Source organism: Pecten maximus, chromosome 13, assembly GCF_902652985.1.
Source record: "Pecten maximus chromosome 13, xPecMax1.1, whole genome shotgun sequence".
NCBI lineage: Eukaryota > Metazoa > Mollusca > Bivalvia > Pectinida > Pectinidae > Pecten > Pecten maximus.
In genome coordinates this window covers 22,511,226-22,583,314 of record NC_047027.1, presented here as the reverse complement: position 1 = coordinate 22,583,314, position 72,089 = coordinate 22,511,226, and the positions used below count along the sequence as shown (strand labels likewise).

At 36.5% G+C, this 72,089-nt stretch overlaps 3 protein-coding genes and 1 long non-coding RNA gene across 4 annotated transcripts in view; 1 reads left to right on the top strand and 3 right to left on the bottom strand.

The window, feature by feature from the left end:
- Positions 1-13,621: 13,621 nt before the first annotated feature.
- Positions 13,622-18,783, bottom strand: LOC117340340. The gene is made up of 3 exons (XR_004535441.1): positions 18,704-18,783; positions 16,677-16,701; positions 13,622-13,686 (listed from the first exon to the last, which is right to left on the bottom strand). It is a non-coding gene; the product is annotated as an uncharacterized LOC117340340 (long non-coding RNA).
- A 316-nt stretch (positions 18,784-19,099) lies between these two features.
- Positions 19,100-25,278, bottom strand: LOC117340551. The gene is made up of 6 exons (XM_033902309.1): positions 24,852-25,278; positions 22,548-23,434; positions 21,519-21,815; positions 20,916-21,245; positions 20,371-20,420; positions 19,100-19,129 (listed from the first exon to the last, which is right to left on the bottom strand). The coding sequence occupies exons 3-6, from the start codon at positions 21,703-21,705 to the stop codon at positions 19,100-19,102; spliced, it is 597 nt and encodes a 198-aa protein (XP_033758200.1). The 5' UTR covers positions 21,706-21,815; positions 22,548-23,434; positions 24,852-25,278.
- Positions 25,279-48,270: 22,992 nt separating this feature from the next.
- LOC117341091 lies at positions 48,271-67,124 on the bottom strand. Its single transcript, XM_033902925.1, has 3 exons — positions 66,477-67,124; positions 56,844-57,050; positions 48,271-52,121 (listed from the first exon to the last, which is right to left on the bottom strand). The coding sequence occupies exons 1-3, from the start codon at positions 66,847-66,849 to the stop codon at positions 51,400-51,402; spliced, it is 1,302 nt and encodes a 433-aa protein (XP_033758816.1). The 5' UTR covers positions 66,850-67,124; the 3' UTR covers positions 48,271-51,399.
- Positions 67,125-68,071: 947 nt separating this feature from the next.
- The window catches only part of LOC117340549 (hepatocyte growth factor-like protein), a 28,560-nt gene continuing 24,542 nt past the window's right edge, over positions 68,072-72,089 (top strand). The window contains exon 1 of the mRNA XM_033902308.1: positions 68,072-68,096. Within this exon, the coding sequence (XP_033758199.1) occupies positions 68,072-68,096 (25 nt within the window). The remainder of the gene's footprint in view (positions 68,097-72,089) is intronic.

The following is a 72,089-nucleotide window of genomic DNA, read 5'->3' as shown; positions in this document are numbered from 1 at the left end:
CAAATATTTCATTCAGAGAATTACATAAATATTATATATATATATATATGAATGGATTGAACAACAAACTAAGCCTACATGTATCGGTGTATACTGCCCATCGCCAGCCGTCGAAAAACTGTCTCGGTACCCTGTACATTGCGCGTGCATTGTGCATACTACGACGTTTACCGAGCATTGAATACATTTGTAGGTACATGTAACTCAGACGGGCATGGCTACATAACGGCTGGCGATCGTACAATTCGACCACATTTCAAATCCTGCCTATATCAAAGAAAATGTTTCACTGACAGAACTCATTGCCTTTTTTATTTTAATATATCATACATAACTACGATACTTTAAGTGGATATACCACGCACAAATGTATATATATGATAAATGATTGTTCGCGCACAGCGCTAGCGAGAGCTTAACTAGAGTACATTTGAAATATCACGTGACTTATTGCGAATCTACATCACCTTATACCAAAATAGATATAAACATATATATTGCACTCATATTTTGCTCAGTTGTCATCGCTGTGAGCTTCGCAACTTGTAGATATGTACATATGTATGCAAAATAGATAAATGTTGGTGGTTTGATCTCTTAATCTTCCGTATGCTGCATAAACTGATGGTTTTGTTTCCTATTATTCATGTAGTTAGTATAATTGACATCCAAACTTAAATATTTCTTTAACTAGGTCTTCCCCCATGTTATTGACACCAGCGAATATCAAATCTGAGAACTACTTTTTATTTGAAAATGGTCACCTTTAGGTCGAAATAGGCCAAATTGCGTCATGTTCCTCTTTCATACGATCCAGCTAACATGTACATGTACTGTATGTACACCAAAAAGACGAAACAACTTAGAAATATATCAGAATACTCAATCTAATTAAAATCAGATGTACATTTGCATTTTGCACTACGCTACTCTCCGTATGAACATTTTTAGATATTATTATTTTAGATCTTTGTGTTTAACCTTTTTCTGTGATTATACTTTAAGATCCATAAAATGTATTTTTGTTAAACTAAACTTCATTACTTACGCTACCAAATTACTCCTGATTTGATACTTACACAAGCAGAGAACAACTCAAGCAAGTGAATACGAAACATATTTTGTAAACGTTACATTACATTCTGCGAACGTTTCTGATGAAATAAATATGAGTTCCTTTTTATTCATCGTTATATTAAAAAAAAAAAAAAAGATTGCAGGATTTCTTGTGTCCATGTTACGGGAGCGGGATCGCTGGCTGAGCGGGTTTGCTGGCCCGCCGGAACGGGATCGCTGGCTGAGCGGGTTTGCTGGCCCGCCGGAGCGGGATCGCTGGTTGAGCGGGTTTGTAGGCCTTCCGGAGCTGAATCGCTGGCTGAGCGGGGTTGCTGCCTTGTCAGAGCGGAATCGCTGCGTGAGCGGGATCGCAGCGACATCGCTTGCGCGGGATTACGGAGGGATTGCAGCGGGGTTTTAATCCCCATCGCTCGACGGGTGCAAACGCGCTGTGAGCGTTTGAGTACCAAATCACCCTCCTCGTACTGTATGTGTCATCTTGTTTCTCCCAAAAATGAAAAATAAATATCCTGGTTCTTCCAAAAACTTATGTAAAAAATATATGTTTTAACAATTAAGTTAGCCGCTACCTGTACAGGCAAATCAACGTTCCGCGTTCAAGTTCAAGTTCCTCTATGAAGTGTGTTTGTAGGTGAAGCCATGCGTGCTGTCCTGTGACGCGAGTGTTTGTTGACAATGCGTATTGTCCCTACCCGGTCGCCATAAGATATTGGGCCTGTAATGTTTATTGTGTATCCACATTAGCTATATTACATGTATCTAATAAAATGATATTACGTTATTCGTAACCTGATTTTTATTTATATATTTATTTTTAAAATTATTTTAACGTGTTTATGTCACGGAACCCCAATCAGAGCCTGGCTAATGCGTGACGTCAAGTCCTACTACAGAGGCTCCTAAACGAGCTCCTCATCGATATGTGAAATTGCTTATGTTTATAAATGTGAAAGTTTTAACGGGAAAGTCACTAAAATATGCACAAGGTTATCTTATAGCGACGAAGTGATGTGTAATATTCGCAAATATAAACTAACATGTACACTCGTAATCGTATACGTTTGCATGCTTTCACCTAGCTGTAATATAATAGCCAACTGCAAGTTTATTCTCTGCTCCATGTGTCATACCAAAACGTAAAGTGCAAGACATTTTTAGTCCAAAATTATCGAATGACACCCTACCCGTATCCTCAAGCAGAAGGTCGTCTCTACCAAACATACCAAAAATGGACACTGTGATCACAACACAAGGTGAGCATATCAACCTGACCTTACTGACGTTATTGGTGTTTGCCAGTTTAGAAACTCCACTCGGACCTTCCATTAATCAACAGATTACTGCAGGAAGGACTTCTTACATAGATCAATTCTGGTAAACTTAAGACGACCGCCAAATCCAATGTGTCCCTACAAGGAAAAGTCAATGTCCTAGGAAATCCCGTAAGAGAGTCTTCATTTGAAGATTTAGAGCAATACAGTAGACGCTCCAGTCCCAAGTAGTGAATTTGGGATAATGCTGTTTTATTTTCAATCAAGAAAATTGGGGGGAAAGATGGAAAAAAAGAGAAAAATGCTGAAGCAATTGTAACATTTTTGATTTTGGTCGATACTTGGTCGACCCCATCAAAATACTTTGTTTATCATATGCTTAATAAAATCATGAACTAACAGATTACATACACTGTATTGAACTTACAAAACACAACTTTTTACGTGTATATTGATCACATACGAATGAAATAGCAAGCGATTACTGTACGTATAAATCTATTACAGCTAACTTTTTAGGACCAAACGTCTCTAAAATCTTAATCTGGCTTCCTACCTAACCACTCTGATACTCAACATCTATTCGAACTCAGTCACAACATACTTCTAGTCTTCGAAAACTAGGAATATTCTGCTATTGTTTTATGCTACTTCTCTAAAGCCTTCGATGGAGTCTGGCATATGGGTCTCGAAAAACTAGACATATACGGGATAAACGATTAATTTCTGGATTGGATAGCAAACTACTTAATTAATAAACGTCAATCACTACAAAATACAAAATGTAACAAAGCTCGAATTCCTCAAGGATCTGTTTTAGAGCCACCTTTTTCCCTTTAATATAAATGATATGGCTAATACACTTTTTTAATCTGTTAGAGTAGACTCTTTGCCGATGACCTCGCATTGACTCATCCCCCCAAAATTCAACTCGACATTAAACAACTAATAAACTTTGCAAAATGACGAATGACTTTAAATCCTACTAAAACCGAAATACTCTTGATTTATCACACAAACTTTATCTTCTAACCCATTTTCATGGGGAATATGCAGTATGAAGCAGGTCGAATTATCACCGAATTACTCATCTTTACTAAGAGAGAATATATCTGTAGGAAAAAAAGTGGCAGTCATTAGTAGGTAAGCGAAGAAATCGAAAATTATGTATGTTTTATAATAGTTGTAACGATAACTCTCCTTCTTATTTAAAGCACCTATCCCCACCCATAGTGTCTAACCATATTAAGTGTAATCTTAGAAACAGAGATGACTTCCAAAACCCATACTATAGACTTAATCCATAAATCGTCTTTTATACCAAATACAACAAATTCCTTGAACAACCCCACAACAGAAGCACACTCATAACAATCCATTAGAAACCTTTCTTTCACACCAACATGCCAATCCATCACAAATTCACCGATTTTCGAATAAGGGCAACGATACGTCAACATAATAAATTGTTATGATCCTATCAAGCCTAATGCATTACGCTGAATTACTTCGCTTTCGTGGTCGAGATAAATTGATTAAGCAGCCCAAGGTCGGAGTGGGCGACTAGATACGAAGAAGGCTTCCGGGTAATTTTGACACGTCTGTTAACCTACTTTTAAATTCTGAAGAATTTTAAAGGAAACACGCCAGGTCCAAATTAGTTTTCATCAAATTAAAATACCAGACATTTCGCTATAGGATTATCGTATTATTCGTGGATTAATATTGCACATTAGGCCTAGTGCACGTTTGGCTTAATGTTGAACCCCATTCTATTGATCATAAGGCCTTGTGGTCGTGTGGGTCAACGTTTAACTCCTTTATATTTAACATTAGGCCTAGTGCGCGTTTGGCTTAATGTTGAACCCCAATCCTTTGAACATTAGGCCTTGTGCTCGTGTGGCTTAATGTTGAACACCATTTTGTTCAACATTGGTCCTAGTTTGTATATAGATTCATATTTAACCTTTTCTGTCAGTACTTGATATATACTAAATACCTTGATAGTTTCCTAAGCTCAAACGGAGACTCGATATAACCATGGACACATCGTTGTGAAATTAAAAAAAGATATATTGTTTTTAACACGATGCGGATAACTGAAAATTGGCACAAACACTGCAAATGTTTGGAGCAGTGTCTAACGGTCGTTCAGTGATCTTTACCTTCTAATCATTGATGGTTGATGTTTCAATCAAAATGACGGGACAGTCTTTTTATGACGCAGTGAAAAAAAGTTATCGTTTAAGATCTGGTCATTTCAGAATGCATCATTGATCTATCATGATTTCTGCATTTGTGGTTTCTCTAGATCCAATTATTTCTCTCATTTTAACATTTAAAGCATTTATGTTTGATCCAGCAAAACAAAAATGTTCACGACAAGAAACAAACAGAAGACAAGCAGGCTAAGTGTCACATGAAATAGTGTATGAATAATCTATTGTTCAAAATAAATTGAACATGTGTCTTTTTGAGTATGTCCGTTATGGGTAATATATTAATTTGATTATTCCAGATTTAATTATGTTACAACATGACAAAATGAAAGATATAAAAGGCACGCTGGTTGAATACCACAACAAATGACGCATAAGTAATGCATTTTGTTTTAATATTCAACAAAGTCAAACTACAACAGGAAATTAAAAACAAAACAAAAAAACATATGATTAGTAATACTGACACCCTGATATAGGTATGGCAAGCATATATCAAACGTTCTAACTTAATCATTGTCTACTAATATTTCTAAAAACGAATAAATTAACTGAAGTTGATAAAGATCATCTTTGATATGGTGTATTTAGGACCTTGTTTTCCCCAGCCTTTTGGTCAACATAGTCAATGCAGATACGGCAGGACTCACTTTAATGTGGTGTTGACGTATTCATTCTCTCCTCTTCCTAAAATAGAAAAAAGCAATACAGAGTAATAAACTGTATGGGTACTTTTCCATGCTATGATTAAGCAACGTATCGCAATACCACGCAATATTATTGTTTATAGATACCACTCTTTAATTTCAACTGTAAAAGTTGTAGTTTGCAAAACTAGCTGTTTATAGATAATATCGATTTAGTATGTTTCAGATATTTTATCAAGATAAATTTATCAGTTAACCTTTGAAAAGTATTGTATCGAATCGCCAGACAGGTTTCTAGTAAAAAACAACATTACCGTTGGTATTTAATCTATGATCTGGACATTTTCCCGTCTTAAGTGATAATTTCATTAAACTGAAATGCGTACCTAACGACATTTCTATATACTTGTCACTGTCCGGGCGTCTCTGCATATGAACATATGTGTTTCTGCAAGATATATAATATTGTTTTCATATTAATTTTGAATTTAATTAACTAGTCTAAACTAGTACAATTATAGATTTTTACGGTTTGATTTTGTTTATTATTTTACCAACAATAACGGTCCTTTAAGGACTGCCACCTCTGATGTGCCATGCATGTGTTATGGAAGTGCTTTTTCGGAGGCTGCAGTGTACATGTGTTTGTCTATTTGTCATAGCTCGGAAAGGATGTCGACTTAGCAGTACTATGTCGCTGAGTTATCTGAATAATTCTGATCTAATTCGGTTATAATATACTGATAACGGGCGAACCAGCCGTCCTATGTCCGAAATGTTAAGGGCTACACATAAGTAAAAAGTACCATTTTATTAATTCTGGTATGTCCCGGTCAGGTGAGCAAACCCAAATGCTTCCTCAAATGGCAAACGGTTTTCTGAAGGCCAGACATATGGCAATGTCAAAGCAGACAATAGAAAGACGAAACTTGGTTAGAAGGAAGAAATATCAACTTTAGAATTACCATGAACATATCACACCAACAATTCGCTGATATTAGTTATAACGTCTCTCTTGATTTAATTGATTTTTAGAGAAATGCACGGACACCATAATCATCCAGAAACTAAGCAATGATAGTGTATGTTAGCACAATATCTCATTTCCGTCCACGGATGACTTTTATCAACCTACTGGATGCTAGAAAATAGACACTAGATATATTACAATGTAAATTACCTTAGATTGTATTAATCTAATTAATCTAATTAATCTAATCTGACTAAGGAAAAAGTGCAAGGTACTATCATTTCACTCCGTTTTTAGGATATGATAAACATAAACTAATACATCAATTGTAATTATGCTGTTTTTTGTTATTGGAAAGAATTATCACCGCAATAATGTTGGATAACAACAGGTAATGAAGATTGATTTCTGTTATATCTGTGCATAAGGTTACGACGTTCGGCCAACGACAACGGTGAAAATGCGATCATAATAGGTGACTTGATGATATAGGTGACGCAAAATCAATATCTCACACTTAAACCATCATGCACACCATATAGGATAGTCTTAATAATATTAACTATCATATAATCGGATTAACTTGATCGTTTGATAATATGCTCCTTTTTATTTCCTCTATTGATCAGGGTAAGTATCGTAATGTAATTTATCTCCGTCAAGTCGGACAAAGTAATTGTCATTTTTATGATAGTGACAGGGTGAACATATTTGATGACGGATACGTTTTAAGGAATACATTTCGAACGAATTGAAAATGCTATCGTGTTTATTACTTAGCCGAGATTGTAAAAAGACTATATGAAAATTCAATTCGGCAAGTTGAAACTTGCTGAAAACATTTATCGAACTCCTAATATATATTTAATCAATGCTGAAACAGAAGATTTACTCTTGGATAATGGTTTGACCAATACAATCTCTAGCCATAACATCAACAATAGCTTTATTGATTGTAAACAGGTCGACTAAGATTTTTTTTGACTTTGTAGAGCTTTAGAGACTATAGTATGATAATCCAAAAGGCAGAAACAGAAGCAGCTCTTAAAGTTCTGTAAACAGTAATTATTATCTTGGTCACCGAGAGTTTTGTTTAGTTTCCTTTTCATTACCTAATGTTCAAGCGCCACAATGACTTTGAATCTCTTGGAAGGTCAAGGCCTCCGGTGATTTTTGTTAGCTGACGAGTGTTTTTATTTTGTTTCGTTTTTCCTGATTATGCCATTTCCTTTACGACTGACAAGTAACAAGAAAAATGAATCTGCTACCAAGAGCTTGGTATGTTTCTTTGTATGGATCTTTGTACAAGAATTTCAAAAAAACGTTGTTATACGTAATTAGTCGCTGTCACATATGTACACTGTATTTAAATATAGTAACTGCTCATAATGGTATATACTGCCAGTTACGGACGGCGGAGAATCTGATGAATGCACCATTATAATTGATGCTTTTCATTGGTATTTAACCGTGCATTATATATATATATCAAGCACCTTTTGAGGAGGTAAATAAAGATTCTTCGTGTTCTTTTTCATATACTGAAGTATAAATATATATTTTATTTTTGTTTTGTTTTTTGTTTTTCATATTATGTTAGAATTTTCAAATTGTGGTAAAAATCAAATCTAAGCAAAGATATGTTTAAAAAATAACCATGGCTGTACTTCAAACCCCGAAGCAACAAGCAATTTACTTTTGAATTTATGTCTTACATAAAACATTATTTATGATCTGATCATAATCCCATAAATGAGACATTAGATCAATGCTTCATTACATTGACATTTTTGTTCCAAATTGTTCCTTTTTATCTTCTTAATTAGTACAAAATATTGGTTATATATTCAGCACAAACATAATTTTATTGTATATATACACTGTTTATAAAATTACATGTAAATGTAATAGTGTATTCCAGAACTTGCAACGATATGATATACTATTACTATTGGTTGAATAACAAGCAAATTGTGAAATATGGAAAATTAAAGATAGAAAAATTTCCCAAAGAATGTATGAATTTTGAAGCACTAAATGTTATGATACATGCACTCAACCTTCTAACCTATATAATATGCTTTCCTTTCTGCTAATATTTCTCTCTACCCTAAATAATCTTTCTACTCCTTCTTCACCTACTCTCATCCTTTCCTTCACTCCACAAAACTTAGATACTATGATGACCATTGATGAAAACCCACATACATATAACTACTACTACAAATATAAACGTGTTTATGATATATACTTTGTGAATTTATGTACATGTCCATGTTAGTCCCAATCCTTTCCTACGTATTGTTGGTACATGTATTTCCTTTTGAAAATGGATAGTGATATAGTAAGTTATCGTATAAGGATTGGGCTGCATTACAGTAGATCACTTAATCACCATAAATGTAAACTATTCACATTACTTGATATTTACTTTGTAAATCTCTACTATTGCTACGGCCAGAAAGCCGTACCACTAATCCTACTTATTATATTAACAGTGGAACACAGATCATTACATCAAACTAATAATGATAAAATTCGACCCACTTACAATAATTCTATTATGCAATTTACTTTAACTGAATCTCTTGCAATAATGATATGTATTCTTCTTAAATTAGCTAATGATGTTGAACTAAATCCAGGTCCAGGAAACTCTGTGTCGCATCCTTCGAATGACTTAAAATTATGTCATCTTAATGCACGTAGTATTGTTGGTAAGATAGACCAGTTATCCCTGGAATTACAAGACTACGATATAGTAACTCTAAGTGAAACTTGGTTAGACCCCTCCATTGACAATACTTTATTAAACATAAACGGTTTCCAAGCTCCTATCGGGCAGGACAGAAATCGACATGGAGGTGGGGTCATAATTTATGTAAAAAATCATATATCTTTCACATCTAGAAATTATCTACAAATAAATAATGTTGAAGCAATTTGGATCGAGATCAATCACGCCAAAGGGCCACTTCTTGTCGGCGCCTTCTATATACATCCCAGATTTGACAACTGGAATTTGGTTGAATATTCCATTGAACAAGCCTTAACTGTGAATAACAAAGTAGTTATCCTTGGAGATTTTAATGAAGATATGCTATCACAGAACAGATCAAAAAATATATCCAACATCCTGCGAAATTTTAATTTGTCACAGATTGTAAATGAACCAACTCGTATTACAGAAACTTCTCGAAGTTTGATTGATATAATAATGATTAGCAACCAAATTCAAATTATTTCTTCAGGAGTACTTGACCCCATATGTAGTGATCACTGCCCAGTCTTTGTAACATTAACAAGATTTGAATATCCTTGCCACTCATACAAAAGGAAGATATGGAAATATAATGAGGGGAACTATGAAAATTACAGACAGGCTATTACTGATAGTGATTGGGATATGAACAATTTATCCATAGATGAACAAGTAGACAAACTCACTAATAATATCATGCACGCAGCAGAATCACACATTCCAAACAAGTTTGTTACTATACGCTCCAGCGATAAACCCTGGATGCACAACGAAGTTCGTAGGCAGATAAGAATTCGAAATCGATTGCACAAATCTGCAAAATCGTCAAACAGTCCTGAACGGTGGGCAGAATTCAGACACAAAAGAAATGAAGTAACATTATTAATTCGTAAATCGAAAATTTCATACATGAACAAACTAAGTGATGAGCTGAATAATAATAGAGATATAAGCCCACGTGACTGGTGGAAAATAGCAAAACAATTTTTCAAACAGACCTCTGATTGTCAATATCCACCAATACTTCATAATAATATAAAGCTCTGCTCTGCCAAGGAAAAGGCTGAAGCCTTTAACAACTTCTTCTGTGAGCAATCTGTTGTAGATGATTTACATGCAATACTTCCACCAAGTCAGATACTGAAACTTCATTGGATAATATACATCTTACACCTACTGACGTGGAAGATGCCCTGAAATTAACCAATACTAATAAAGCATGTGGCCCAGATTTAGTACATCCTAAACTCTTAAAAGAAGCCAGTACTGAACTAGCAGGGCCCTTATCAAAAGTGTTTAATACATCAATATCTCTACGTAACTTCCCAGAGACTTGGAAAACTGCGAATGTGATTCCAGTCTACAAGAAGGGAGATAACTTCCTACTGACAAACTATAGACCAATTTCTCTTTTGAGCTGTATTGCAAAAGTTTTTGAAAAATGTATCTTTAAATACGTCTACAACTTTCTTATGGAAAATGGACGCATTACACCATTCCAATATGGTTTTACCCCAAAAGATTCTGCTGCACTTCAACTAACCGATATAGTTTATACTTTTTTCAAGGCAATTGATAGTGGCAAGGAGGTTCGAGTTGTATTTTGTGATATTAGTAAGGCATTTGATAGGGTGTGGCACAGGGGCTTGATACACAAACTTGAGCAGGCTGGAATCTCTGGCACATTATTATCATGGTTTACGAGCTACCTTGATGGACGTAGTCAAAAGGTAATTGTCGAAGGAACTTCTTCTAAAAAAGGCAGAATACTAGCAGGTGTGCCTCAAGGCTCTATATTAGGTCCACTACTTTTCATTTTATACATAAATGACATTGTTAATAGAATGCAAGCTACTATTCGTCTATTTGCGGATGATACATCCCTTTACATTATAGTTGAAAATCCAGTTCATACAGCAGAAATATTAAATTCTGATCTTGCTACTATAAGTACCTGGGCGGGGCAATGGTTAGTAAATTTCAACCCAAATAAAACTGAGAGTATGATTCTATCTAGAAAACGTGACCAAACAAACCACCCTCCCCTATTTATGAACAACACCCATATACAACAAGTCAAAAGTCATGTTCACCTTGGTCTAACTGTCGAAGAGAACTGCTCTTGGCAGTTACATATAGATAACATGCTTGCAAAAGCATGGAAAAGAATAGATATTCTTAGAGCACTGAAATTTCAATTATATCGTACATCCCTTGAAACTATGTATTTTTCTTATATTAGACCAATATTGGAATATGCCGATATTGTATGGGGGGAACTGTAACCACCAGCAGACTTTAGATTTGGAAAAGGTACAAACTGAAGCTGCTCGTATCGTGACAGGTGCAACAAAGTCAGCATCATCACAGTGTTTAGCAAACGAAACAAAATGGGATTCTCTGTCATGCAGACGATACAAACATAGAATGCAGAATATGTACAATATTGTCCATGGACTTTCGCCTTCATATCTGCAAAACCTCCTACCCCAAGCGACTGGTCAAACCCAAGGTTACAAATTTAAGATCAAATTTGGATATGCATCCCCCACACAGCAGAACTAATATCTATATGTCATCCTTCTTTCCAACAGCCATCCGTGAGTGGAACTTGATGCCAGATCACATTAGAAACAATCCGATTAGGTCTTACTTTCTCTTCTATCTTAATAGAAATAAATCAAATACATGTAGTCCCAACATTTATTATTATTGCAGCCAAAGGCGTGCCCAGGTACTTCACACAAGACTTCGACTCGGGTGTAGCTCGTTAAACCATCATTTATTTAATAATCATGTTTCAGAGACCAGTAGATGTTCCTGTGGTAATGAAGAGACCATCTTTCATTATATTTATGAATTCAGAAAATATGATACTGTTAGGGCAGAAACAATATCAAGGTTGGGTACAAATTTTAGCATCATGACATTACTACAACCCAAACTTGACAGATGAGGAAAATAAATTAATATTTTATCAAGTTCAAAACTACATTATCAGAACAGGTAGATTTTAATACAATAATTGGGTTTCACATCAAATCTCATATCTCATCTCTCTCTCTCTCTCTCTCTCTCTCTCTCTCTCTCTCTCTCTCTCTCTCTCTCTCTCTCTCTCTCTCTCTCTCTCTCTCTCTCTCTCTCTCTCTCCCCACTTGATGTTTTTCTGCTCCATCAATGTATTGATATTATCAGTAAAACCATAGTCGGTCTTGTTAAATGATCTTAATATATATTGTATCTTCTATTAAAACAATAATTAGATATTGTATATCATAATTGCAAATAATCTTATAGGGAGATGGATTTAAATAAGAGCATACTCTTGTTGCCAAATCCCTAACTTCCAATTATTGTATATATTGACCCATGTTTTGTATATACCATTGATAATAAAATACTGTTTAAACCAAGAGCGTTTTGAAAGAGTTCAATCTTAGACCTTTGGGGTTAAACCTTTACCGTTGACCAACAATATAGTATCAGGTGTAGAATTTAATACTGTTTTTATATGGTATTTATGAGCTGAAACAGCCCAAAGGGCTCAAGACAAATCCTGTGCACTTGCTATTGTTGTTGTTTTCCTCCTCTTCTTTTTTAATTTTTTTTTATTACTATTTTTTTTTTCAAAATACTATTGCACTTATGCATGTAAATTAAATATCAATGCATAACCTGAGACATCAATCATTTTCATTCATAGTGTCATGCACTTCCTTCACATGTATGTATTTTCCCGGTATTGTGACATACAAATGTACCTAGCCTAAACACACACACACACACACCCTCACACACACATATATATGCCTGTTACGTACCTGATACGATGTTATGCACTGCTTGAACTCCAACTTCGTCCCTACCTATTTCTTCATAATGTTGTCTGTATTCAAATAATTTAAAAGTAGATGCATTTAGGACAGAGTTTGATTTAATTGACGATTAATGCTTCTGCTCTGATGTGGTATAACTTCACTTCAATATATAAACCGTTGAAGACAGATTTATTGTTCTGATATATCGGTATACATACATAGTAACTTTGGAACATAATGTATTAATATAAATTCACATCATTATAATAAAATTTGAAAAAAATACTTTTTTGGCTAAAGTCATATTTTTATAGTTTAAAGTAATCATGCAGTTTGCAATGATGCTACAGACATCTGTATGATAATATCATGGAATGCTATTTTCAAATACATCCATATTTAACAATATTCTAATATCACTTCCGCCTCCACATATAATATACTATAAATATGCAGATATGTTGATACACAATATAGAAAACGTTTATTATTACGATGATCATACTTGCCACGTTTTTGCCTGTCATTAATAATTAGGATTAAACTAAGCATATATGTAATTTATTAAATGTAATGAAAAATGCGTATATACTTACTCCCCATGATGGACTGAAAAAAAAAATATAATGTCTGAAAGAATGTTCCTGCATTTTTGACATGTCAGAAAATTTTAAAGATTTTGATATTTGAAATACTGAATTTCGGGCTTTCCCTCATGAATCGGCCATATCAATATATCAACTTATATCAATAGTGCTTGTTTAACCGGATAGAAGTGAGTGAGGGGTCATATTGTGGGCGGAAACTGATGTACCCGGTGATAAACACTGGGTTGGGCATTTAGAAATACTGATTTACCGTTGGTTTCTGTGGGTGATTCGCCTACGGGTGATTGTTGCTGTCTCGCTGATTGTGTTGCAGTCCTTTCCATTAACAAACCCATGAAATAGAAATTGGTTTGGAATGTATATCAATGCTATATTGTGTTCATTTATACATTGTATATATATAATACAAAGATGATCAAATTCTCATTTCAAAATACTCAAAACTCATTTAAATTATGGAAGATACAAACTAAATTATTCTAAATTTTAAAAAGGGAAATAAAAAAGACATAGAAGTAAGATTTTCACTAATCAAGCACGGATGCGGATACATGGTGTTACTATTATTCATTTAAGGATTGAATCTTGATTTGGTCGTTTTCATGGGGTCATGAATTGAGTTGCTCTTGAGACAAATTTAATGAACTGCGAAGCAGTTCATGTTGAATTTGTCTCAAGAGCAACTCAATTCATGACCACATGAAATCGACCAAATCAAGATTCAATCCTTATATTTCAATTGGTGTTTTTTTTTTCAAATAAAAAAGTCGGTCTAGATATTAATGTCTCGAAGCTTGTGCAAGTCCAAATGCGGAAAAGCCCGACAAGTTCCGGTTTGTGCATGTCTAGTCGGTCGAGTAAAATAGTCCGCACTTTTAGGATTAAAAACAGCATTATTTTGTCAAAATAGAAGTATCTAGCATATGTAATCTTTAATTAAATACAAGAATATAAGACTCTTTCATATGTGTATATGTAGGATAGGGATATTCCACCCGAGGGGTCACAAAATGTGGTGAAACCCGAGGCTTGCCGAGGGTTTTACCACATTTTGTGTTCCCGAGGGTGGAATATCCCTATCCTACATACATACATAATGAAAGAGTCTTTTTCTCTCATATCACTACCAAATTTCTGGCGAAAGTGTCCCTCAGCCATCCATTTTCTTCATTTTCTTCATTTTTTTTTTATTTGACGTTTATACTAAAAATGCTTATGATATCCTGAAAGATCATACACAATTTTGGCAAACTAGTTTGCACACAAATTTCATTCCTTTTGTGGTTAAGTGATGAACGAATGAACAATTCGCCGATAAAAATTGCCGTAACTTGATCGACTTTTGACGTGGCCGTGATCAAATTGTCAACATCCGAGAAAATGAAGTTCTATCAACAATACTTTGAAAATTCCAACGCTGAAATGAGTTATCCAGTTTTACATATGATTTGATTTGCACCTCGACATATTTGATCGTTTCACGGAACAAACTGTACTTTTTATTGCCAAGTCACATTTTTTATAAAATACTACGTCACTGCATGGCGTCACGACTGTCATTGGAATTCCATTCATAGTTCAAGGCTTTTGAGAGTGATGTCGATCTCAATCGCCATGACACGGCGATGCTTCGTGGGTGGTAATTTTAAATTCACGGTGAATTTGGCAACTTCATGTGTGAACCAGCGAACAGTGACTCGATACGAGTATTCGATCTTTTCTTTGACATATGATTATATGTGATTAACCGGATTTCTTGATAGAATGACGAAAGTAGGTCCGTCGATAACGATGATCATATTGAAAGGCTAGGATGACTGTTAGTTTTCCTGGTTACTCTACACAAATATAGACTCTGTGTTACAATTAAAATAAATATTTCTTGATATGAACATCGAGGGGTGTCATTTTTACCGAATGTTCGTTCATTTAAAGTCAATACCCAATTTCCAAATACACAGCTTACCGAGTACGCCTAGAGTGAAGAAATTCCAGGCCCCTGTGCTGACGCAAACGGAACCATTTCTTCGGTTGTGATTTTTGACATTTTCTTTGTTATAAGCTTTTTTTTATTTGTGGCTTTTATTCAACTTCCTATCATTGTAAGGTGATTGTGTGTGTTTGCATGTTTTTAATGGCAAATGACAAACCTGTAGGGTAGGCCGGTTACAACAGGCCTGTAGGCCTAGTCTACAGTAACGGAGTTATATTTTCGCTCAGATGAATTGTCTAATCGTTTGACCGTGTAGCCCTATTGGTTTATTGCTGATATGATATATATTTATCTCAGAATGTGTGTATTTTTAATTCTTTTTAGTTAAATCCAACGTTTCAAAACCGACACCGACGATATTATAAATCTAAGGACTGTCAGATGTAAACACAAGCACACGACGTTGTAAGAGTTGTCCCCCTTGAACGCAGATTACTCCGCGCGCGTGAAATGCTATGTAAGATAGATTTATCTTACATAGCTATCTTACATGGGCAAACTCTATCCAACATGGCGAGATATGAGAGAATACATTATAAATTTGATAATTTGATAATTAATCCATGTTTATAACAACAGTGTAGAAAAAGTGAAATCGTTCCGCGGAAGGATTTTAACCATGTATTCATACGCACTGATCAGTGTTAATCTGGTCAAATTCATAAGCAAATGAAACAGATTAAGTTTGGTAGTTTCATCGAGTCCAACTTGAGTAGAAATTAAAATATATAGCATATAATCATTGAAAAATATTTATATATATATAAAGCATCTGGATATATTGGAAAAACAAGGGTATTATCATATGATCAATGCGTCAAGTCAGCACTGACAACTACTGTAATTATAGGCCAGCAAATAAAGAATCACACTTTTAGGTATTGAGGGTTCATTCTAATTATTTGATATAGATGTATTAACCGTTTCGAGCTACTAAAACGGAGATACGACGACAATTACAGAAAATCAAATAATGAAAGTTTACCCAACCAGGAAGGTAAAATATGATTTAAATTAATCTCAGGAATGCGAACAATAAAAGAGATATTCTAAACAATTACACTTTTTGTCAGAATGTGTTATGAAGACAAATAAGTACGTTTGTGATTCAGAAGACGAAGACATGGGTATATAGTCCTGCAATTCTTGACTATAATTTTAAATACGCATGGCGCAACAAATTTGATCACAGAACATAGCATCATATCAAGATACAGAAATCGACAGCATAAGCATATCTATCTAAATGAATACAAACCTCACAAACTCGCATAAAATACCCCCCCCCCCCCCCCCCCCCCCATACACTTACCGTCTGCTGGACAATCGACCAGATCCTAGATGTAAAAAAAAGAGAGAAAAAAAGTCCGTGTATAGAAAAGATTGAAAAATTAAATACGCTATACTGATATTGTATTCATATAAGCCATGCCATAGATTTATTTGTGTATTTGCGGAAGCGTTCACTAACAACGAAACAATTAAGTCGATACTACGACAAACATATGCATATGTACAATGCTATTATAATATTACATCTTTACATCAGATACGACACAAATACATTAGACAGGATGAAACGATACACATACTTAAGACAGGACGATAAAACAAATATACCTTAGACACGACGATATAACACACATACCTTAGACACGACGATATAACACATATACCTTAGACACGACGATATAACACGCATACCTCAGACACGACGATGTAACACGCATACCTTAGACACAACGATATAGCACACATACCTTAGACACGACGATATAACACACATGCCTTAGACACGACGATATAACATACCTCAGACACGACGATGTAACACGCATACCTTAGACACGACGATATAAAATACATACCTTAGACACGACGATATAACACATACCTCAGACACGACGATGTAACACGCATACCTTAGACACGACGATATCACACACATACCTTAGACACGACAATATAACACATACGTTAGACATGACGATATAACAAACATACCTTAGACACGACGATATAAAATACATACCTTAGACACGACAATATAAATACATACCTTAGACATGACGATATAACAAACATACCTTAGACACGACGATATAACACATACCTTAGACACGACGATATAACACGCATACCTTAGACACGACGATATATCACATATACCTTAGACACGACGATATAACACACATACGTTAGACACGACGATATAACACACATACCTTAGACACGACGATATAACACACATACCTTAGACACGACGATATAACACACATACCTCAGACACGACGATATAACACACATACCTCAGACACGACGATATAACACACATACCTTAGACACGACGATATAACACACATACCTTTGACACGACGATATAACACATATACCTTAGACACGACGATATAGCACACATGCCTTAGACACGACGATATAACAAACATACCTTAAACACGACGATATAACACACTTACCTTAGACACGACGATATAACACACATACCTTAGACACGACGATATAACACATACCTTAGACATGACGATATAACGCACATACCTTAAACACGACGATATAACACACATACCTTAGACAAGACGATATAACACACATACTTTAGCCACAACGATATAACACACATACCTTAGACACGACGATATAACAAACATACCTTAAACACGACGATAAAACAAACATACCTTAGACACGACGATATAACACACATACCTTAGACACGACGATATAACACACATACCTTAGACACGACGATATAACACACATACCTTAGACACGGCGATACAACACACATACATTAGACACGACGATATAACACATACCTTAGACATGACGATATAACGTACATACCTTAAACACGACGATATAACACACATACCTTAGCCACGACGATAAAACAAACATACCTTAAACACGACGATATAACACACTTACCTTAGACACGACGATATAACACACATACCTTAGACACGACGATACAACACACATACCTTAGACAAGACGATATAACACACATACCTTAAACACGACGATATAACACACATACCTTAGAGAAGACAATATAACACACATACTTTAGCCACAACGATAAAACAAACATACCTTAGACACGACGATATAATACACATACCTTAGACAAGACGATATAACACACATACTTTAGCCACAACGATATAACACAAAAACCCTAGATTTGGCGATACCACACATATATCTAAGATACGACGATATAACACGCTTGCCTAATACACACGATAGAACACACATAGTTCAATTTCATAACGTATTCATATGGTGGAGATGCAGGTAAAATAAAGTACTTACTGCGTGTCAGCATAGCTCCACTCAACAGGACGGATACGATAATCACGGCTGCTATTGATATTAGGACGATTCCTATTTCTCTCATATCTCGCCATGTTGGATAGAGTTTGCCCATGTAAGATAGCTATGTAAGATAAATCTATCTTACATAGCATTTCACGCGCGCGGATTAATCTGCGTTCAAGGGGGACAACTCTCACAACGTCGTCTGCTTGTGTTCACATCCGACAGTCCTTATCGTCGGTGTCGGTTTTGAAACGTTGGACTTAACTATAAAAATACATACATTCTTAGATAAATATATATCATATCAGCAGTAAATCAATACGGCTACACGGTTAAACGATTAGACATTTCATCTGAGCGAACATATAACTCCGTTACTGTAACAAACAGTTAGACTACAGTACGCCTAACGTTACAGGCCTGTTGTAACAGTTACAGTACAATACAGACTTGCCTACCCGACAGATTTGTCATTTGTCATTAAAAACATGTAAACACACACAATCACCTGGCAATGACAGGAAGTAAAATAAAAGCCATACATAAAAAAATATAAACAAGAAAATGTCAAACGTCACAACCTATGAAATGGTTCCGTTTGCGTCAGCAGGGGGCCCTGGAATTTGTTTACTCTACGGTACTGTCAGTAACTGTTAGGCCTACTCAGTAACCTGTGTATTTGGAAGTTGGGAATTGGCTCTTAAATGAACGAACATTCGGTAAAAATGACACCCCTCGATGTTCATATAAAAAATATTTATTTCAATTGTAACTCAGAGTCTATATTTGTGTAGAGTAACCATGAAAACTAACTGCCATCCTAGCCTTTCAATATGATCATCGTTAGCCTATCGACTGACCTACCTTCGTCATTCCATCAAGACAACCGGTTAAACACATATAATCCTATGTCACAGAAAAGATCGAATACTCGTATAGAGTCACTGTTCGCTGGTTCACACACGAAGTTGCCAAAATCACAGTGAATTTAAAATTACCAGCCACGAAACATCGCCGCGTCATGGCGATCGAGATCGACATCACTCTCATTGAACTATGAATGGAATTCCAATGACAGTCGTGACGTCATGCAGTGACGTAGTATTTTATAAAAAAAAAATTGACTTGACATTTAAAAGTACAGTGTGTTCTGTGAAATGATTAAATATGTCGAGGTGCAAATCAAATTATATGTGAAGTTGGGAAACTCATTTCAGCGTTGGCTTTCAGTATTGTTGATAGAACTTCTTTTTCTCGGATGTTGACAATTTGATCACGGCCACGTAAAAGTCGGTCAAGTTACGGTAATTTTTATCGGCGAATTGTTCATTCGTTCATCACTTAACCACAAAATGAATGAAATTTGTGTGTAAACACTGTTTGCCAAAAATAGGGTATGATCTTTCAGAATATCACAAGTATATTTAGTAAAAACGTCAAATAAAGAAATTAAAAAATTGAAGAAAATGGATGGCTGAGGGACATTTTCGCCAGAAATTCGGTAATGATATGAGAGAAAAAGACTCTTTCATTATGTGTGTATGTAGGATAGGGATATTCCACCCTCGGGATTACAAAATGTGGTAAAACCCTCGGCAAGCCTCGGGTTTCACCACATTTTGTGACCCCTCGGGTGGAATGTCCCTATCCTACATATACACATATGAAAGAGTCTTATAATCTTTGTATGTGTCATGACTGCCAAGGATTTCTGAAAGAACAAAGTTTTTTTCGTATGCTTATTTCCTCTCGACCGCTATTGTTATCGCTTAATATAACCATTTAGGATAAATATTCAACATTTCTTGCCGACAATTTTTAAACTACATAACTACATTCGGTGGGTACATGAGTACTTTTCAGTTCATATGTTAACAATGAGATCAGCATTAATTCGTTTTCCCTAGATTCATATAAATTAAAACGTCATAACCTCAACATTGAAGGAAGGTTTGTTGAGGGTGACATTTATCTTCACTCCTAGATTATCGGTGACTCATTGAGCAAACTGTCGCTATACGCATGTTAGCACAGATGTGTCTGTGTACATGTATATGTGCAAATATGTTTATGGGGGGGGGGCAAGATATACAGTATATATTGAAAATTAGTTCATTATAACATTCAAAAGATAGAAGTGAAGTATTCCCTAGTTGTTGGGGTATGCCCACTGGATACAAAAACTACACAACAAATTTGTACAAACCTGGTATAACAATTGAGAAGTTGTAGTAGTAGGAATCCAGTACATTCCTTATATACAGCTGATATTGTCCTTTCTGTTTTGTCTCGATCTTGCTGAAGTGTATCTGTGCCATGTAACCGTCAACGCTTACGTCCTTGTTATAGAATAACACTGACACTTGGACGGGTGACACGGATACGGTAGGATAATCTTGGGGTGGTAGAGAGAGGTCTTTCCGTAAGATGAGGGTGGTAATTGGCTCGGGAAAGCCCATGAAGGTGATATTAATATCTACGGAGACACCTGTATGGGTGACATAGATCTGTTGAGCACTTATTACTTGAGGACTACCTGTAAGTCAAAAAGTGGTATTCAAAGTATTTATACATATTTAGATAAAACTGCCAATACTTAAACGGAGAAACAAAACTAAAAAGCCAAATAAAAGCATATTACAGTTAAAATAAAATTATGATGGAAGTTATCATGATATCATGACATGACAGTTTATTCATTTTTGAAAACAAAAGAGAAAAAAGAAAAGAAAAAATGGAACTGTTATATATCTATCTATCAACAAGTAAAAACCATATTGACAAATAGAGTAATTAATTAAAAACCAACCTGTCACCATCATGAATCCTTTTCCTCTCTGTACAATCTGTCCATCTCTTCCAGGGATCCCATTCTCCACCTCACATATATACATCCCCATGTCCTGGAAGCTCACTCTTGGAATAGTCAGCGTACTCATATACCCTAAATTTGTCACTTGGTCAAATGTGTCTCTGATGACAGTTGACCCGATCATCTGTATCCATCTGTACGTGTAGTTAGTAGGTATTCCGTTAGCAGTGCAATTCAGTCGAAAGTCTGTATTTTCTGTAGCGTTAGCAATAGCAAGATAAACATCAGGTCCGTCTAAAAGATAAAGGTAATTCTACAGATTTTCTATGCTAACGTAGCATTAAATATTTTGCACGTCTATTACTTTAGCTTAATACCATATTAAATATATGTATGCATCCAGATGGAAGCAGCATATCCAATTTGCATGTTTTTTAAACTTTTTTATTAGCTACAATGTTTCTAATTATTTCATCAAATTGCAACTGATGTTTTCACATTAGAGTTTATAGTCATTATTATATGATAATGTGTTTTATCATGTCTATAATGTTATGTAGCATCAACCTATACATATGGGTGTTAGATTCATATAAGTGTCTTGAAACTTGCTTTCTGATCCTTTTTGTATCCTTTATATGTTATATGTACATATGTCCATGGAAATTGACAAATAAAACACAGTTTAATATAAAGGTAATTCTAGTATGTTAGAAGAACTGTCACAAGTCAGCTTGTGTTCATATATTGGTCATCCGTATAAAATACAAAATATTACCTTTATGCTAATTGGTCAATGGATATTTTAGTGATCAACTGGGAATTTGTTTTTTTCATGCAGACGGAAAGACAGGATTGTTAATACCAGGCTACGTGTTTGCTGATAATGATGATAAATGACCTTTATCTTTTTTTTTTAAAAAGGAAGTATAACAATTGATATTAGGCTAACTAAGACAATTGTAGAAAAAGGGTTCATATCGACGCACCGCGTATCTACTGATCAGATAATATTTCTTTACTCACACTGAACGATAATGTTGAGCGCTTTTAGAAGACCTCAGTGACACATTGTCGTGTGTAGCCGTAGCAATACATGTGTAGTTCCCCGCGTCGTGTCTGTCTATACTTGGGAGCTGTATGATCTCCGTCGATAACGATTTTCCATCATGACTCCAGTATGTAGTTGGCGTAGGATTACCTTCAGCAGAACACGTCCTTGAGAAACTCCCACCCTCACGGATATAAACTAATGAAGGGTCGAATCTGATGATTTTGATGTCTGAAATTAATAAATCAAATGACATGATTCAATGAGACATGGGTTAACAAACGACTTGATAGAATGAGACATGGGTTAACAAAAAGATCTCAATATGCAATCGCCGATGGATATTTGTGAATATCTTTCTGCAAATCACGTCTTTGTTTGCTAGGAAAGTCATGCGTAATTTTCCAGCAACATCAAACTATTTATTTCATTTATTGCATGATGAATATCAAATCATATATATAAGACTGTACTGTATTGTTTTAAGTGAAATGTCTGTAAAAATGAAGTTATGCATTTATTACCACCCAATCATATTTAAGAAAGTATTCCATATACTTACAGATCACACTAAACGCCACAGCCTTTGTGCCGAACACACCATTTGGACTAGCCTGGTGTCTGGCAGTACAAACACACTGCCGTCGGTCGTAGGATTCATCTATTAAGACTTTTATTATGGATACTACCTCATTGAGATTGGGGAAACTATATCCACTGACTGGTGATCCTTTACACTGCCAAGTCAGTGACGGCGGAGGGTTGCCTCCCCTTATGCGACACTCAATTCGTTCTTTTTTACCTTTTCGTGTGATGATCAGCGCACTAGATGGAAATATCCATAGAGTCCCTGTAGGTGGATCTGCAAAGTGCAATGCAATGGTTTTAGTTATATATCAGCATTATATCTGATACCAACGCCGCTAAGACCACTAGTGATTATAGCATGAAGTGTGAGTATTGGATTGGTTTGACTTTATTTGACATCGATTCTCATTTGAACTTGAAATGCAAATGGCGGATCCTTGTATTTGTCCCAAGCATTGGTTTGTTTGGTTTGTTTTTGTTTAACGTCCTTTTAACAGCCAGGGTCATTTAAGGACGTGCCATGTTTTGGAGATGGAGGAAAGCCTGAGTCAGTACCTGGCAACTGCCCCACATAGTTTTCGAACTCGCAACCCAGAGGTGGAGGATGATAACCGGAACGTCAACTAGAAGGCACCATTTTGAAAGTATTGATAAACACAGTTTTAGCGTTCGCTCCTGTTACCCGATGATCTCTGCACAAAAAGCTAGCGTCAAGTGAGTATTTCGTCAAAAACTAAACTTAATATTGCGGAAATGGGGTCATATATAACTTCTCCACAAGGTAAGCTAACAACATATGCCTAAAGCGTACAGTTCTGAGAGAACATTTAATAACGTCACTGCTAAATCTGTATCAATACACGCTGTGCTGAGACCGAAATCGTGGGTTGATTAAAACCGTAAAAGATATTAAACAGAAATGTTCAGTTGTTTATTTTAATTTTGTTACAATTGCTTGTGTCTTTACATAGCTTCATTGGAACTATCTTAGCAACCACGTCTGTTGTAGTTAGCAACTTCGCAGCACACCCTGAATATTATTTTCGTCGCACTGTATTTAAACCATATGCTTGATATAAATATAAGGATTGTACCTCATTTTGACTGCGTATACGGTAGTAAGCCCGCAGTTGGCAACGAACATATACTATGGAGAGCGATCTTCGATTGTGATTGCGTGTACGGACCACGATTATTTATGATTGATCTAATTATCTGTGTGTACTGGTAACCCTTCACATCACAAGGCTAATGTGGCCAATGGGTTTACCTCCCGACACCCGAAAATCAAGCGTTACGATTTTACCATATTTGATGGTTTGATTACCCCGTGAAATTGTCAACATCAATGCATATGGATATGCAAAATAAAGATGCTACATATTGTAAATAGGATTTAGCGCTGAAGTAGCATTTTCCCCATTAAAGTGCTTTAAATCGTATCTAATCGGGGTTTTATTCATTTATTTGTTGTTGTTGTTGTTGTTGCTGCTGCTGCTGCTGTTGTTGTTGTTGTTGTTGTTGTTTTGATTATGAAAGGTATATGATTGGTATTAAATATAATCGTTAGCACCAATTCCTGGTAAATCAAATGAGTAAATTGAAACAATAAAACAATATCACAAAAATACAGACCAATTTTGAATGAAGGTTCATTCAATTCTTAGTTCAGTAAAATATTCCATACTTACAAATCACATTAAACTCCACAGACTCTGTACCGTACACTCCATTAGGACTGGTCGGGTGTGTGGCGGTACACACACACTGTTGTCCGTGGTACGATTTGTCTATTGTGAATTCTAGTATGGACCAAGCTTTGTCGGCTTCTGTCCGATTCTGTCCAGTCGCTAGCGACCCTCTACACTCCCAGGATAATGTAGCAAGAGGATTACCTCCCCTTACTTGACACTCTAGTGTCACTGTTGTATTATCATGAATGCTGTAATTGCCAAATGGCGACAAAGTCAAGTTTTGTGATGGTTGGTCTGAAATAGAAGTGCACCATTTATTTTCATTTCGACTTTATGTCGGATGCTTGAACATTTTATTTACCCTGAGTACTCGGTTGATTTCACATTGAATATTAACCTGTTTACGGGATTATTTTACCATATAATGATCATATACTGAAACGAAAAAGAAACGCAACTTCAAATTGTAGGTTTAATAAAATAATACTTGTGAGCATTATGTTTAAATTTCATATGTAATAGTTAATATTGAATATGGATGTAACATCCTTTAAATGTTTAGAGATTTTTAAGAACAGGTCACTTTGCTAGAAGGTCATGATTGGTAGTACCCTACGTGAATCCAAGTTGAAATGGCAGCAGTTTTGAAACCGTGCCCTAATATCGTGTGTGTCCTCCTCGAACAGTTATCACATCTCTAATTCTTTGTTGCATTGAGTTCATCAGGGCATTGACTTTCCGTATTGGAATGTTATTCCATTCTTGGACGAGTGCATTTGCTAACTGAGGGAGGGTATTTGGGGGGGTTACGGCGATTTCGAATTCTTCTGTCTAATTCATCCCACAAATGCTCGATTGGGGACAGGTCGGGGCTATATGGAGGCCAATCTATAGGAACAATGTTCTGTGTCGCAAGAAAGTCTCTACAGACTCTTGCAAAGTGTGGTCTCGCGTTATCTTGCTGAAAGGTTAGATGATGCTGCCTAACAAACGGCACAACATGGGGCCTAAGGATCTCATCCCGATAGCGTACGGCCGTTAAATTCCCATTGACTATCACCAAAGGCGTCTTCAAACCATGGGAGATTCCCGCCCAAACCATAACTGATCCACCCCCAAATCGGTCGTGTTCCAAAACACAGGCGTCAGCAAAACGTTCGCCTCGACGCCGGTACACACGTTGACGGCCATCTGCTCGAAATAACGTGAATCGAGATTCATCGGTGAAGAGCATAGACCTCCAACGTCTCATAGGAAAACGTCTGGGCATATGTGCCGTTGCCCATTGCATACGACGTGCTCGACGTTGCGGTGTTAGTGGTAAACCAACGTACTGTCGCCTTGCACGCAAATTAGCCTCACGCAGTCTGTTGATCACTGTTTGGGGATGAATTCGACGGTTATGATTACCAATCGTATTCCTTGCCGTTTCAGCGGCCGTTAATCTCCTGTTACGCAGGTGTGCCAACCTAAGAACCCGGTCTTGACGTCGCGACGTTACGCGTGGACGTCCTGATCTCGGCTGGTCATCGACTCTTCCTGTTGCGTTAAGACGTGAAACTAATCGACTAATAGTCGATTTGTGAACTCTGAATTGTCGAGCGACGTGAAGTTGCGTGTTCCCTGCCAGAAGCATCGCTATAGCACGTCCTCTATCAACCTTTGATAACCGTGGCATAATTGTAAAAGGAATTATTGTTTGCAAAAGTATTGGCGATGATGTGGCTCAATGTTAGTGATGAATTGATACTGGTTTGAATGAAAAAAGAACGCATATGTTTGTACAGGCACGGTTTTTGATGTTTTTACCGCGCCGGAAGTGCATAGGTCTCTAGTCACACTTGGGTGATTTTGAAGATTGGTATGGGTGTTAGGCAGGGTGCATGTTTATTTCCGCGATTTTTATACAGATATGTATATTTAATACAAAATTAATCACAATTTTCCATGTTGCGTTTCTTTTTCGTTTCAGTATATTTAATCTGTCAGCATAAAAAAAACTAAATATCATATCATATTTACAATCACAGCTGTTTTTGACTTCTCAAGAACTTGAGTTTAGAATAAGACCAAGGTCGCCGATAGATATTTGTAAATAACTTTCTGCAAACCACGTGCCTGTGTTTGCCAGGAAAAGGCATGCATAAGTTCCATCAACATCAAGTTATTCATTTCATCTATTGCTTGGTAAATGAAGATTTTTAAATATATAACTGTACTGTATTGTTTAAGTGAAATGTCTATAAAACATAAAGTTATACAATGTACATTCATTACCACACAATCATATTTTGGAAAGTATTCCATACTTACAGATCACACTAAATGCCACAACCTTTGTGCCGTACACACCATTTGGACTAGCCTGGTGTCTGGCAGTACACACACACTGTTGTCGGTGGTAGGATTCGTCTATTAAGACTTTTATTATGGATACTACCTCATTGAGATTGGGGAAAGTATATCCCCTGACTGGTGATCCTTTACACTGCCAGGTCAGTGACGGCGGAGGGTTGCCTCCCCTTATGCGACACTCAATTCGTTCTTTTTTACCTTTCCGTGTGATGATCAGCGCACTAGATGGATACATCCTTAGAGTCCCTGTAGGTGGATCTGCAAAGTGCGATGTAATGGTTTTAGTTATATATCAGCATTACATCTGATACCAACGCCGCTAAGACCACTAGTGATTATAGCATGAAGTGTGAGTATTGGATTGGTTTGACTTTATTTGACATCGATTCTCATTTGAACTTGAAATGCAAATTGCGGATCCTTGTATTTGTCCCAAGCATTGGTTTGTTTGGTTTGTTTTTGTTTAACGTCCTTTTAACAGCCAGGGTCATTTAAAGACGTGCCAGGTTTTGGAGGTGGAGGGAAGCCGGAGTACCCGGAGAAAAAACCGGCCTACAGTCAGTACCTGGCAACTGCCCCACGTAGGTTTCGAACTCACAACCCAGAGGTGGAGGGCTAGTAATAAAGTGTCGAGACACCTTAACCACTCGGGCACCGCGGCCCCATGTCCCAAGCAAAGCACAAAATAAATTGTAGGGACTTCCCAAGAAACGATGACAGAACATATTGTAAGAATAGGGGGATATCTCAGAAACGTTTCCCAATACTGCAATTTCGTATATGTGTGTGTGTGTGTGTGTGTGTGTGTGTTTTAAATCTCAGTTGAAAGCATTTTAATTGCACTGTCAGCTTTCACCACAAAGTTTAATACTAAATCCTTTTGATCAAAATATTGCTGTTTCAGGTCAAAAATATATTGTATTGAGGCATTTCACTTCACATGTCTATTTTGATTGATAAAATTAAATGATATAAAAACAGTGAAATGCGATTTTGTTGAAAATAGGTAGGTAATTAGCATCGGAACGACATAAATGAGTTGGCGGAAAACAATCATCAACATGTCCTAAAATATGAATATTTCAGTGACAAAGAAACAAAGAATATTTTAGATCCTATGACTCTAACAGAGGTATGATCTAAGCAATGCTCGTATGCATATTTTATGATTTACTAACATAATTAAAACGCTTTCTAAATCCCTTAGAATGAATTTTTAAAAAAATGAGGTAATATTTGTTTGACAGGGACAAACATTGCTTTAAAAAAACACGTTATATTATAATCTCATAGAATCAATGAACATATTCCTTGAATAAACAATTCCCCAAACTCTACTACTTAATTAAGTGAGCCACATCACTACGCGACAAAAGCCTGTCCGTAATTAAGGAACGGTTATTATCAATTACAAATAAACGACTGATGTCTATTGTTATCTATCAATACAAAATGTCATAATATGAAATTAAATGTATAATAATCACAGCTATAATTATTATCATTATTTTATTTTTTGTTTGTTTAATATACCATTGGATTAATTCACGCAAATTCATTTAAAGAAAACGAAGTGAGGTTGCTGGTCATAGCTTAATATTAGCTTTATTACTGTCAGATTTAAATTATCGTCTTTTCCTTGACTTGGTACATTGTGGTTATGATATAATTGCTATGGAATGCTTACAGATTACTTTGAAATCATGTCGGATATGAACCACATTCTATGTAACTTGAATCATTTTTATGTTTGACTGTTATCAGTTTCAAAATATGCTGTTTTTACAGCAAACTCTGACAATTCTACGGAATATATATAATTATTGTTAATAGATACTAGCATGATAAATTAGCTTGAAGCCAAGAAGGATAATGTTATATTATGTATATGAGACATTTTGTATACTGTTGTGTGATTTTGCGAATTACATATATGATTTTAATACCTTACGGACTACCATAACTATGTCAAGAGTGGGTATGATTTGTACCACACGGCAAAAACATGGTTGTTTCTCTCGGAAAATTAGAAAAAAAAGTGTTTCCATTTCTTAAACGGGAATACCCAGTCATTACAAAAATATTTAATAAATTACGAATTTGATCTTAAAGTATACTTACAAATCACTTTGATCTTCTTTTGACTGCTGAATGTAGCATTTGGGGATTTCACCCCACAAAAGAACCCTCTACTATCCAGTGATCTGGTTACATTTGAAATCGTCCAGGTAAAGCTTCTGCCGTCTTTAGAGCAGGAACATTGTCTATCACAAGTGTCATTTCTATTGTCTTCACACCCTCCTTCCACCAGCCGTACATATCCCAGATATGCTGTGCTTTCTTTGAAAAATGTGGCTTCCATGATATCATCCTCTCCCACAGAACAGGTCAAGTTTATTGAATCTCCCTCCACAACAAAAGAAGGAGAGGCTGTCAACTCTACGTCCACACCTGTAATGTACCAATTCTACAATGACTTCTCTTCAGATCGTCAGAGACGACAAAATCTGAGATCTTATCTTTTCTTTCTAGAAAAGTCCGTTTTCCTAATGTTTCCCTCGACAATCTCCTAACTTTTGTCTTTGATAGAGTGTAGCTCACGTTAAAATACCCCCTGGTTCTTGTTCAATGACAGTATTGTAGTGACTTGGACGAATGATTGGGCAATTCAAATCATTCGTCCAAGTCACTTACCGGGATAGTGGCCTACTTGGTTCCTCTGGCAGTGTTCTTCAGAAAGGTGACAATAAAGGTCGGCATGGGTTCCGTGCTATTAGAATGATGCAAGCACAGACATACCACAGCCAACCAAACCACAATACATCAGACTTAATCAATATAAATGACCATAGTTGTTAATAGTACGTTGTACAATACCTTACTAAGTCAAACCACTTTTTTCCTAATTGATTTGTAATTAGTTAATTAATATCCTTTCCTCGTTTTGCAAAGATTTTTTTAAATAATAAAACCTAGAGATCAACACTAACACCCTATATACAATGTAGCTTGATATACCGGGATTATTTCAACAGCTCTCCAAACGATCGGACATGAAGTGATATTCGGCCACGTGGATATTCTACGGAGTATCTGGCTTCCTCCCGCATTGAGACCCCTCGGGCGCGAGGAAATAAGCGTGTTTGATAAGTTGATATAACTTTTTTTTTACAATTGTTTAAAAAAAATAGAGTTATATTTACAGCTATTAAAGTTAAATTCACATTTCCAGAATAGCTCGAGTCTCGTGCTATCTCTTCCTAAGATTGCTTTAACACTCTTACCTGTACAAACACAAAACAATGAGGTAACGCTGAGGACGATTGAATCCATCTCAATATTAACAAACATTGACTTGCTTTTTCCTGCGAATCACTTTCTAATATTACCGAGTGTGTATTTTATTTTTTTTATTAATTACTTCCCGTTGCATATGAAAGACGGCCGTAAAAAAGATGATTACATGTATAGATTTAACATACATGACATATTGCGTTCAGGAAGTATTCATTACACAGAATGTATTATTGATGTATGTTTCCTTTAGAAAATGATCCATTTTTATTGAAAATATGTCAAATAAATTGGAAATCGATTTTCAGTCTTTTTTTTTTTAATTGTTCGTGTCTTTGGAGAAACTTGTCTTCATATTATCAAAAGGATTGCACATTAAGATACATTTTTTCATTCCTTGTCTAATGAGTTACTTTTGGTCAATCTCATACTTCTATATGAACCACGGGGAATTGGATTCCATTCTTCGCCCAGTCATCAATGATCTAACATATGTGCGTCGTGATTGATAACTTTATAAGATGGCGACATTATTATGCCATGATAAACGATGATGCTTTCGTATTGTGAGTAGTGTCATAACTTGTACCAGGTGTCTTTCCAATACTTTCCAATCCCTAACTATGGGCTCAGTCTGTAAAGTATGTGGGGTAATATACATAATATTAATCAAATGCTTATAGAGTAAGTGGATAGATGTCCATGTGATTCATACCGACTCGTTACTCCTTCCCCATTAGTTTGAGAAAATACTTAATTAAACACTTCCTTTAATTTGTCATTTCCGCTCACATTGAAAACTGCTAGGTACTTCGTGTTGGTGTAAGTACTGATGAGATATATTCAGTCATGAATCATGCGATAGTTTTATTCACGGCATGGTACCGTCCTATTAGTAAATATGTGTGTATATATAAACATTAAAAGCGTTTATATATACTTTACTTATCAGAGCTTTTCCAGTTTTGTTATTTATGTAATACATACATCGGATATACACTAACATATACAAATGTATTTGGTTGTGTGGGCGAGGTCAGTTTATTTTGCAAATAGGATTTTTTTCTTTAACGTTTGATAAGACGTTCGAAACATTTCTAGTCTCAGATTCAGCCAGTTAAGCCGATACTGTATAGCTTATAATTTCGCAAGTAAAAAAAGTCGCGATTTTCATTTTAAACGAAAGAATAGACTAGAGACATTTTTCTAAATAACGTCGATCAGAAGGCACTTATCGGATTTTTTATACAGTATATATGCCTATGCTATGATTAACATTGAATAACAGTATGGTGCAACCGGATTAAAAGCGATTTAGGATTACAAACGCAAGCATGGTGTATATTTTTGTTATTCCATGAAATACACATTATGTCTTATGACGCTTATGTGTTCTTAATGATTATAATTACAAAAAAAAATGATAATAACAAGGAAAAAAAACCTGGATTACTGGAGGTGGCATAGAAGGCTAATGGCGGTACTACATAACGACAGTTATACATTGTTTATTTCGCGAATAATATTTACACGTGTCTTAATATTTCACAAATTCGATTATCGCGTCCACGTCAACGGTTCGCGAAATAGCAAATTTACCGTTTTATACTTTGAACCCATTGACAAAGAATTTTCTATTTATAACTCAATGGTGTTAATTCTACCAAACTTGAAATTAAATAAAAATTTCTTATACTTGTTTTCATATCATTTAATATTCTCCGCAACACTCATCAATATACAGCCATATTACATATTACATGTGCGTGTGTCTATAGACGTGCGGTATGATACAATTTAGGCTACATTTACGAAACGACTTGTATGGGTACATATTTATCACGTACCTTCCGATTAACTATAAAGTGATGAGAAAACTTTCGAATGATACGATGCATCTTAACATTTTAAACAATGAGGTTGAGGCCGCGGTGGCCGAGTGGTTAAGGTGTCCCGACACTTTATCGTTAGCACTCCACCTCTGGGTTGCGAGTTCGAAACCTACGTGGGGCAGTTGCCAGGTATACTGCCGTAGTATATTCGATTTATTGAATACCAGGTGACCTGTTTTTCCTCAATGAAAACATTTTTTAATTGAAGTAAGGTATACTTTTATTTACGATGGTGATTAATATATAGATATTTAAATACACCTGTGTCATTATGTGAAGGAAGTACATTTTTCAATATGATTAATCAGGATAAATACATCTAAATAAAATCTGGTTTATCGCCTAGAAGACTTATCACTTATAACAGCATCTTTAACAGGTACCTAGGGCCAGTATTCTCTAAAATAGGAATGACATTTTCTTTAAAAATGTTTTTATCATCAAGTTGTATTAGAATGGTAAAATAAATAATGGGTTCCCCTGAAATGCTCTCCCCAGAGGCATGCCTCTTCGACCTCGACTAATTATGGAAGGTCAAAACGGCCATGATTCTAACTGAATATATTTTCTTTGGGATATTTTATGACATAAAGATGTTTCTATTGTTTCAATTTTTGATTATTTGTTTCTACCTTTCTATTTCACATCCTTTGTTTCCTTCTTTGATTGTATTAGTGGTTAACGCCGAAATGTTTTATTTTTTTTTATTTTTTTTTTATTTTTTTTTTATTTTTTTTTTAAATAAATGTATACCCTGAATACTGGTGATTACGTCGCTATCATAGTCATACTTAGTCGCATATACATGTATAGATAGAGTGAGGTGCGGTAATCAATGTAGATTTACTCTCAGTCGTGTGTGGCTTCTACCTCTAGTCGACAATATGGTGACTTACAGGAAGTTGAAAAAATTGAAACAAAAAGTTGCTGAGAAGAATATGTAAGATTAAGAAAAAAGGTAAATGAAATTGAACAAGAAAGCGATATATATTTCTTTGAAATTGCATTCATATCCAAGACATCAAACAATTTTAACAATTGAACAATGAACTGCTATGTAAGCCTTTGTTCCGGAAAGTTATATGTTTGCTAACATAAAATGTTGGCTGAAAATGCATAGTACTAAGCTGCATATCCCAAACTGTTACAATACTTTGTGTAAGCTATTACTAAAATTGTTTTTTTTTTATAATCACTGATGTATTCATGTGAACGATACATGCCTTCTGTGCTGGTAGTAATCATCAAGATTTAATCAAAATACATAAAAATAAATAAAGAAAAAAATAAATAGAACAATAAATCAAAATATAAACAAATAAAGGTATTCATTATCACGATTTACTGAAAATAAGTAGATATATATAAATCAATAAAGAAAGAAAGAAATTGAATTGATTAATTGTGTTTTAATCATCAAATAATAATAATTTTAATTAATAAATAGATAAATGTACTTACAATGCAACACTTTCCTATTCTTATCGCATATCTCAAAAGTATTTTATAATCAAAATAATCAATTACTGTACTATTTTGTCATTTAAAAGAATCAGCTTGAAAAAAATCAATGATTTCATTCAATGCTTTTTATATTTAAACATTTAACTTGGTAAAATTCTTTTGAATAATACAATGAAGTAATTTACCGGAAGAAGAGATCGAGCCAATTCCTACCGTGTCAGACAGAGCCTTAAATCGAGGATGATGAAAAACGATAGCAACGAAGAAGGTTTAAGATAGCACTACTCTATGTATATGCATATATCAATACATAATGTATGCCGAAGTGTGTTGTCTGATGGGAAGCAAATCCTGGCTCATACCATATGTGCTTGACCCACTGTCAAGACATCTGAAGCATCAAGAGGTAATTGTGTTATTGCAACAGTCGAGAGGTTCAAGGTTCAAGGCCAAGGTTCAAGGTTAAGGTTCCAGGGGGTCAGATATGCAAGCATCTTGACCTACTTCTGGATACCTCTGAATTATACTCACGTTACGTATCCATCAGCGTCCTTTGATGTAGGGCTATGATATAAAGTGTGTCTTTTGGTGAATAACCGTTAGCGCTTATAAAAATACACAAGGCGAAATGCAAATGCAAGATTCAATATGTAAATTGAAAAACAAAACATGCCACGCATAATATAATTTGATAATTGAATTTTAAATCAAAATATATCACGCATACTGCTTGTGCAAGATCTTAATTAAAAAAATGCCACGCATAACAATATTTGCAAGATTCAAAGAATAAGCAAAAACCCAGAGTATTTTATGATAAAATCTTCAGCTATTAATTAATGTTTCATCGGTATTTTTGCAAAACAAAAAATGAATATGCGTTTTAAATGTTTGTTGTATAATTGAGAAAGCAAGAATTCAAATATATACAACTTATTAAATTCTCAACAGAATTGATGTAACAATCAGTTCTTTCAGAGGTTACCTGCATATACAAGTATATAGCTCTTACTCATGACAATTTAGATTAGGATATACGTTGTATGTACAGAATAATAACACATACATGTTCCCCTACCTCTCATATTCAAAGAAATGAATATGGGCGGCTACAAGTAAAACTTTACTATTAAAATTTTTAAAAATCAAATAATAAACAAAAAAGCATATTATGCTGCAATATATTAGCTTATCAAAAGGAGGAATCGAATATTGAATACACTAAAAGTTGACTAGTGATAATGAATAATATCTCTATAAATGCTGTCATAAATAACATTTGTCTAAATTAAAGTCATCCCTATAAAACCGCACCAGATCGTATAGAATAAGTACCAAAAAGTGTTGTTGTTGTTGTTGTTGTTGTTGTTGTTGATGATGATGATGATGATGATGATGATGATGATGATGATGATGATGCTGGTGGTGGCGGTGGTGGTGGCGATGGTGGTGGTGTTGGTGGCGGCGATGTTGGTGTTTATAAATTCTTATTTTTCCTGCTCCTTCTTGACTTTAAGTTTTGTGCTGGCCTTGGCTTATTGTACAACTGCAACGAGTTGTGCAAAACAACTATGTCCGTGCTGTCACAAGATCTTGAAATCTCTTTCTCTCTACACACATACCGTACATTGGGACACACACAAACCGGAGCTAGTCAACTGACCTTGTTATATATTATACCTCTACTCTTACCGTCAAAGTCCTCACTCAATTAACATAGCCACGGTGAGAAATAATTGCGAGGTTTTTGTTTTTGTTTTTGTTACATCAGTTCTTTTTGGAGTCCGTTATGTCCCCATTCTAGATATGCAGTTTTATTCTTTCCTTTGAAGACAGCATTACTCTCCGAAATTGTAAAATTAGTACATGTATTTGTATGTAAAGACATGGAAACCAACTTTCCACTCTAACTTCACACAATGCTTGAATTCAACTCATTCACTGACATTGTGCTCATATCAGAATAAAAATCTACAATATATATAAGTCGTATTGTATTATATTTTCCAAAAGAAAAGTTAAATCGTATTCTTAAAATAAATCTTCCCATGAAAAAAAAAAGAAAAAAAAAAAAAAAGGAAAGGAAAAAGAAAGCTGTTGATGATAAACCTAAGCTTTATTCCCCCCTAAATAGTTTCGGTCATACGTCAGGCAGGCTGAAGGATCGGATAGCATGCATATTTTTTGCTACATGTATCAATTCATTTTTTTCCGAATAATTTTTATTTGAAATGTATTTTCAACATTATAATATATTTGGTAGTAAACAGTCGGTACAAATATAATCATATAGAGATAGAAATCTTTCATTTTGATCCAATATTTACTTCGTGAAGTAGTAGAACACACGTCTATAATGACTGGTCATGAGACGCTATTTTCCGCTTTAACATGGCTGACAGCACACAATCCATTGATGATCGGATCAGTTTATTTGGACTGGTACAAAACATATTATATGAAATACCGGAGTGAGGCGACTTATGACGGCAGTACACTCCAGTTTTGTTTTGTTTTTGTTTTTGTTTTTTAATATTATGTGTTTTCTATATTTTTCAGTATTTTCATCAGCAATTAGGTTCGTAGTGTGGTTTTTGTGTTCGCTTCACTCCATTTTTTTTGGTATTATACCTACGTAATATTACATATCTATTTAAGTCAACGCTTATGGAATATAATTTGCGAATAATGTTGAATTTAATCACTGTATAGATATTTGTGATATTTCGATGGTGAATAATTAAATGACAGAATTACAGTATGTGATAATGTCGCTATTCATCAAAATTCAGTTATAGGTATTTTTTCGCTCATTTTAGTTTTATCACTGAATCATATAAAAGAAACTAATATGAGCTGATATACATATTAAAATGTTTTAAAGTTTATAGTATAAAACAAAAACAAAAAATCGCCGTCGGATAAAACTATATTATATCCTTTGTATCACGTTATTGGTGAAATAAGATTGATCCTTTTGCTTATCACTATTTCATTGGTGAATTATCTACTTTTGAGATGACATGCTAGGGTCAACCTAGACAGAGACCGACATTACTTCGCGATGCCATCAGTCAGAAACCTTTGGACTGAAAACAAAATAGTTTATATGTTCAAGAGGTTAACAAGCCTCTCTCAAATGGCATTATAAAATAAACTTACAGCAAATTACTAGAAAATTGGTAGAAAAGGGTTAAAGTAGATTGCATTGTACTTGGGACATAATTGTAAACTGTATTGTTAATTGAACAAAGAACAAAAGATATCAAACGTACGACTTTACAACAACGTTTATTCGTACATGTGATTAACAAAATATGCACAAATATATCATAAATACATTTTTACATACAGAAAGATGATGCCACTAGCGGAATACACGGGCTGCTTTAAATCATCTCCTTATTATCCGTCCGAACAACGGCAGTTACTGCAATTTTGAGGTTGCAATGGATGCGAATCTTGAAGAACATGATATATCGTCACTACTTACGACATCCGGTACTTCCGGATTGTATCATATAATTAAAGGTTAACCAAAACTTAATAGAAAAACTCATTAAAATACATACACTCGCATCAAATTGATGATATGGTGTATCGATTCTTTATTGGAAAAGTAAATCAAAATTAATCATGATATATACTACCGGAAAAATAGGATTCAGAGCAGTGTATACACTATACATTCATTGATCAAATATCTAAATGTCATTTGTTACTTAATTAAATTTCCACTAAATCCTCAAGCTAGGCAATATGTCTACAGCTGCTTTGCAATTTTAAAGCATTCATATTGAAATAAATTTAATTCCGAGATGCCACTCTGGTAACGAAATATTCTGGTCAGCCTGTCAAAGGTAGTGCAGATATTTTAGTTTATATTTTGACTGCAAATGGATTTCAGTCGCTGTGCTGATAAAACGAATATCCCTTCAACCCTGTTTTATTTCAACACTGGCCGCCTGACGCGAAGAACAGTTTATATTGCTGTTTAATCAACATATGGTCTTGACTGACATTTGACAAGAAACAAACAAAACAATTGCGTAAAGATTATAATTTTCTTTTCATCTTAATTCGTGTGTCAAAAAACTTAAAAGGTAAACCTGGATATGCTTAAAATATTTTATAATACATCCATTTGCAGTGATGGTCGCGGCAAGCAGGACGAGGTGTTGTTTCGATTAGTTTAATACTCGCACTGATCACTATGCAGTTCGATTCATATCAAGGTTGATTGCAGCCAGGGTAGATACCTACTAGTAATAGTAAAGACAGGAAATGATTTATTTTACACACCATGGCGTTATATTGCACTTAAAGAAATGCTTAACATGAATCTCTGATAATAACCAAATCAATATTCACAGTTGTGTCTGGGAGCTGGTTTATTAAAATGTCGAGAAATCGAGAACATTCACATAATTATATATACGTCAACTTCTGTCACATCAATAGTGTGATACCAGTTGAGATCGATCCTGTTTATACATACAACTATAAACATGCCTATTTGTATGCGAAGTGAAAACTGAAATATATCCATTTTGTTTACATGTGACCGGAAGATATGGATAAACGGTACATCTCAGAAGCTTTCCGAAAACTGATTTCATTTTAATCTAGAAAGACTTGTACTAGCCACACCAATCTTTAAATTATATAAGTGTTTTCATGAAGTAATATACCTCTATGAAGATAACATTAGTTACCCTTTTTGATATGTTGCTTTTCTCTGAAAATATTTCGATTCGATAAAATTGATGAGATTTGCAGATTATCAATAACATTTCAGTTGTTCGTAGATTATAAACATTTTGCAACACTTCATAGGGTATAATGTTTTTATGATAAGAAGGAATGACACTACAAAATTACAATATACAATATCTCAAGTATTTCTTCTGAATACAACTTATGTAATTGATACAGTATACGTATACACTGATCTTCAAAGACTCTTCAGTAATGCATCGATATCTACAGGTTTCCCAACCAAGAAGGAGAGGAAAACTGCAATTAAATCAATTAACAAAATGGAAAAACTAAACTGAGAAAGGAAACCGTTAAATACGAAAATAATCAACTATTTACCCTTCGAACATCGAAAAAGACCTAAACACGCGGTTCTGAACTGTTGGCAAAATATGATACATACAATTAAGTTGCTGAATGACGAAAGCCAGGTAAGAGTATCAAGCACTGCTCCCAACAAATCCATTTCTCGTGGCCCTATTGTGTTTTGTGATAATCCAATTTCAGATAAAGAATAATAACATAGAGCTATTGTATTGGGAAGTTCAGCTGCGAGAAAGATGCAAATGTTTGCCATTGACATATGCACAACTTTGGCAATTCTATTTGATCCAGATGCCGATTGCTTTGTTCCTTGTAACCGTTTATTTGTATTAATGTAACGAACACTTCTACGAATCCCGAATAATTCAAATACAAGCAAAAAGAAGCACGGTATACATTGGAGAATTATGGTTCTCAAAATGAAGCTAAAATCGTTCATATTCAGCATCCATGTTTGACCGGTCGACACAGCCGTCACCATCGTAGTGATATCCTTACCATAAACATTCTTAGACTGAACTTCTAAAGACTCGGCATTACAAAGAACTAAAATAGTCGGTGTCATAATTGACAACGGGATAGCAAAACAGAACATGACATAAAATATAGTGTATTTTGTTTTCAAATATTCCGATACCTTTAATGGAAATGTGACTATGACAAATTTTTGAAAAGCGATTCCTAGTGCGATCAAAATTGAAGCGCTGTGGAAAAGTACAGGTAGAATATCGACTAAAAGAATAATCAATGCACATACCTCGTAAGGTATGAAGTCAGTATCTGCCCCAAAGGTTACAAAGTACATAAGCACTGGAACTTGAAATGTGACTACAAGTGTATCAGAAATCGATTTTATGCGTAAAAGGATGATATTGACATTTGTTGACATATGTGCTGAGAGAATAAACAATATCATACCATTTGTTATAAATGTGACTGTTCCAATAGATGGAATTATATAACGATGATAGATGTCGCTGTAATATGTACCCAAATATCTTGTTTCCATGCTGAAAACATGTTCTTGTGAATAGTAATACTCATCACAGAAGTCGGGCATTCTACTTCCGTTACAGAACAACTCATAAAATCTCCACTTCGTAACGACTGTATCCGGGTTTGCCTCTTCGAAACGCTTGACCATATGAAAACATCCCCAAAATTCTGTAGAGTTGGTATTATTAAAACTCATGTCACAGAATGAAAACGCTCTGCCATGTTCTTCACCACACTTTAGATAATCGGTTATTGCATTTTGCAAATACATTGTGTCACAGAACTCTACTGCTTTTGATACGAACTTCAATACTATTTCGAGAAACTCTGATACCAGTGGACCGACCAGGAACAGTTGCATCACCATGTTGATACAAAACTCAAACCGTTCCTCTCCTGGATATTCCTCGTTCCAATCTAGGCACAAAGACTCCGACGAGTTTTCCATTCTTGGATACTGATCTTATTCTACGTACAGAAATGTTGATTCTATTTTCCAGTTCAATCCGATATAATTGTTTGTATAAAAGGAAGTTTTACAAAACAATATAGAGCCACGTATGCGAAGAATTCACACTATCTTTCACTTAGTATAGGCCAACAACATTTCATTTCGCATGTGACTGAAGTTATTTTGCTGGTTGTACAGTTGTATCTATACTAAGCAATATAAAGGCGTGGTTAAGTAATTCTATAGTCTGACACGACAGTCTGCTTTTATTACGGATGTAACACAATGATATGTTAATACTTCTAGAAACAGGCATTTCTATTGGCCGAAGATTTTATGACTACTGGCGCGACAAACTCTAACTAGTATGCTAGCTTCATGTCAGTATATAAAAAATACGAATGCATCATAAGCGGATATTATACAAACTCTTTAGGTACTGCTTTGGTAATATACTCATGAACAACATCATCTAACGAGAATAGAACATTTATTTATTGAAAAATAAAGTTTTCAAGCTATTGGGTCAAATCGAGAAAGTTATGAAAATCTACTTTTTCAAAGTCTCGAAATTTCTGAAAGTAGGAGTTCATGTCCTAACATTCAAGAATGCACAATTGCTTTTGGAATATATTCCAATATTGTATTTTGTATCATCAAATACCAGGTACATTTGTTCAGCGTGAATACCTGCAGTGTATTCACTGCTTAAGCATTCCGAATACATAAGATAATTACCCGAGTGTGTACCGTCAACACAGGTGGTCAATACGATCCTTTTGTTTGTTCTATTACCTGCTAATATATGTAAGTGTTTTTAAACAACGAAAATCTGCCAAAACGCAAAAAGAAAAAATCCAAAACACAAAACCGCCAATGGAAAAAATCTGAACTGGTACAATAAATGTATTCTATTGATAAGTTTTTTTGTTTTTTTTTGGACATTCATATTATACTCTTTCTTTTTTATGATTCATAATGCACACGATATATTGACGTCTTAAGACCAAATTGAGAGTTTGATACATTGCATCAGTATGAATCAAACTGCATCATGTATACATCATGCATATCAAAATATCATAATGTACATGCGTATATTTTGAACTATGTCAATTTAAAATTAAAACAACCTAGCAAACAGGTCTTTATTATAGTCATAAAGATTTTGATTGAAAACGACATTACGTAAACTTTTAATCAGAAGAGCTACAGAACGCGTTCCATTAAATAAAAAGGGAAAATGTTTTTGGAAATTATTGTAAATCCTGTTCACATGGTATAACGTACACAATGTGCATACAAAAAATATATCATCAGTGGATTTGATATCATGAGTCCACTAAAATGACCTTACATTGAACTTTTTTTTATGAATATTTTGATTTTAAAAAGTACGATAGAAAGAAACAGGACATCACAAACACCATGAAGGCATTCACATTTGTCTTGATTGGTTAGTATAGCCATACACATCGTAATGAATTATTTATCCTAAACATCCTTAGACTGAACATAGAGATAACGCAAATAACTATAATTGTATACACGGAGTACTATCTTGGATGGGGTGTTTGGTAACGTCCAAGCGAATGAATTCACAACATATCAGAAATCATTCAAGGTTCAATTTGAACGAATCGATTATGAAAATTAGTAACGATGACGTAAGATGGGAGTAGAACCTATACTATATACAGTAAAACCCCGTTATATTGCCTTCCGTTATACCGCCAAACTCGCTTATCACAATGCATTTATTCAGAACGGATTTCCTCCCACGTTAATGCACCCGTTTTAACGCCAACCTCGCCTACCGCCATCCGCCATCATATTTTCAGTACAAAGAGTACATTGTAGCAATATATTCCCCTGCACTCGTCATACAGCTTACCTAATGATTGATATATGGCAATCGATCAAGCAGTGATGTGGGAAGGTGTCGACAAAAGGATTTATAGATACAGATTATCCATAATCCCTGCTCAACCAGGAAGATGGGCTTAATGATGTAATATCTTTATCTACGATAAAATTACAACATACAGCATTCGATAATGCTATCTCGATCAAAGGCTTCTGTAAAGTGGAATACTGTCCGATTTTACAGATCGTCAGAAGACCTACAATGTAATTTAGTATCGCACATGTATCTGGTTGTTGGCATTTGATGCCCTCACGCCTTGTTTGTATGATATATATCTGACTTCAATAACTATTATTACGAAGGAAGAGTCACGTATACCGCTAACGGCGCCACGTGTTTTTTTTTTTTTTTTTTTTTTTTTCAATATTGAGACAGGTTCGGGAAACAATGTCAATATGACAACAGATTCCGTGAGAGGAAGAGGAAAGGGAATGTACTGGTATTGCGATTGTTTTTCCACGATTTGTTAACTGCCTTCTTTAGCAAATTATCGTCCTATAATTTTCAGAATATTTCAGAGAAATCGAATAATTCACATAATGAGACTGCAATGCTGTGAGAACTAAAGGACAATCATTTTCTAGAACAAGTTTTATTATTATTATTTTCTTTTTTGGTAAACCTGTCAAATTTCGTGCTGTCAACGGACATTTTCTTGTAATTCACGAGTACAAGTCGCCTTTCTCGTTAATAATAAAATATAGTTCGTGGGAAAAAACCCCACAAAATCAGCAATTTAATTTCAACATTTTAATCAATATACATACAACACAAATTAACATGATTTTAAAATACATCTAGTACCGTGCCGTCAGCAAAACGACAGAAAAATGCTAATTCATATACACATATCCATTGAGAAAATATCCATATGCTATGTAATCTTAATTTTAGCTAAATCTGTCTAAAATTAGTAGACAAGACTTTTTCCTCTAACATGGTTGTTGACTAGGAATAGGGATGCGTCAGACCATTTCAACCAATCAGAAGCCAGATATCCAGTTCCGTCATCAACAGCCAATTAAAATAGTGTTATTACCACTATTAACGATACCCGTTTCAATATATATTAGCACAGAAACTGTTGGCAAAATTAAAGAGTCACATCCCGTAAAATAGCAATTATAAAGGGTACATTATAAAAAGGTCTTGGTATGAATAACGAGCAGAAAATAAACTAATTGTTTAGCTAGCAATTATTAAATGATTTCTTTTACAATGTACATACCGTGACGTTCTTTTTCAACACAAGTCAATGTCCAAGTTGCTGCAGTATCTCCAGTTACCGGTTTGTTAAAATGTAAGAAAAACAAGAGGCCCATGGGCCTTAACGGTCACCCGAGATTTGAAATATTTCAGCTAATTTAATTGACCTTTTTTGGCCCCGCCCATCAACCCCTAGGGGACAGTCACGGCCAACATATGCATATTATCAAACTGTCATCCATGCTGAAAATGTTAAGCAAGTTAGAATTAATTCCAAAAGAAATCAAACAAATCAGTCAAAAATGTGATTTCCCTATATAAACTATATTAAAATTTACCCCCTCCTCAGGGGCAAATGTGTAACCCCAGGGTCATGAAATTCATAATTTTAGTAAAGCACCTTAAGACCCCTCCCTCTATAAAGAGTATTTGATTCTTTCTTAGTTTGGTCTTTAGAAGAAAACTTTTGAAATTTCAGTCAATATGACCCTTGTAGGCCCCGCCCATCAGCCCCTGGGGTCAGTCAGGGCCAGCATGTGCATACCATCAAACTGCCATCCCAAGCTGATAATGTTAACTAAATTAGAATGAATTCCAATAGAAATCAAACAAATTATTGTCAAAAATGTGATTTCCCTATATAAACTATAGTAAAGTTTACCCCATCCCCAGGGGCAACCTTGACACCCCAGGGTCATGCAATTAACATTTTGGTTAAGCACCTTAAGATCCTCCCATCTATGAAGAGTATTTGATTCCATCATATCTGAGAGTAGAGAAAAATATTTTTGAAATTTCAGTCAATTTGGCCTTTTTTAGCCCCTCCCATCAGCCCCTGGGGGTCAGTCAGGGCCAGCATGTGCATACTATCAAACTGCCATCCCAAGCTGATAATGTTAACTAAATTAGAATGAATTCCAATAGAAATCAAACAAATTATTGTCAAAAATGTGATTTCCCTATATAAACTATAGTAAAGTTTACCCCATCCCCAGGGGCAACCTTGACACCCCAGGGTCATGCAATTAACATTTTGGTTAAGCACCTTAAGATCCTCCCATCTATGAAGAGTATTTGATTCCATCATATCTGAGAGTAGAGAAAAATATTTTTGAAATTTCAGTCAATTTGGCCTTTTTTAGCCCCTCCCATCAGCCCCTGGGGGTCAGTCAGTGCCAACAAGTGCATGCCATCAAACTGTCATCCCAAGCTGATAATGTTTACCAAATTAGAATGAATTCCAATAGAAATAAAACAAATAAAAGTCAAAAATGTGATTTCCCAATTTAAACTATAGTAAAGTTTATTCCCTCCACCATATCTGAGAGCAGAGAAGAAGATATTTGAATTTTTAGTTAATTTGATTCTTTTTAGCCCCACCCCTCAGGCCCCTGGGGGGGTGGGGACCATATAATTTACAATTTTGGTTGACCTTAAGCCATAAAAGCTTTCTGCCAAAGAGAAGAATGGAGAAGAAGTCGAAAATGTGAATTGTTTACGGACGGACGGAGGGACGGAGGGACGGACGGACGGACGGACGACGGACGACGCCGGACAAATGGGGATTAGAATAGGTCACTTTAGACTTTGTCTCAGGTGACCTAAAAATCGAGAACGTTTCCAGTTCCCAGGATTCCCTTTCACCTTATGAAAAAAAAATGAGAAGGGAAACCTATCTTTACGAAAATGGTCAATTATTTACACTTCGTACACCGAGCACAATTTAAACAGACAGTTCTAAACTGTTGGCAAAATACAATACATACAATTAGGTTGCTGAATGACGAAAGCCATGTGAGAGTGTCCAGCAATGTCTCTAGCAAATCCATTTCTCCCGGTCCTAGTGTAGTTTGTGTTGACCCGACTTCAGATATAGAGTAATAAAACAAAGCAATTGTATTGGGAAGTTCAGCCGCCAGAAAGATGCAAATGTTTGCCATTGACATATGCACAACTTTGACAATTCTATTTGATCCAGATGCCGGTTGCTTTGTTCCTTGTAACCGTTTATTTGTATTAATGTAACGAACACTTCTACGAATCCCGAATAATTCAAATGCAAACAAGAAGAAGCACGGTATACATTGAAGAATAAGGGTTCTTAAAAGGAAGCTAGATTCGTTCATATTCAGCATCCATGTTTGACCGGCCGATACAGCCGTCACCATCGTAGTGATATCCTTTCCATAAACATTCTTAGACTGAACTTCTAAAGACTCGGCATTACAGAGAACTAAAATTGTCGGTGTCATTATTGACAACGGGATAGCAAAACAGAACATGATGTAAAAAACAGTGTATTTCGTTTTCAAATATTCAGATGCCTTTAAAGGAAATGTGACGATAACAAATTTTTGAAAAGCGATTCCTAGTGCGATCAAAATTGAAGCGCTGTGGAAAATAACGGGTAAAATATCGACTGCCAGAATGATCAAGACACATATTTCGTAAGGTATGAAGTCGGTATAGACCCGCAATGTGACGAAATACAACAGCACTGGAATTTGAAACACGACTACAAGTGTATCTGAAATCGATTTCATCCGTAATAGGATGATATTGACATTTGTTGACATATGTGCAGAGAGAATAAAGAGTATCAAACCATTGGTTATAAATGTCACAGTTCCAATAGATGGAATGATGTAACGATGATACATGTCGCTGAAATATGTACCCAAAAATCTTGTTTCCATGCTGAAAACATACTCCTTAGTGTAGTAATATTCATCGCAGAAGTCCGAAAATCTACTTCCGTTACAAAACATTTCAAAGAATCTCCATTTCGTAACAATTGTGTCCGGGTTTTCCACTTCGAAACGTTTAACCATATGAAAACATCCCCAGAAGTCTGTAGAGTTAATGTCTCTAAAAATCATCTCACAAAATCCAAATGCTCTTCCATGTTCTTTAGCACATTTAACATAATCTGTCCTTGCATTTTGCAAATTCATTGTGTCACAAAATTCGACTGTTTTTGATACGAATTTCAATATCATTTCGATAAACTCTGATGACGGTGGGCCAACTAGTAACAATTCCATCACCATGTTGATGCAAAACTGAAACCGTTCCTTGCCTGGATATTCTTCGTTCCAATCCATGCACAAAGACTTTGACGAGTTTTCCATGCTTGAATACTGATGTTTAACTACGTTCAAAAATGTTGATTCTAAAGTATTGTCCAGTTCAATATAAATGTTTACGTAATATGCAACTGATGTTATCTGTCACTTATTATTATCCAACAGGCTTTGCATTCACATGTAACTGAATCTATTTCTCTACTTGTTGTGAAGTCGTATCTGTTATAAGTAATATCTTCTCGCGGTATCGTAATTCTATAGTGTGACGCGCCATCCTACGTGTAATACTGCTAACACAATACATTAACACCTCTTGAAACTGGCATTTCTACTGGCCACAGCTTTCAGGACTATTTAAGCCGCCATCTTAAACACACTCTCGTCATGTTAGTATATGCAAATTACGAGTTCATCCAACACTGAGGTTTCAAGAACTCAGGTAACAGACCACAGAATGACTGTCAGGCCATGGGTGATTTTTTTTTGTTAAGCATATAACTCACCATTATGATATGCATACAAAGTTAAAAAAAATAATAAAAAATAATGTAAACTATAATTGGTATATTCATTATGAAGAAGTACATGCAGGCTTCACATTTGTTAATGCTAAAATAAATAAATTGTTCCAGATTTTAATTTTTTGAATTTTCCGAAAGTGTGTTTACACAGGAAATTTAGTTTTGCATATAGCGAAAAATGGTGGCTCACAATCAAGGTAAGATGGCGGAAAAACTTTATGTACAACATATAAAACAAGATTAATTTTGTCTATAGGACAGAGATATTTAATTTCAAATAGGTTTCAGAAAAAAAAAGTGTAGAGCATTGTGTCATTTTTTATGAAATGTGATAAACATAGAAAAAAATAAAGTTTACTTATCCTTCAGAGCTGTATTGAAATTGTAAATGTTGTATAGATTACAAATACATGTATATATACATCTATACATGTGCTTCATTATAGGTAATTTAGGGTTAACTGGTTATGTTGTCATATCTAAAAGATGTGCCTTATTTTTCAGAATTGAACGTTTTTAATGTACACTGCTACCTAATTTGGTAAGACATTCATGAAAAACATCGTATAAAGTGAATACAAAATAAGTTCATTTAACAATTCAACGCTACTGAGATTGTATTTACAATATATTTATCTTTCATCCAGATAGTATTTATAATTTCAATACATACACTAATATAGCAAGCGTTCAACTTTTACATTTACCTATGCTAACTGTGTCGTTCTTAAATAAATGTATTTTTAATTTCATCCTTTTTCTTGTTTCTTCATTTTAAAGAATCGCATCTTTAAATCAAACTTGTTTCTGTGATTGATTTGCAGCCAATCTGACACACAGTACAAAGCATCGCCGTGACGATGATCAACATAGTGCAAAATTGAAGTCATAGCAACGCAATTGCTCTCAAGCATTATCCTTGTTGCGTTTGATTTACTCATAGCATATTACGAAGCACTTCCCTGATGTTGATCAAAGTGTCGTAAATCTACACTCCAGTGAGCAATGAGACAAAGGGGTATTATTGAGCCAAATGTAAATATCTAAAAATATAGTTTATATCTCATACGTATATTGGTCAACTCTAGAAATGTACGAATTTCTATTTCCTAAAAGTCCAAAAAAAACAACAACATAAAATAGCATGCTTCATCTCTTTATACCATCTCGGAATGCAAAATTACTTTTTTGAACATCCAAATGTCTTCAAATTTTACAAAATATTCCAATAAAGTGCGGATGTATCGTATATAAATAGTAGATGAGTCGGTGATAATTAGCGATTACACAGAAAATAATTGCTGAAGGAATTACATTAAACACATGCATTCATGCATGCCACAAATACATGTAGCTGCTTACAGGTATAATGCACGTGTAATCAAAGTAGTTTACGCAAAGCATAATCAAGGTTGTTCACACAAAGCAAAATCAAAGTATATCAGTCAAAGTAAAATCAGAGAAGCTCACATAAAGCATAACCAGCCTAACTTTTATTTTGGATATATATAACAGCACCACACTTTACAGTTACAGAAAGAGGATCATATTTCAAAATGTCTAAAAGTTTCTTATTTTCAAATGATAATGCATCAATATCAGTACATCCTTTTTACTGTTTCACAAATATTATGTCCGCTGTATTTATTTTGTATCATTCATTCATCACCAGACGCGAAGCCATATACGCCTGTGCCGGCTTTTTGGATTGGCTGTTTAAATTTGTACTACGAGTTTCCGTGATATTTTTGTTTGAAGAGTCCAAAGGGATGTTTTGCATTCGATCGCGATTTTGTTGCATTATGTATTATTTTAGCTTAAGTTAAAAATATTTCGACTTTAGTTAAAAAACCCTTCTCAGTTTAGGTCATAATCTTTTCAAAGCAGACATAATATTAAAACGGCTTGCCATAGATACTTAGCATTCCAGATACATAAGATAGTTACCCGAGTGCCTGATTTCAATTCTGGTGGTTGATGACATATTGTTGCTTGTTTTGTTACCGACTAATAGATGACAAGCGAGGAAACGAGAGAACGATAGTATTATATTTCTATATTATATTACGAAATTCTGTAAAAAATAGAAAAAAAAAGAAAATACTAAAACAAAACTTTTTTGTTTGTTTCATTTTATCTACTGTGATGATAAATTTCGTGTCATTAGTTTTTTTAATATTCCGATAATATGCTTTCTCTTTTGTTTCAAAATGCACAAAAGACATTGGCATATTTTGAAACAAAATTCAAGCTACATACAAAGTGTACATTGAACCAGAATGGATGAAATTGCATATGTAGCAATAATAAATTTGCAAACAATGTGCATGCGAATGTTCTGGGATGTGTCGGTATAACTTAAGTCTCAAAAAAAGATAATAATAAAACAGTTTACAGATGACATTGGAAATAACCTATAGATAAAAGTATATGCCGCATTTTATTTTATTTATGACACACAGATAAAGGCAATTGATGTTTACCAGGTGGCATAGTCATCAAAATCGAAATGACGTCCTTATTATAAACATCATTACACTAAAATTTTAGAGATAACGTATAACAAAGAAGTACAATTGTTACCTGGAAAAAATAGCAGTATTTAGATACTCTATTTGGATGTTCGTGGCTGTATACAGGTATACGTATATTCACTAACATACCGGAGCCGTGCTGCCATAATACTGTTGAAAGTTTTCACCGCATGCATGGTCTGAGCTACAACAAAACACCTTCAATCATTGTAAACCACCAGTATCCATACACAAATCAAATATAACTGTCCAGAGCTGGGTGTAGACCTATTCTCACCATACTGGCTCTAGATGATACTCATACGTGTGACGTCACAGTTCAGAATCTGTTTATGGCGATGAGCAGATGATTAGCTATTGACAGACTAGTAAAAATATTCAGTTTGGATATGTCAGTTTTTTTTTTTTTTTTTTTTTAAACGTCCTAACAACAGCTAGTGTTATTTAAAGGTTTGGAGGTGGAGGAAAGCCGGAGTATCCGGAGAAAAAAACATCAGTCTACGGTCAGTACCAGGCAACTGCCCCATGTGAGTTTCGAGCTCGCAACCCAAAGATGAAGGGCTAGTGATAAAGTGTCGGGACACCTTATATAACCACTCAGCTACCGAGGTAAATGTCACGACAGAGTACTGTTTTAGATGACGTTTTCAATAACATGTAATGTCCAAGCTAATGAATTAATTCACAGCTAAAATATCAGAAATCGGTCAAGGTCAACTTTGAGTCGAATAGTGAAGAAGCTTAGCAATGGATATACAGGAGTAGAATCTATATGCAGCAGTTTTATTTGATGAATACGGTGGCAGCGCATTTTTGCTATGGCCACGAAGTGGATTTTTATTTTGACTTTATAGCGACACTCCCTGCAGATGAGAAAACGGATTCAATTTCAGTCATATCGCTTACCTAATGATGGTTATGGGGCAAACGATCATACAAAGGTGTGAGAAGTGTCAGATAAAATGATTTATAGAACTTTTATAGATACAGATTACACATATTAAATCTGAAATACAGGATGTGCTTAACGATGTAATATTTTTATCTGCGATTAAAATTACAACATACAGCGTTAGATAATGACAACCTCGATCAATTTATCTATAATATCCCTCGGTCATCTGTGTATGTGTATCTGTCTCCATGGAATAGAATTGTTTGTGCATGAATAGGTGTGTTAATGTGTGTAAGGAGATACCTATATATTCATTATATAAAGATCCCTTCAGTACTATCAGAGAAATAGCGGTAACAAAGTTCACCATTTTCAAAATCCAAGATGGCCGGCTGTCAGCCATGTTAACATTGTTCTCATATGTCCCAAAAAAGAAATGTTCACAGCTAGGAACAAAAGGGAACATGCATGTGAAAAAGGTGAGAAAGATCCTTGAAGTATTTCTAACATACATGCAAGATAATATCTTGTCGACCATGTGGTATTCAGATCAAACATAAAATGCAATATGCAAAACATTTCGCGTAATTAGCGTAAATTTATTTCCATGTTTACAGTATATGAAAGTTGCCAGATGCCAACTTCCTATTTTTATAATTGTATTTTATAATTGTTGGCAGATGGACGGTTAAGGGACGCCACAGAATGGCATAACAAGAATTGTTCATAGAATGATAGATTGGAGACCAACCAAGGAGGACTGGCAATTTAAATAGCCTACCATAAATTGTCACAGTAAATGTATTGTCGTTTTCTTTTCAAAAAGGACAAAACTTAGTTTGTTATGTTAGTTTTTCTCGAGAATAAAATTTTGGGACAACATCACTGTAATGCAAGTAAGGAGTCCATGAAACATAATTTCCTCTTGTTTCTGCCTTTTTGTAAAGTTCCAGAAATTGCCCTAACTCCTCATGCAAGCCTGATTTGTCAAGTTTCACAAAGGAATGAAGATTTTTTGAAGTAAAAACGGTGAAATTCAAAAAAAGCCAAATAATCATTATGGCTGTGATATTGAGCTTATTCTGTGCAGTCCATAAATAGATCTCCTGTGTATTGTACAATAAATAGTCGTTTTCAGAGTCATACAGACAGATTGTAATATGTTCTGACGTGGCTCCAAATGTTGGAATCAGAAAATTAGACAATGAATTAGGATTCATGTGAACTTGAGCAAAGCTATTGGTTATAGCTTCAGCAAAGATTTGCTTCAAGACTTTTGTGCAATAGAGAACCTTTTCATCAGCTTTGCAAGATTTGACTTTCACAGGTATTTCACAGCTGTCAATTTTATCTTTCTGTTCAGTTTGTTTTGATCCGCCTTGCTTTACATCATAGTTTCCTTTATCAATCTTCCTTTTCTTAATTTCAGATTCACCTTCATTTTCATCAGTGCTTTCACTATCAATCTCATCGTCTTCATTGACACTTTGCTCCTGTAAAACTGACACAGGTATTGTATGGTTAAGTAAGATATCCACCTTGCCATGCCATGTTCCTTGTGACCCTGTTTAAACAAAATAAAACATAATCAACAAGAGGCCCAAGGCCTGAAAGGTCATCTGACTACTTAAAACACTAGTGTGAGGTCATCTATTGTTATTACCATGCTCTTATTGGACAGTTACAGGTAACTTATTGGACAGTTACATGCAACTTATTGGAGAGTTACAGGCGACTTATTGGACAGTTACAGGCGACTTATTGGATAGTTACAGGTAACTTATTGGACAGTTACAGATAACTTATTGGACAGTTACAGGCGACTTATTGGACAGTTACAGGCGACTTATTGGACAGTTACAGGCGACTTATTGGACAGTTACAGGCGACTAATTGGACTGTTACAGGTAACTAATTGGACAGTTACAGGTAACTTATTGGACAGTTACAGGCGACTTATTGGACGGTTACAGGCGACTTATTGGACAGTTACAGGTGACTTATTGGACAGTTACAGGCGACTTATTGGACAGTTACAGACGACTTATTGGACAGTTACAGGCGACTTATTGGACAGTTACAGGCGACTTATTGGACAGTTACAGGCGACTTATTGGACACTTACAGGTCACTTATTGGACACTTACAGGTTACTTATTGGAAAGTTACAGGCAACTTATTGGACAGTTACAGGTGACTTATTGGCCAGTTACAGGCGACTTATTGGACAATTACAGGTGACTTATTGGACAGTTACAGGTAACTTATTGGACAGTTACAGGCGACTTATTGGACAGTTACAGGCGACATATTGGACAGTTACAGACGACTTATTGGATAGTTACAGGCGACTTATTGGACAGTTACAGACGACTTATTGGACAATTACAGGCGACTTATTGGACAGTTACAGGTAACTTATTAGACAGTTACAGGCGACTTATTGGACAGTTACAGACGACTTATTGGACACTTACAGGTCAATTATTGGACAGTTACAGGCGACTTATTGGACTGTTACAGGCGACTTATTGGAAAGTTATAGATGACTTATTGGACAGTTACAGGTAACTTATTGGACAGTTACAGGCGACTTATTGGACAGTTACAGGCGACTTATTGGACAGTTACAGGCGACTTATTGGACAGTTACAGGCGACTTATTGGACAGTTACAGGCGACTTATTGGACTGTTACAGGCGACTGATTGGACTGTTACAGGCGACTTATTGGACAGTTACAGGCGACTTATTGGACAGTTACAGGTGACTTATTGGACAGTTACAGGCGACTTATTGGACAGTTACAGGTGACTTATTGGACAGTTACAGGCGACTTATTGGACAGTTACAGGTAACTAATTGGACAGTAACAGGCGACTTATTGGACAGTTACAGGCGACTTATTGGACAGTTACAGGCGACTTATTGGACAGTTACAGGCGACTTATTGGACAGTTACAGGCGACTTATTGGACAGTTACAGGAAACTTATTGGACAGTTACAGGCGACTTATTGGACAGTTACAGGCGACTTATTGGACGGGTACAGGTGACTTATTGGACACTTCAACTGATCAGGCTTGTACATTATGTTAGATATGATACTGGGAATAATAATAGATGACATCACAGCTGTGTTTTAAGAAGAATATATAAGCTTGTCTTTATGTAAAATATTTGACTGTCTAAGGTGCAATAGACAGTTTTCGGCTGATATCCTTTTCATATTACCTTGACAACATCATATCCTATAAAACACCCTTCATCTAGCAGCAATGTCATAGATTAGCTTGGCTCAAAAACAAGTGCACTCAATGATTGCGAAAGCTCATCGGCGGCAGCAATCACACTATGCATTCATTTTGTATGTATGTATAAATATGTCATTTTGAAATTGTATGTCACATAATATCGCTCCTAGATCTCTAGGGATGTATAAACCAAATAAGAAGGGTGTGGATTAACAAGCTTTCCAAAACTAACCCCAAAATCTTTAAAGTGAGTTTTTGTGTCAAAAAAGTGAGTCCACTAAATAGTAAAATGCCAAAATGCCAATTTTTTTCTGCATGATTTGCCACGGCAACTCTCCTGGATCTCTAATGAATGTATAAACCAAATTTGAAGGGTGATAGGTGTATACTTTTGGACTTACCCCCAAAACTTTAAAGTGAGTTTTGGTGCAAAAAAAGTTAAGTCCACAAAATGGTAAAATGCGGAAAAAATGACAATTTTTTTCAGCATGATTTTGCCATAACATCATTCCTAGACCTCTGATGAATGTATAAACCAATCTAGAAGGGCATGAGGTGTATACTTTTGAACTTACAAGCTTTCAAAAAACTTACTCCAAAAACTTTAAAGTTTTGGGGTGGGACGCGGACGCGAACGCCGGGGTGACAGCATTAGCTCTTGGTTATGAGTAACCGGTGAGCTAATAACAACACTGTATGGGGTACATTTCCTAAACACTCCATTTAAATTTCAACTTAGTGGCACTAGTGAATTTGAGAAGTTTAAAATGTGTGTTTCAAGATGTGACATTGGCGGCCATCTTGGATTTCAGACCGACCTGAAAACCAGAGCTCTACAATAATGATAGTACAACCTTTACGCAACAGGGCCAAATTGCCTGTGACAAGTACATTTAATATGTCACATGACCTTATTTGTGAAAGCTGATTAAGGTTCCTGTAAAGACTTTTTCAGTGATATCTTGCAAGCTTTAATCATAAATCACTATCCAAGTGTGAAGGAACCCCAGTAACTTTCAGTTGTTAATATGTATCATGGCTATCAATGGATATTACTTTTGGTGTTTAATTGGTGGAGATGCATGTTAATTTCAACAAATAATGTATAAAATGCAAGTTCCAGAGAGTTTTTAAAAATCATGATGATCAGATAATATATTGAACATAATAACTATGCAGTTATGCTCACAAATGTTTAATTCAGGTAGTATGGACAAAAAACTTTGTTTGACCAGATTTGTCTTCATAAAAGCATATAAAGGCCATGATTGTGTTATTTTTTGTTTTGCATCCTTTAAGATTTCAAAAACCTACCAGCCAGCAAGCGAAAAAATATAAAACACAAACAAAGGAAACACTAAAGGCTACAGACTGATGATGATTCTTGCATATATGTCAAATGCAACCTGTATAAAATGTGCTGTATATTTCCCTTTTTCTTCAGATGAAAAAAAAACATTTTAAGTATTGGAATAATTTTTTTTTTTGTTGATATCTTTAATAATCTTTAAAGTTTATTTTCGCAATATATTTCTTTATTTGTCTTAAAAAAATCTTGTGTTTGTTGTTGCTGTTGAAGGAATAAAAACCTATCAGCATGCTGATTCAAAACATAACAAAAGGCCCAGGGGACCTGCATCGCTCACCTGAATATATCATTATTTGGAATGATTCACCGCGATTAATCTCTACTTCCCTTTGTTGGGTCCCCACTCTGACTCCTTGGGTGTTATAAACTCACCATTTATCCAAAATCTGTCCCCATTACCCCTTAATCTGTTCCTGATCAAATTTGGTTGAAATCCTTTCAAAACTGTATGACTCAATAGTTATTTAAAAGGAATTACCCCTATTTCCCCTATTTGGCCCCAACCCTCTGGCCCTTTGGGGGTCAGATTCACCATTTTTGCAAAATCTAAGCATGTTTCTGACCAACTTTGGTTCTAATCCATTCATAACTTTATCACAAGTAGCCATTTAAAGGAATTACCTCAATTTCCCCTATTGGGCCCTGCCCCTCTGGCCCCTTTGGGAAAAGGCCACCATTTAGGCAAAATCTGTCCACTTCCCCCTAAGGATGTTGCTGGCAAAATTTGGTTTAAATACATTGATAACTTAATGACTAGTGGCAATTTAAAGGAATTACCTCTATTTCCCCTATTAGGCCCAACCCATTTGGCCCCTCGGAGGTCAGAGTCACCATTTATGCAAAATCTGTTCCCCTCCCCCAAGGATATTTCTGACCAAATTGGATTCAAATCCATTCATAACTTTATGACTAGTAGCGATTTAAAGGAATTACCTCCAATTCCCCTATTGGGCCCTGCCCATTTGGCCCCTCAGGGGTCAGAGTCACCCTTTATGCAAAATCTGTTCCCCTTCCACCAAGAATTTCTGACGAAATTGGGTTGAAATCCATTCTTAACTTTATGACTAGTAGCAATTGCAAGGAATTACGTCTATTTCTCATATTGGGCCCCAACCCTTTGGCCCCTTTGGGTCAGAGCCACTATTTATGCACAATCTGTTTGCCTTCCTCCAAGCATGTTTCTGACTAAATCTGAATAAATCCATTCATACCTTTTATGACAAGTAGCGATTTAAAGGAATTACCTTTATTTCCCCAATTGGGCCCTGCCCCAATGGCCCAACGGGGTCATGCAAAGTCAACATTTATGCAAAATATGTTTCTCTTCCCCCAAGGATGTTTCTGACAAATTTGGTTCAAATCCATAATTAATAAATTTTTAACAAAAAGAGATTAAGAATTAACACTATTTCCCCTATCAGTTCCCGCGGTGTTTGGCACCTTGGGGGTCAGAGTTACCATTTATGTAAAATCTGTTCCCTTTCCCCTACATGTATATGAGGATGTTTCTTGCCAAATTAAAAAAAAAAAATAATGCTAACATCAAATTTGCATATACTTATTCCAAAATGTATATATATTTCTCTGATTATTAAATTTTACATTTCTTGATTACTTATGCACTGTAAGCACACTTCTTATCCAGTTTCAAAAATTGATCTTACCTACTGAAGTGTTTCCAGCAGAAATATTAGCATTACAACCACACTGACATGTCTTTGGTATATCCTTTGCATATCTGTCAACCTCATACTCCTTCCCCGGCACCAACTGGGAAAACAGGTGATGGGCTAATGCTGTCATAACAAGTGGTTTCTTCTTTCCTCTTGAGTTGAAAAGCTTTTCAATTGCCTTTGCGTGTGTGTTTCGCCCTAAAACATAATCCATATAAAATTAAACAACATTAAGGCAAAATATACACACAATCACTATATGAAAGCTCATTCATGAACTGATTATGGAGAGTTCATGATATCGTACGTTCATTGACTTTCAGTTTGGATGTTGAAAATCACAATCAAAAATCTCGAATAAGATTTAAGCATAATTATTTGTCTCGCCTGTTTCCTTCTTTGTCAATAACATCATTCAAATTACAGTAGGTGGCAAGTGTTATGGTTCTGTATCACGCTGCAAGTGTCACTCGAGTGTCGGGGATTTTAAGTACACCCATTGTTTCAACTTGTTTCCATTTGCCATGCACAGGCCCTGGCCTGAGGAGTCTTGTGGATTAAGATCGGGGCGTGACGAGTGATGGAGATGAAGATCGGGGCCTGATGATGATCAGTACTGGAGATGAATATCGGGGCCTGACAAGTGTTGTGGATTAAGATCGGGGCCTGACGAGTGCTGTGGATTAAGATCCGGGCCTGACGAGTGTTGGGGATTAAGATCAGGGCCTAAAGAGTGTTGAGGATTAAGATCGGGGACTGATAAATGTTGGGGATTAAGATCAGGGCCTGAAGAGTGTTGATGATTAAGATCGGGGACTGATAAATGTTGGGGATTAAGATCAGGGCCTGAAGAGTGTTGAGGATTAAGATCGGGGACTGATAAATGTTCAGGATTAAGATCTGGGCCTGACAAGTGTTGTGGATTAAGTTCAGGGCCTGACGAGTGTTGGGGATTAAGATCGGGGCCTGATGATGATCAGTACTGGAGATGAATATCGGGGCCTAACAAGTGTTGTGGATTAAGATCGGGGCCTGACGAGTGCTGTGGATTAAGATCCGGGCCTGACGAGTGTTGGGGATTAAGATCAGGGCCTGAAGAGTGTTGAGGATTAAGATCGGGGACTGATAAATGTTGGGGATTAAGATCAGGGCCTGAAGAGTGTTGATGATTAAGATCGGGGACTGATAAATGTTGGGGATTAAGATCAGGGCCTGAAGAGTGTTGATGATTAAGATCGGGGACTGATAAATGTTGGGGATTAAGATCTGGGCCTGGTGAGTGTTAGGGATTAAGACCAGAGCCTGATGAGTGTTGGAGATTAAGATCGGGGCCTGACGAGTGTTGGAGATTAAGATTGGGGCCTGACGAGTGTTGGGGATTAAGATTGGAGCCTGACGAATGTTGGAGATGAAGATCGGGGCCTGACAAGTGCTAGGGATTAAGATCTGGGCCTGGTGAGTGTTGAGGATTAAGACCAGAGCCTGATGAGTGTTGGGGATAAAGATCGGGGCCCGACAAGTGTTGGAGATCAAGATCAGGCCTGACAACTGTTGGGGATTAAGATCGGGGCCTGATAAGTGTTGGGGATTAAGATCGGGGCCTGACAAGTGTTTGAGATCAAGATCGGGGCCTGACGAGTGTTGGGGATTAAGATCGGAGCCTGACGAGTGTTGGGGATTAAGATCGGGGCCTGACAAGTGTTGGGGATTAAGATCGGGGCATGACAAGTGTTGGGGATTAAGATTGGGGCCTGTTGAGTGTTGGAGATTAAGATTGGAGCCTAAAGAGTGTTGGGAATTAAGATCGGGGCCTGACATGTATTGGGGATTAAGATTTGGGCCTTGCGAGAGTTGGGGATCAAGATCTGGGCCTGACAAGTGTTGGGGATTAAGATCAGGGCCTGACGAGTGTTGGAAATTTAGATCGGGGCCTGACGAGTGTTCAGGATTAGGATCTGGGCCTGGTGAGTGTTGGGGATTAAGATCAGGGCCTGACAAGTGTTGGAGATTAAGATCGGGGCCTGACAAGTGTTTGAGATCAAGATCAGGCCTGACAAGTGTTGGTAATTAAGATCGGGGCCTGACAAGTGTTGGGGATTAAGATCTGGGCCTGGTGAGTGTTGAGGATTAAGACCAGAGCCTGATGAGTGTTGGGGATAAAGATCGGGGCCCGACAATTGTTGGAGATCAAGATCAGGCCTGACAAGTGTTGGGGATTAAGATCGGGGCCTGATGAGTGTTGGGGAATAAGATCGGGGCCTGACATGTGTTGGGGATTAAGATCGGGGCCTGACAATTGTTGGGGATTCTGATCGGGGCCTGGTGAGTGTTGGGGATTAAGATTGGGGCATGACAAGTGTTGGGGATTAAGATTGGGGCCTGTTGAGTGTTGGGGATTAAGATTGGAGCCTAAAGAGTGTTGGGGATTAAGATCAGAGCCTGATGAGTGTTGGGAATTAAGATTAGGGCCTTACGAGTGTTGGAGATTAAGATCGGGGCCTGACAAGTGTTTGAGATCAAGATCGGGGCCTGACAAGTGTTGGGGATTAAGATCGGGGCATGACAAGTGTTGAGGATTAAGGTTGGGGCCTGTTGAGTGTTGGGGATTAAGATTGGAGCCTAAAGAGTGCTGGGGATTAAGATAGGGGCCTGACATGTGTTGGGGACTAAGATTTGGGCCTTGCGAGAGTTGGGGATCAAGATCTGGGCCTGACAAGTGTTGGGGATTAAGATCAGGGCCTGATGAGTGTTGGAAATTTAGATCGGGGCCTGACGAGTGTTCAGGATTAGGATCTGGGCCTGGTGAGTGTTGGGGATTAAGATCAGGGCCTGAGGAGTGTTGGAGATTAAGATCGGGGCCTGACCAGTGTTTCAGATCAAGATCAGGGCCTGCCGAGTGTTGGGAATTAAGATCTGGGCCTGGTGAGTGTTAGGGATTAAGACCAGAGCCTGATGAGTGTTGGAGATTAAGATCGGGGCCTGACGAGTGTTGGAGATTAAGATTGGGGCCTGAGGAGTGTTGGAGATTAAGATCGGGGCCTGACAAGTGTTTTAGATCAAGATCGTGGCCTGACAAGTGTTGGGGATTAAGATCTGGGCCTGGTGAGTGTTAGGGATTAAGACCAGAGCCTGATGAGTGTTGGAGATTAAGATCGGGGCCTGACGAGTGTTGGAGATTAAGATTGGGGCCTGAGGAGTGTTGGAGATTAAGATCGGGGCCTGACAAGTGTTTTAGATCAAGATCGTGGCCTGACAAGTGTTGGGGATTAAGATCTGGGCCTGGTGAGTGTTAGGGATTAAGACCAGAGCCTGATGAGTGTTGGAGATTAAGATTGGGGCCTGACGAGTGTTGGGGATTAAGATTGGAGCCTGACAAGTGTTGGGGATGAAGATCGTGGCCTGACAAGTGTTAGGGATTAAGATCTGGGCCTGGTGAGTGTTGAGGATTAAGACCAGAGCCTGATGAGTGTTGGGGATAAAGATCGGGGCCCGACAAGTGTTGGGAGATCAAGATCAGGCCTGACAAGTGTTGGGGATTAAGATCAGGGCCTGCCGAGTGTTGGGGATTAAGATCGGGGCCTGCCGAGTGTTGTGGATTAAGATCAGGGCTTGACGAGTTCTGGGGATTAAGATCAGGGCCTGCCGAGTGTTGGGGATTAAGATCAGAGCCTGATGAGTGTTGGGAATTAAGATCAGGGCCTGACGAGTGTTGGGGATTAAGATCGGGGCCTGACGAATGTTGGAGATGAAGATCGGGGCCTGACAAGTGCTGGGGATTAAGGATCGGGGCCTGACAAGTGTTGGGGATTAAGATCAGGGCCCGACAAGTGTTGGAGATCAAGATCAGGCCTGACAAGTGTTGTGGATTACGATCGGGGCCTGGTGAGTGTTAGGGATTAAGACCAGAGCCTTATGAGTGTTGGAGATTAAGATCGGGGCCTGACGAGTGTTTCAGATCAAGATCGTGGCCTGACAAGTGTTGGGGATTAAGATCTGGGCCTGGTGAGTGTTGAGGATTAAGACCAGAGCCTGATGAGTGTTGGGGATAAAGATCGGGACCCGACAATTGTTGGAGATCAAGATCAGGCCTGACAAGTGTTGGGGATTAAGATCAGGGCCTGACGAGTGTTGGGGATTAAGATTGGAGCCTGACGAATGTTGGAGATGAAGATCGTGGCCTGACAAGTGTTGGGGATTAAGATCTGGGCCTGGTGAGTGTTGAGGATTAAGACCAGAGCCTGATGAGTGTTGGGGATAAAGATCGGGGCCCGACAATTGTTGGAGATCAAGATCAGGCCTGACAAGTGTTGGGGATTAAGATCGGGGCCTGATGAGTGTTGGGGATTAAGATCGGGGCCTGACATGTGTTGGGGATTATGATCGGGGCCTGACAATTGTTGGGGATTCCGATCGGGGCCTGACAAGTGTTGGAGATTAAGATCGGGGCATGACAAGTGTTGGGGATTAAGATTGGGGCCTGTTGAGTGTTGGAAATTTAGATCGGGGCCTGACGAGTGTTCAGGATTAGGATCTGGGCCTGGTGAGTGTTGGGGATTAAGATCAGGGCCTGAGGAGTGTTGGAGATTAAGATCGGGGCCTGACCAGTGTTTCAGATCAAGATCAGGGCCTGCCGAGTGTTGGGAATTAAGATCTGGGCCTGGTGAGTGTTAGGGATTAAGACCTGAGCCTGATGAGTGTTGGAGATTAAGATCGGGGCCTGACGAGTGTTGGAGATTAAGATTGGGGCCTGAGGTGTGTTGGAGATTAAGATCGGGGCCTGACAAGTGTTTTAGATCAAGATCGTGGCCTGACAAGTGTTGGGGATTAAGATCTGGGCCTGGTGAGTGTTAGGGATTAAGACCAGAGCCTGATGAGTGTTGGAGATTAAGATCGGGGCCTGACGAGTGTTGGAGATTAAGATTGGGGCCTGAGGAGTGTTGGAGATTAAGATCGGGGCCTGACAAGTGTTTTAGATCAAGATCGTGGCCTGACAAGTGTTGGGGATTAAGATCTGGGCCTGGTGAGTGTTAGGGATTAAGACCAGAGCCTGATGAGTGTTGGAGATTAAGATCGGGGCCTGACGAGTGTTGGAGATTAAGATTGGGGCCTGACGAGTGTTGGGGATTAAGATTGGAGCCTGACAAGTGTTAGGGATTAAGATCTGGGCCTGGTGAGTGTTGAGGATTAAGACCAGAGCCTGATGAGTGTTGGGGATAAAGATCGGGGCCCGACAAGTGTTGGGAGATCAAGATCAGGCCTGACAAGTGTTGGGGATTAAGATCAGGGCCTGCCGAGTGTTGGGGATTAAGATCGGGGCCTGCCGAGTGTTGTGGATTAAGATCAGGGCTTGACGAGTTCTGGGGATTAAGATCAGGGCCTGCCGAGTGTTGGGGATTAAGATCAGAGCCTGATGAGTGTTGGGAATTAAGATCAGGGCCTGACGAGTGTTGGGGATTAAGATCGGGGCCTGACGAATGTTGGAGATGAAGATCGGGGCCTGACAAGTGCTGGGGATTAAGGATCGGGGCCTGACAAGTGTTGGGGATTAAGATCGGGGCCCGACAAGTGTTGGAGATCAAGATCAGGCCTGACAAGTGTTGTGGATTACGATCGGGGCCTGGTGAGTGTTAGGGATTAAGACCAGAGCCTTATGAGTGTTGGAGATTAAGATCGGGGCCTGACGAGTGTTTCAGATCAAGATCGTGGCCTGACAAGTGTTGGGGATTAAGATCTGGGCCTGGTGAGTGTTGAGGATTAAGACCAGAGCCTGATGAGTGTTGGGGATAAAGATCGGGACCTGACAATTGTTGGAGATCAAGATCAGGCCTGACAAGTGTTGGGGATTAAGATCAGGGCCTGACGAGTGTTGGGGATTAAGATTGGAGCCTGACGAATGTTGGAGATGAAGATCGTGGCCTGACAAGTGTTGGGGATTAAGATCTGGGCCTGGTGAGTGTTGAGGATTAAGACCAGAGCCTGATGAGTGTTGGGGATAAAGATCGGGGCCCGACAATTGTTGGAGATCAAGATCAGGCCTGACAAGTGTTGGGGATTAAGATCGGGGCCTGATGAGTGTTGGGGATTAAGATCGGGGCCTGACATGTGTTGGGGATTAGGATCGGGGCCTGACAATTGTTGGGGATTCCGATCGGGGCCTGACGAGTGTTGGAGATTAAGATCGGGGCATGACAAGTGTTGGGGATTAAGATTGGGGCCTGTTGAGTGTTGGGGATTAAGATCTGGGCCTGGTGAGTGTTGGGGATTAAGATCGGGGCCTGATGAGTGTTGGGGATTAAGATCGGGGCCTTGCAAGAGTTGGGGATCAAGATTTGGGCCTGACAAGTGTTGGAGATTAAGATCGGGGCCTGAGGAGTGTTGGGGATTAAGATCTGGGCCTGGTGAGTGTTAGGGATTAAGATCAGAGCCTGATGAGTGTTGGGAATTAAGATCAGGGCCTGACGAGTGTTGGAGATTAAGATTGGGGCCTGACAGTTGTTGGGGATTGAGATCGGGGCCTGACGAGTGTTGGGTATTAAGATCAGGGCCTGACGAGTGTTAGAGATTTAGATCGGAGCCGGACAAGTGTTCAGGATTAAGATCTGGGCCTGACGAGTGTTTGGGATGAAGATCGGGGCCTGACAAGTGTTGGGGATAAGAATCATGGCCTGACAAGTGTTTGGGAATTAAGATCGGGGCCTGACAAGTGTTGGAGATCAAGATCAGGCCTGACAAGTGTTGGGGATTAAGATCGGGGCCTGACAAGTGTTGGAGATGAATATCGATGCCTGATGAGTGTTGGGGATTAAGATCAGGGCCTTGCGAGAGTTGGGGATCTAGATCTGGGCCTGACAAGTGTTGGAGATTAAGATCAGGGCCTGAGGAGTGTTGAGGATTAAGATCTGGGCCTGACGAGTGTTGAGGAATTGAGAAGCATAAAATTTGTTTTTCAAGATGGCGGATATGGCGGCCATATTGGATTTTGGACCGACCCGAAAAATAACAACACTTGGTCGTGATCATATCATGATCATTTCAGGCAAGTTTCAGCTCAATTAGCACTGGTGGAAATTGAGAAGAAGTATAAAATGTGTTTTTCAAGATGGCGGCTAAGGCGGCCATCTTGGATTTCGGACCAACCCGAAAAATAACAACACTTGGTCAGGACCATCTCAGGATCATTTCTGTCAAGTTTCAGCTCAATAGCACTGGTGGAACATGAGAAGAAGTTTAAAATGTGTTTTCAAAGTGGCGGCTATGGCGGCCATCTTGGATTTCGGATCAACCCGAAAAATAACAACACTTGGTCAGGACCATCTAAGGATCATTTCAGGCAAGTTTCAACTCAATCCCACAGGTGGAACTTGAGAAGAAGTTTGAAATGTGAAAAGTTTACGCACGGCGCACGACGACGGACGAAGCATGATGACTATAGGTCATCCTGACCCTTCGGGTCAGATGACCTAAAAATTATTGAAAAATGTAAATTTACCTACATGTACATCAAATTTGATTGAAAAGCGCGGTCGGGCCTCGGGTTAATTGGGCCTTTTCACCATGTGGTGAAAAGACCTATATTTTTTGTTATGTTTATTGCAGAAAAGACAGATTGTTTGTTATTTTTATGATTAGGGCTTTTCATCATGTAGGGAAACAACCTATATAATTAATTGTTTTTGTTATGTTTATTATTCTTCTTCTTTTTCTGCATTTCTCTTGGTAGAAGTATTTTCTCCAAAATAGTATAAGGTATGCAAATTTCTTTTTCATCATGTTTGATGAGAAGGTCAGAAGATGGTAACCTCACCTTTTTAAGTAGGTCAAAAAATCCAAATCGGCGCAATGATGTCGTACCTCACATCGCTAAATTCGCTAAAACACTAAAATGGTTTAAGTAATAGATTTTTTAAAGGTATATGATTTTAGGATTCATCTTGGGCCAACTTTAATATAAATGCAGCTTTGATGTCAGAGTCAAATAAAAGAGCTCGCTAGAGGTCAAATTTTGCTATTTTTAGAATTTTTTTCATTCTTAATTTAAAGGGGAAATTTTTTTTTAAATATTGATGCAGTAATGATGTCATACCCATCATTTTGGTACCTTTGGTCTTTCAATAGCACTTCTGGGTAAGAAAGCTTTGACAGATTCTGCCAAAATAAGACGCAAAAGTGAGCAGAATCGGCAAAACCCAAGTATTTCCTTATTAAGGAAAGGAAATAATTCAATGCGAAAGAAGAAAAGGGAATAGACTCAAATTCTAATTTTGCTGCACGTCTATTGATTTGCTGGCTTAAGCTTTTGAATATTGTCAACTTCTCTGATCTAAATTTTTTATCAAAGTTTTGTTGTATTGCTACATTTTAAAATTGAGTATTTAAAAGTAAACTATGTTTGTTTATTTTGTTCAGTTACTTGGGTATTACATGAATATTCTGTTAATATGTTTATATGAGAGCATTATTAGGCAAAGTTTACGCATGCACGATATGTTACAATGGCCATGTGTGTAGTTTGTGCAGTGCACATTGTTATAGCCTCGTTCTCGGCTCTGTGACAAACCTCTCGTTAAATATAAATGCGGCGAGTTATTTTTATACACCGATATCTCAAGGATTCCCCCTGTCAAGCGTCCAGGCCAGTGTTCATTTTAAGGTATGGAGGACTTGAATGAGCATCTTGGATTGCCATTAACACATGTGTTAGAATGTTAGGTTGTTTGGGAGTATGTGGCTTAACGATAAGAAAATCACATACTGTGACTTGATTTCAAAGAACAGGGTTGGATTCTGCAGGCTAGTTCTGTTAGATATTGTACTGGGAATAACAATGGATGTCATCACAGCTCTGTTTTAAGTGGCTATAATATAGACCTATATTTGGGGTCTTTGATGATCTAATATAGCCTAATCACACGGGCATGTCTAGTTTTATATAAAAAAATAGTCAGAAATACACCTACAGTTGGGAGCAAACTAAACTTGGTACCAAGTGCACTTCTTAGTGCACACGTAGTGAACAAGGTAGTGCACTAGACTAATCATCGTAGTGCACTTGAGTTCACTACGATGTTAACTCCAGTGCACTACAATGTTAACTCCAGTGCACTACGATTAAACCTTCTGACTCAGTACTAATTTAGACTTGCTGACAGAGAGATTTCTTATTTAGACTTAAATATGATATAATATAATATATTCTGTCAAAATGTCAGTCTTAACATATAAAGTCTAGAGAAATTCAATCCATGCCAGATGCAGGAAATGTGTATTTTTGATAATATGCTAAAACAATATGAAATATTTAAGTTCCATCTTCAGACGTTCTAGTGGTTTGATTTTATATTTATTCCATGTTTGTAAATGATGTATTAATGAAACCTGACTACAGGTACATACATCCTGTCAATTATTAACTTACATATTATGAGAGAATGTATATACCTATAGTTAGATAAGGTATCGGTATAATGCCTGCTATAAATGGAATGCGGTATATTGTCCTAGTTTTATGTTAAAAAGAATAGTCAGAAATACCTATATATATTGACAATATATATAGGTATTTCAGACTATTCTTTTAATATAAAACGAGACATGCCACTGTGGCATAATGTGTAGTGTACATACCACGCAGGAATTCCAACAACGCAAAAAAAGCTGGTCGATAGTCTGGGTCTTTCTCGACAGCATCAACTCCATCTCTTGAAAAATTTCTGAGGATGGCTTCTTGAAGTATGTCCTTTATTCCAACACATCCACACTTTGGATAAGATTCAACAAGATCATTTCTCAACAGATTGACATCATCCAACACTTGAAGAGAGATAGATGCGTCGGTGAACGATGACCCTTCCCTGGCATTAGTATTTCTTATCACCAGGTTAAAGAAATTGAAACCACTTTTGTCAGTTAAGAAAACATCCAGCATCTCCTGAGCTATTTTCTCTTCCTCAGAATCTTTATACTGTTGAATTTGATCTGTGGGTAGTCTTGCTGCCATTTTGGCTACAGTAGTCTACTGAGGTCGCGTCTGTGTGGGAAAAGGGTTTCTATCTTTATGCAGACCGAACATTTACGAAACTGCGGACTACTTTTTCTACTTTCGTTTTCAATATTACTAAATGCAGCACTCTTTTAGCATCCATTTGGGCCTACATACATGAATTATATATATTAAACAAGAAAATTCGTAAGATGGTTATAGTGGAAACACATAAGAATGAAATAGGTGGGAAAATCCATAGTCTTAATTTTTCCGATCAGTTATTCCGGACGTCACTTACAGTGTACTTCGGGCGAGTACAAAACCCGGAATGCACTCAAGCGTGAAAAGATTTTTGTTGATTTATTGTGTTTATTAGATCATATCTCCGTAATTACTGAATGGATTTTTGTTCGGTTACCAGCAGTAATAGGCCTTTAAAATGGTATACGTTATATTTAACAGTACTGTATCAAAAATTAGAAGTGAAAGTGGTAGCCGGAATGAACCGATATGAAATAAAAATCTTGATATTTACAACTATCTCAAATAATACTGAACAGATTTTTGTTCGGAAACAACCAGCAAACGAGACTCCAAAAGATGAAATTGTCATACTCAAAAAACTGTTTAACCCCGATTAAATATTAGACTTCGTCAAAGGTAATTTAAAAAAACGACTCTTTTATAAACTTATTAGATCTAGAACCTACAAAGATGTACATGTACTTCTAACGAAAACAGTAAAACAGTGACAACCCAAGTCAGTGAATCATTTCAAGAACATACTGTTTGTAAAGTTAGTGAATCTAAAAATGTAGACATATCAAACGATCTCAAAACCGACAAACAACAAAAAACAGATAATATTCAAGAAGGTTTAGAAAATAAAAGTAAACCATCAAACAAAAAAATGTCTGAGGTATGTTAAGCTACAGATTAGCTGTAGATTAGTTTTAGAAAAACTCCTGTTCAACAAATAAAAACTCCTACAAATCAATTTATTAACAAGGAAACCTTAAGTCATGAAAAAAAAGAAAACCACGTGTTCCAAAAAGAAATTAAAATATGATAGAATTTTGTTTTAACGGTAATTCATTCAAACAAAAAACTAATTTAATTGAAAATCAAATGCGGGATCACTTAATTTGGTGTTTAGATAAAGGTAATTTCAGTCCGTTTCCACAGTATCACTATAAATTGTAGTTGTTCTTGTGGGTTTCCAGATTGGATGGATGCGATGACTGGCTGTGACTGGAGAACAGGTAGGATAAATTACAAAACGTGGAAACATAATATTAGAGATTCGGAAGAAGACGTACTGGTTATGTTCCGAACATCGTAGGTTTTAAAAATCTATTTTCATATAAAAATTGAACAAATATATATATATATACATTGTATATAAATAGAATAAAAAAAATTACAATAAAAAAAATAAGATGAAAATAAAAATGGGCTCTTAAGTAGAACGTCGTAGGTTGTAAAATTCATTTTAATAAAACATGAAGCAAAAATATATTGACTCTATATAAAAATAAAAAGAATAAAAAAACTTATAGAAAAAAATGAATCTAAAATGGGCTCTTAGTAGAACTGTGTCCACGTCGCAGAGACTGGTAACATTCTAACAGAATGGCTAAAAGTTTCCCTGTTCGAGTTACTTCCCTTGTATTGAAGATACATGAATAGTTCACATTTTGTTCGACATGGCGTCCGTCCCCATGATTTCCACCTAGGTTCATTCCGGCCACTATTTTTGCACCGAATTTGTAATGGGTGTTATTAAAAGTTATATCAGCTTAAAGCCCATAAGATTATTTTGTCTAGAGTGTTTCCCGAACAGAAATAGGTTCAGTAATAAAAGAGTCATGGGCCAATAAAGATGGAAATTCTCATGTAACTTTGATGATTATAATAATTATGTATATACATGTATACATATATATGAATCATGCTGGAGGAATAAAGTATTTGAAACTGAAAAAAATATATATTGAACATGTATTCAGGCAGTTTATATCATGTGAAAGAGTACTAAATTCTCCGTTTGCTGGTGTTCCCGAACAATAATTTGCAAAATTACCCTTGTGCCTATACCGAGCGCGACTTTGAAGTTACACTGACCAAATAATAGCATTTCTTTTAATTCCACACCGACATTTGAAAATTCCTGAGTCGTGGGTTCTTGGTTCATCTCTCTTGCGAATTAACATTTTACACAAGAATTATATTTCTCAATTTGAACTCAGTTTTATCTGTTCATTCTCTTATTATACAGATAAAATATATACATTAACACTTTCATTCATTAAAAAACATTGATTAATAATATGATGCACCATACATGTAAAATTTTTGTTCTGACAAACTACTGCTTACAAATGTAATTTAGTATATTCTTAGAGGCATTATAGACAGGCTATCGATAACTACGGCGATGATGCATTGGGTGTTTCTCATGTCTTTGTAACCTTTTGTATGGTTGGATATCCCATCAACAGTTATAATCATAAATGGATGCTCTTCTATAAAATGGAACTTTTATTTCACAACCGTTGAACGAGTAATACCAGCTTGTTTTAATCACTCCTGGGGGCTCAGATGGAAGCGCGCAAGATGGCTTTCTGTCGGAGGAAACCAGATTACCAGGAAAAAACTCGCGTGGTCGGAATTGTTACCCAATCCCTTTTCTCCTCCGATCGGGGAATCGAGCCCCAGCCACCTATGTGAAACGCAAGTATGTTATAACTGTGTTAACAAACCACTCTCCTGTGTCTATAAGGTCCATACCTGACATAACGCTGAACTACTGCCAGTTTTATAATGTTACCTCACTGAATCATACTGCCGAAGACATCCAGTGGGTCATTTATCATATGGTGTCATCTGGCTGTGTATTGCAGAGTTATAGTTGCGTTCCATATCCAAAGTACGTAAATATGCACATTTCAGCCTTTCTGAGCCTGTATTACAACCGTTACAAAGTATGTGAATGAGTCTACAGAGAGGTAGTAGGTATTATGTTATTTAAGCGCGTCCTTAAGCATGTTTGTTGATGTTTTCAATTGATAACTTCAGTGAAGAGACGTCAATGTGACGGAATACATATTTATTGTGACACGGACTCGCGATCAGAAACACAAACAGAGCTTTGAAAACAATGTATTGTGGTAAAGTATGGTGTTCCGTTAGGGCCAAATTTCCAGTATCGCTACTTCGCTCCTTCGACCTAAACGCGAAGGATCGATGAAACTTCGCTCCTTCGCCATCTTGTTGTTGCTCCTTCGCCACCGTGTTTTCGCTTTTTCGCTCCTTCACCATCTCCTATTTTTAGTATTTAAATGACAATAAGTGTTAAAGAGTAGATTGAATAACATATGTTTTTATTATATCCGAAAGATGATAAACCGACTTAATGTTTCATGGAATACATATGGAATTTTTTTTATCTGAATATAACGCTACCTTGAGTAATACACAACAAGTATTTTCTATGTTGATATTGCTACTTGATTTTCATCGGTTCAATAATAATGAGTAGGCGGACCACACTTTCCTATGTTTCATCATCATCATCATCATCATCATCATCGTACATATACAATCATACATTCTGTAGATTTTAGTTTAATAATCAAGTTTAATTTTGGAATGTCGTGGAGATTAACACTGAAATATATGTCAGGAAGGATAAATTTCAACATTCCACATTCTAGTTTTAGCATCGTAAGGGAAAGTATCTTCACTATATATTTTCTCCCTATCCAAACCACATGTGTTTTGTCTACATCTGGTTCCAACCCAAAGTTTTTTTCTAATAAAAGAAATGTGTTAACAAATTACTTACATTATATTTTGATACCCGTAGTTCTTTTATTCCTCCTTGATTTATAGTAGCCTTTGCATTATTGTTCAGCATGTTTATCCAGTTTTGTATAGTAGGACCAAAATTGAAGAATTTGAAAACCTTATCAATACCCCCCAAGGATGCAGAATCAAACGCCCTTTGAAAATCTTTCAACAACATCTTCCCGGAAATATTATTGTCCTCTGCATATTGCACGGTATTAAAAACTAATACATTACATATATATTTACATGTATTGACCAGTCTTCACACTAAACTGATGAGCGAGAGAGCGGAGTTATAATGATAATATAATGTTGACAAATATTGACCAAACTTTTCACCAAAAATGATAACTCGCTTAATTCGAACACTCGGACAAATCAAAGTTTTTTCGTGGTCCCGTCGACTTCGAGTTAACGAAGTTCCACTGTATGGTGTTTTCTCCAATAAATCGACCAGAAAAAAAGCTGTTTGATCATTACTAATTAATTTATTTGAAACTTTTCTTATTCAATTTGCTTAATATCCAAAGCAATTTTTCAGTTTATATTTAATAATGTCATAGGTGCCAATTAGTTCAGAACTGTCTAGGTTTATCTCCTTAGGAATACATGTGATTATACATACCTTGTCTTTGTGTACCTGATAACATATACCTGTCTTATAACGAACATTAATAGACCTAACAAAAACAAAAACCTAGATATTTTCAAAAGCACTTAAAACATTCAACAGTGAAGCCATGTGAACCAGTACTCTTATTATTTTTCATGTTCTTTAAAGTTTTTGCTGCCTCATCAATATAAATAATACCTTATAGGTCTTCAGAATCATCTTGATATATTTTTCTTTTACTCTGAGTATCTAGGACTCGCATCAAATTTACATTTTCAATTATTTCATTGCTTGCATATACTTTTTTTTCCAAATGAGCTATTCTCTTTTGAAAATAACCCTTGCCCTGAGATGACGTTATTTTCTTTCTATAGGGAACAACCAACCAATTGAAAAAATAGATTTTTGAAACAGCGCTAGCCCCTGTGTATTGAAAGTTGAGCCAATGATAAAATGTCTGGCAGCCACTGATTGGCCAGTATGTTATGAAGCGAGAAAATAGATATGTAGCCTGATAAGTAACTATCAATAAGAGATGTTGATATTGATTTCGTAAGTCCAATTTATTTTTCCCCAAAAGTTCAGGTAATAATAATTAGCAGGTAAACATTTAAGATTTTTGAGAATTTTTACAGCGAAATTCACCGATTTTCAAAATGGTTACCCTGGAGAAAATTTGAGCTGAAGGACCCAACTTTTTTTTGATTACGTGTTATATCAGACCCTAAACTTTTGTTATAAACCATAATTGTCATATTGAATTCAAGAATTTGAATGAAATACTCCAAAA

Excerpts from the sequence above, each read along its gene's own strand:
- LOC117340551 (XM_033902309.1), bottom strand. The coding sequence starts at position 21,705 with ATGATCGGGTCAACTGTCATCAGAGACACATTTGACCAAGTGACAAAT. Across the intron at positions 20,421-20,915 it reads CTTCTCAATTGTTATACCAG|AAATCCTTGGCAGTCATGAC; the intron begins GTTTGTACAAAT and ends TTGTTCTTTCAG. Across the intron at positions 19,130-20,370 it reads ATTATAAGACTCTTTCATAT|GCCTGTAACGTTAGGCGTAC; the intron begins GTGTATATGTAG and ends CTGTTACAACAG.
- LOC117341091 (XM_033902925.1), bottom strand. The coding sequence starts at position 66,849 with ATGGCAGCAAGACTACCCACAGATCAAATTCAACAGTATAAAGATTCT. Across the intron at positions 57,051-66,476 it reads GTTGTTGGAATTCCTGCGTG|GGCGAAACACACACGCAAAG; the intron begins GTATGTACACTA and ends ATTATGTTTTAG. Across the intron at positions 52,122-56,843 it reads TGCTGGAAACACTTCAGTAG|GGTCACAAGGAACATGGCAT; the intron begins GTAAGATCAATT and ends TTGTTTAAACAG.